The sequence below is a fragment of the Phocoena phocoena genome, chromosome 2, assembly GCF_963924675.1.
Source record: "Phocoena phocoena chromosome 2, mPhoPho1.1, whole genome shotgun sequence".
Lineage (NCBI taxonomy): Eukaryota > Metazoa > Chordata > Mammalia > Artiodactyla > Phocoenidae > Phocoena > Phocoena phocoena.
Genome location: NC_089220.1, coordinates 90,449,239 through 90,521,327, shown reverse-complemented (window position 1 = coordinate 90,521,327; position 72,089 = coordinate 90,449,239).

The window sequence follows — 72,089 nt, the reverse complement described above, 5'->3', positions numbered from 1 at the left end:
CCTTGCCAAATATCCGCTGGGGTAAAAAATCACCCCTAGTTGAGAACCACTGGTTTAATGCATGGGTTGGAACCAAGGTGCACTGGAGAAAGGAAGCCAGTAGGAGGTTACTAGAGTTTCAGTTCACTGAGGTGGTGCAACCAATGGTTTCAGATGTCTGCTTCAGGAGGCAGACCGCCTGCTTTACATCAAGACTAAACACCAGCTATGTGGCTGCTCCTGGGCTCGCTAACATGGCAGTGATATTAATACCTATCTTTTAGGGTTGTCGTGAAAGTGTATCTAAAAAACACTGATAGCAGGGCTGGCAAATAGGTAGATGTTGGATGTGTGAAGAGAAATGGAGGGAAAACGAATAAGCCTTGACTGAGTATGTGACCCGAGAACCAAGCCCTGCAGTGATGTCAGGGTGATGCCCCCCCACCCCCCAGGGTATTGCACCAGATGCTGTGAGCAACACATCTAGACCATTCTAAGTGGTCTATTGACTAATGTATTTGCTGTATAAGGATTTGATGACTGATTGGTAAATTCGACTTGCGGGCATTTTAGTTTCTACTGAACGACTGACAGGTCAAATTTTAGTAAACTTCATGTTGTATGAAAATAGATGAATCAAAGGAAAGAAATCCAGTCAGATGTCTCATCTTTGTTTCAAACACGAAAATAGGTATGGAGGCACATATTTATTTCAAGTGAAAAGAAAAATCACAACAACTGCCTGAAGCCCTGGCAATTCAGGACCCGTTCTTCTGTGATCTCTTCGGGCTATTTGCCAGAAAGGCTTACACAGAAATGGTTCCTAGTGCCACCTGCCTTCCACTCACCACCTGTAACACTCTGCAATTCCCGCAACTCCCCGCATTCATGGGAGCCTTGGAGTTTCAGCTTTCTCAACCCCGTACTAAACCTACCACTAATTACAGTATGCAAATCCCAGATGACTGTGCAATAATGTTATGATAGCACTCTGTGCCCTTGTTCTGGGTCTTCTGGAAATATTTTGTGGGAATGAAAAAAATCCCCCGGTGAACCACAGCGTGGCTGAGCTCCAGTGGCCTCTAACATACCACTGGTGCACATGAAAACACTCCAGCGACGGACAGGTGAACAGGTTTTACTTGGCTGTTGTTCGCTTTCCACATGTGTATTGTTTCCTCTGCCAGAGATATGCACTTATTTTCCCATCCTGAAGATTTATGACTCTCCCACCAAGAGGCCTCTCTCCCTCTTGCAGCATTCTTTTAAATAATAATAGTAATAATCCCCTACATTTATAATACTTTATATTTCCAATGCAGTTTCACATATATTAACCCACTTGCAGTATTGTTTTTGCCTCAGAAATGGCTATCAGCCTTCTATAGAATTTCTAATTTCATTCTAAAACCCTGCGATCCTTTCATTTTGCTCTTTTAGCAACGTTATATGTTGTTCAGTTCGCAAGGTTCAATCTTAATTAAACCAAGTTCAGGATCCAAGCGGAAGTGACTAGCAGTGAGGGGCAGATTACTAACACCCTATGGCACATTCACTCTAAATTTAGACGCTACCCTTAGAGTCTTCCAAATGGAATCACAACCTTATAATTAATATTTCCTGTCCTCCCTCCCTGTGTGAGATTGTCTGTCCCAGGGGCATTTCACAGTATTTGCAAGTATTTATTCTTTACAGAGTGTGTGTTACCAAATGTGAACTGAGAATAGCAAGACCACGCTTTTCATTTTTCCTGAAGAGACAATTAAAAACTAAAAGCCAAACCGTTACTGTATAATTGTATGTAAATATATGGATTCTCCCCCGCAAAGTCCCTAGTTTAAAGAACCGTATTTTTAAAGTTAAAATATGTTGATATGTGTGAATCCGAATTCTAGTATAGCAATACGTGTGCATGGGAACAAACTAGTGGGTGTAGAATGGAGTTTTAAAGCACCATGAAATTTTGTAGATCAGTATGCAAGGTAATGTCCATTTTGTTTGACAGCAGTATATCAATATGCATGAAGACCTAATACCAGAATAAAATTTACTAACAATTTGTAGCTTTTCCAAGTTTTCTCCGACCAGATTTAAAGGCACAGAAGAAAAAAACCCTCAGTTTCCAAAAATTTAAGGTTCAGTGTCAGGTGCCAGGAATTCCATATTCTGCTATGTAACAAATGTCTAATGTCTAAGAGGGAAGTGAGAGGAAGTAAAGGAGGGGGAGAGAAAAAGACAGCAACCACCTAGGCTGAAAGTGAGCAATGCTGCTTAGGGCTGGTGTACATGTTCTCATGTGTGACCCTAATAAAAGTGTGTTTTATAGCTGACTTCAGTGGGATAATTAAGTGCTCAGATGTGCCCATCCACATTTGCCAGTTGAAGGTATATTTGATAATTGGCTTTAATAATAAGTTTGCATAATAGTAACCAAGAGAAGAATTTGGCTAGCTGTGGATTTTTTCCTGTGAAAACCACGTTTTGGATGAACTAACAACAGCTGAAATTGTGATGAATCTAGAGCTCTAGCAGAAGCCCAAAGCTACTCAATCCATCTGTAGTTAAATTATCTAGTTCCCGGTCAATAGCAGGCGACATGAAGCCATCGTGAAATGAACCACGTACCCTAATATCGTACTTGGAGAGGTTTATGGTCATTTGAGATGAGACAGCCATCTCTGTGACTGGCATGTCTCCAACTGTCTATGCATCAAAGACTTATGCATATCTATCCCAGTCATTTGCTATCCTAGTGTGGCTAGGCCTTACAGAATTATGAACACCTGTAGCCCTCTCATATTAGGTCAGTACACATCACCTGCTGGGTAATAGCTTCCCAAAGAGGTTCTTGATGTCCCAGGAGACTAGCAGTGCTCTCGTCATTGGGAGGCTTGTTGGAAACGCAGTCTTGAACCCCATCTCAGACCTCCTGCATCAGAATGTGCATTTTAATGAGATTCCCAGGTGATTCAAATGCACTTTAACATTTGAAAACCATTGCTTTACACAGTCTTTCCCACCTCCCTTTGGTCATTATCTTTTAAATCTGTATCAGGGCAAAGGACGCTAAACAGATCCTCCTGTCACCACTCTTACCCCACTTCATTAATGCCTTCATGCAGCTGCCAAGGCACAACTCCAACGATACAGGAAGTGCACATCCAATCTCCCCAAGCCTTCCTGTGGCTTTCAGAATTAAGCCCGGACTACCAGCCCTTTCTGGTCTATTCCCCATCTACATTTCCAGCTACATTCCTTAACATTTCCATGGGATGTGAGAGTGACTTGGGCAAGCATAGAGGTGGCTACTCTAAATTAGAAGGTCCAAGAAGTCTTCTGGAGGAGATGGTTGAACTGAGACCCAGATGACAAGAGCTCACTATGCCCAGAACCTGCCTCCTTCTTTTTGCACAATCCATTGCCTGCACCTGGAGGAAATGTGCTTACCTTACTCTGCTTCCTGCCTCAATTTCATATGCATTCTCCCAGATTCAACTGAAATGTCATTCCTTTCCGGAGAGTCTTTTCTGAGCAGCCCTGGTTCACATTTGGGTTAGTTCCCTTGCTTTGGAATTACATATATGTCAGGCTGAAATGGCACAGTGAGGGTTTGAGTCGCTGGAAGCAGAGTTTGGGTTACAAGATATTTATTCAGGGTCAACATTTGTGAATAGAGGATGAAGGAAGCAGGACTGGTCTATGGGCACAATCTGAGGAGTTATGTAATGGAGTTATGTAATGGAAGAAATATGGACTGAAGTCATGAAGATTTGGGGCCAATCAAAATCTCATGCAAGCTGAAAGTCTGGGGAAGCAGAGAAACTTCTCAGTCTGCAAGGAGTAGAGAAGTCAAAGTCCATGGGGTCCACTTAGAGACAAACAAGCAGCCTCAGTTCTTAACCTACACCTTTTCATCCCTGAGAGCGGCTACTGTAAATGAAGTTGCCCACTTGGTTTAGCCTATCTTGAGTGGAGTTCTGTTTGGTGCAATGAAAGGGTCCCTGGCTAAGGTATTAGATGACATGAATATACACCCACAGGAAAGTAGTTCTAGAGTGAATTTCTAAGCCTCTTCCATACACAGCTGGCCACCCAGGTCCAGCTACAAGTGATCCAGATGTGGAATACCTCCAGAAGACAAGGGTCAAAGTACTGTTAGCCTAGAAAATTCACTTGGGTCTGCTTCTTTTTTATAAAACTACCAGGGGATTGTGAAACTCTAAGCCTTAGTGTACACTTGCATATGGGAACATCCTGATTCATTCTGAACGTCTGGAGAGAGAATCAAGGTTATAAGGTTGAAGGGTAACAAGAGAGTAGTAGACCAGTTGTCTTCTTCAAATTATGTTACAAGGTTTGTGAGTGCTTGCTGTGTATTGTATAAAAGAGGGATTTCCATGCCAGCAGATCTGGCCAAGCCTGATGTCATGACTAGCAATGACCAGTGCTGCTGCAAAAAAAGATGATGGGGCTTCCCTGGTGGCGCAGTGGTTGGGAGTCCGCCTGACGATGCGGGTGACACGGGTTCGTGCCCCGGTCCGGGAAGATCCCACGTGCCGCGGAGCGGCTGGGCCCGTGAGCCATGGCCGCTGAGCCTGCGCGTCCGGAGCCTGTGCTCTGCAACGGGAGAGGCCACAATAGTGAGAGGCCTGCGTATTGCGCCCCACCCCCCAAAAAAAAGATGATGAAAATGTGACTGCTGGTATTAGCTGGGATTTTCCCAGCAAAAGTCGAGGTGAATCCACCTGGAATTGCCTTGATCAGGGAAACTGGGCTATTCTTTGGCATATCTAACTCTACTTCTACAGTTTTTATAGACTTTTTGTTCACTGATAGAGCTCTATTCACCTTGCCTTCACACATGTGGGTGTTCGGTGTTTGCTGGTGAGCATTTAAGATGATGTTTATATATTCTGGTTTTGCACAGATGTGTCTAGGGATTTAAAACTTGGGGATTTCATTATGCCTCTCTTAATGACTAGATATTTATTGACTAGATTAATTAACACATTGTATATTCTTAGGCAAAAATATCTCCATTGTCAATGATATAATAGTTTCATGGGAGACATTGGAGTCATTCATTAAGTTACACCTTTACCCTTCTGGAACACAAAAATGATTCTAAACTATTATCCCTGGAAAATCACACTAAATTACATACATCAAAAGACTTAGGGGGAGGGCTTCCCTGGTGGCGCAGTGGTTGAGAGTCCGCCTGCCGATGCAGGGGACACGGGTTCGTGTCCCGGTCCGGGAGGATCCCACATGCCGCGGAGCGGCTGGGCCCGTGAGCCATGGCTGCTGGGCCTGCGCGTCCGGAGCCTGTGCTCCGCAACGGGAGAGGCCACGGCAGTGAGAGGCCCGCGTACCGCAAAAAAAAAAAAAAAAAAGACTTAGGGGGAAATCGCGAATAGTTCATTTCTGTGTAATTCCTAATATCTTAGCAGCATGCATGGAGGGTGATGATATTGGCTTACTCAAAGCCCTCACCTCTGACAGTAATGGAACACGTCAACAAAACAGTACTTTAGGAGATGAAAAGAAAACAGAAACCATTAGGACCATAATTATGGGCGTCAGCAAAAGAGAGATCCAGCTGGACTTTAACAGTAGATTTCAACTCATACCTGTTTAATTTCCATCTGAGTTCATTATACATCAAATAGCGTCTTCTCTGCATCTCATAAAATTCTCAAATCTTTCCCTTGGAGAGAGGGAGCCAATATCATTTCTGACCTATTGACGGACAGATATCCACCCCAGGCTGACCATAGTTCATTAAAAACAATACGTGTGTTTTTCTTTATATCATCACTTTATCGAACCCCACATGTTCATTGCTAGTTCTGAGGCTAAAAGGTTAAATTGCTGGTATTGCAGAAGTTATCTAACTTTTCTGAAAGTTATTCTTCATGACCTCAAGTTTGGCTCTTTGAGGTAAATCTCAGGCCTGGGCGTTTTTAGCACATTCCACTTCTGAGAAGCCGGCTGCTAAAACTGTTGCTCGCAAAACATCACACTCGGAGTGCTTATCGCCACTCCACCACTTCAGCTGTTGCCAATAGGCAGGTTTTAATGTGTCAGCTCACAGAGCTCTCAGGAAGTTGCTGTCGCTTTTCATTTTTGTCCCTGTGAAGTTAGTGGATGTGCTCAGCATTGTCTGCCCCTTGTGGTGTGGGCCGTGAACTTTAAGCGAGCATGATACATGGGGGCAAACTGTCTAAGCAATTTGGGGAATTAAAACTATACATTTATATATCGCGGATGGGCCTTTCCCAAGGGCTCCCATTCCCCTGATTCCATCCTAGATCAGGGCCTTCAGTCTTCTCCCCTCTGCCTCTTCCTTTAGGCTGAGGTTGGTGCATGGGCACAATGAAACAGCATCCGAGAAAAAGGGGATGATTTCTGCTCAAAGATGTACTAAACATTTTTTAAACCTCATTAGGTAAATGTATTACCCTAATACACTGATTCTTCTCTTGTTCAACAGAGCCCTTAGACACTAGACAGCCCACAACAAACTCAGAATATTAACAAGAATTCTTTTTCCTACTCTGTGACTGATGTACAAAGATCTAGCTAAGGCCATTTCAGAGATTCAGGTCCAAGGCAAATTATATTGTGTTTTCTTCCAAACACAATACAATTTGTGTTTTTCTTCCAAAAATTTTATTTAAGCAATATTAGGCTAAAATTAATTTCAAGCTTGAAATGTAAAAAGAGTTGCATAAAGGCAACCTACAGACTCAAAGCAAGTGTGACAATGGGGCAGGACAGACTCAGGTCACTCAACATGTTGCTTTAGGTTTTATGGGGAACAATGGAAGGGAGGTTCCAGGAGGACCGATAAAACTCAAGAGTATTTGGCATCAGCTCCACCTCTTCCCTCACCTGCACCCTCTCTAAGTCACTGCCAGGTACTCAGCAGTACTCCCCCAAGGAAGGGGCAGAGCAAGGAAGGTCAGAACATAATGTGTGTGGAGTCTCAGGTTGGCCTTGAAAGCAAGTGAAGTTCATCTTAGTGGAGAGGAATGGAGAGGCCATTCTTGTCCAGAGGGATCACAACACATGGGACTCACAGGGTCACAAGTGTGTGAGTGGAGACTAGAGGTCAGGTGGGCGCAGGTGACAAAGGAAGGTGGGCTAGTGGTGCTGCCGCCATCTTGTTTTCTGTGCCTCTGGGTCCCTATTTTCTCACAGCTGAACCACTGATTCCCCCACTTGTAGTCTCCGTCTTGGTCCTGTTCTCTGCCAGTCCTCATGGAGACTGAACGGGTGTCCACAGCCATACCCTCTTTCTCTACCAGGAGTTGTGCACTCCGACTTACGTCACCATTACAGACCTGGCCCAGCCACGCCTGCAGGACTGCCAGCATTGCTCTTCATCCACTAATCAGATGCAGACAAATTGGTGCCCCTGGAGTGATGCCTGGAATCAGATTTCCCCAGATGACAGATTACTTCCTGCCAGCTCCCAGCCCTCCTAGGTCTAGAGTCCTGCTGTTTCCAGGTCCCAGGGCTTGGGGCTTTATGGCTCTGCCTTATTCTTGATGACCTTTTCTCCTATGTGGGATGGGAAGTTTTACCTCTGACCCCAGCCCAGTTGTTGGGATTTTACTCCCCCAGGAAGAGCTTTTCAAGATGATTATCTGTCTCCCTCATGCTCTGCTTTCTGGAGTTTGGGCCAATGTCCCTTGCTGGCCTGATTGGGAGCCCCAGTTGGAAGCCAACTGTCATTTGAATCATGACTAAGATTGATGTTGATTTAAACACTGTTTAAAAGAGCTTAGCACTGTTCTTTACCTGTTCTTCCTGGTCCAGGAGTCAGCCTCTGCATCCCCATTATTTTCCCACCACTCATTATGACCTGGTAGCTTGTTATCCTGCTTCTTGGAAAAACACCATGCATTGTACTTAAATACAGTTTAATCTATTATCAAGACATGCTGGGGACTTCCCTGGTGGCGCAGTGGTTAAGAATCCGCCTGCCAATACAGGGAACATGGGTTCAAGCCCTGGTCCAGGAAGATCGCGCATGCCACGGAGCAACTAAGCCCGTGCGCCACAACTACTGAGCCTGTGCTCAAGAGCCCGTGAGCCACAATTACTGAGCTCACGTGCCACAACTACTGAAGCCTGTGCGCCTAGAACCCCTTCTCTGCAACAAGAGAAGCCACTGCAATGAGAAGCCCGCGCACCACAACAGGGTATCCCCTGCTAGCTGCAACTAGAGAAAGCCCGTGAGCAGCAATGAAGACCCAATGCAGCAAAAAATAAATAAAACAATAAAACTGCCCCTGCCCAAGCTCCAGTCCAGTCTAATTAAATCCGAGTTTCTAGGGGTGGAGCTTGAGCATCAGTGTTAAAAAAAAAAAAAAAAGACATGCTGTGTACATAGGAACGACACTAGTGGACAACCTCAACTGATAGCCTGTGATGTTAAGATCTGATTTTTTATGTAATAATAAACAATAACAACAGCTAACACTAGTATAATACAATACTTTAGATATATACTCATTTGGTCCTCACAATAATCCCATGGCGAGTACTACTGTAATCTCCATTTTATAAGAAGGGAAGCCAAGTCACAAAGAGGGTAATTGACTTGCTCAAGTTTACACAGCTGGTGAGCAGTATGACTGAGATTGAATCCCAGACATCCTGACCCCTGTGCCTGCATGCTTCACCATCATGCCATGCTACCTCTCTGAAGCAGGAGGCCACTTTAGGTTCACAATATAATCAGTGGTCAACTTTTGGGATACTTTTGGAACTGCTTACATAAAATATTTCTGCTAAAAGAGAATTACTGCTAACTAAAGCTAATTTAGGCTTGCACTCTGCCAACACAAATACATACACGCAAACACACACATACACTCACACACAATCTGACACAGACAAGTACTTACCTCTCAGTGTGCAAATTGTCAACTTGGGCAAGAGTTTTAGAGTAAAAATGAAACATAAAATATATAAAGGGATTATCACAGTGCCTGGTATATTGTAAACATTTGATAATGTTATTTTGTAATTATTACATTAATAACGCATATGTCAATATTATGAATTAATATGCAGTCTCTATACTACTGTCAGACACCGTAGCTTACTATGAAAAGAAACAGGAGAAATGTATGTAAAATGATGCTTCTTCCACTGTGCTCCCTTGCCTTTGGATGTTCCTTTGAAATGCATTACTTGACAATTTCTCTATATGTAAAATGGATGCTAAAATTTTGTCTCTTTCAACATCACAATAATGTTGGGAGGTAAGATAAAATAATTTGCAAAGTAAAGCCCTTGAGATAGACTATTTGAATGAAACACTTGGAGAGTTCCTTGAAAATCAGATTATATTTTATACTATTACCCCTATACACTCCCTAGAAATATACCATTTTGAAGTAGCTTTTATTAACAAGGAATAGCATGTCCAATAAAGGACATGAAATTATTTTCAAGTACATAAGAATGGGGACTTCTCCCTCTCTCTCCCTCTGGTCTATATATCTACCCAGCTTCATGATGGACTTGTACAACCACACAGGGTCTCATACTTGGAAAATCTCCGTGCTTGCTCTGCAGTCACTGTTTTGAAATTCTTAATAATTTATGAACCAGGGTGTGTGCATTTTTCACTATGCACTAGAAATTTGCCCTACAAATTACGTAGCACCAATCATTAGTCTGTAATGGCACCTCCTTACAAGGTAGAGTTGATTCACTTGGGGAGCAACTTCTCAGGGACTAGTAACTCCCCACAGGGGGTTAAGCTAAACTTAGAAAAGAGGAGAATTAAGAGCATATTTCCAGTAAAGATTATTTCCTTTACTATTACCACATCAGACACATATCCTGGCAAAGTGACTTGGTGGAAAACTAAGTGAGGTTAGTGGGGGAAAAAAACAACTGATCAGTGTCAGAAATACCTGCCCCAACCAGGGAGGAGGGAGTTAATACTGAGATCACCCCCATTTCTAGGATCTTGGATACTAAGAAGCGTCTCCCATGCTCAGCTGCCCATGCTGTAAGATGAAAGCTGATCACCCTGGGGGCTGAGCTTCTCCGTGTCTCTTGTCCTGAGCGGGGGCTGTACACCCTCCTTCAGCCAACTTTCACCTCAAACGTAGAGCTGCTCTTGTTTCAGAGTCAGTCATTTCCTAAAACAACTTTATTACGATATAATTCATATACTGTAAAATCTAATGTCTACAATTCAGTGCTTTTTTTTTTCAGTATATTCACAGAGTTGGGCAATCATCACCATAGTCACTTCTTCAACACCCCTGCGGGAAATCCCATACCCATCAGCAGTCATTCTCTTCTCCTCCCCCACCCCTCACTCAGCCCCTGGCAACTACGGATCTACCTTCTGTCTCTATGAGTTTGTCTATTACAGGTATTTCACATAACTGGAACCATACAATATTTGTCCTTTAGTGTCTGGCTTATTTTACTTAGCATAATGTTTTTAAGGGTCATCCACTTCATAGTATGCATCAGGACTTCATTTCTTTTTATGGCTAAATAACATTCCATTGTACGGACGTACCTCATTTATTTATCCATTCACCAGTTGATGGACATTTGGGTTGTGTTCATTTGGGGGCTATTATGAATAACGCCACTATGAACATTCAAGCACCAGGTTTTGTGTGGCTCTGTGTTTTCATTTGTCTTGGATATATACCTAGGAGTGGAATTGAGGGGTCATATGGTAAAGCCAGTCATTTTTCTACATACCTACAAAAAAGAAGACCCTACTCTCAGCATCACTAAAACCAAACTAGATATTGAATATGAAAATCCCTAAGGCTCCAAATTAGATAGTAGTGAAATCTTTTATATGTGGGTTCAAAACTTGGAGTCAGATTTGCTGAAACAGCCATGGCATCAATGGCTCTCTAATTAAGTAAACAAGACCCAGAAAAGGTTAACATCCCTCTGCCCTCCAGCACAGAGTAGATAATCCAGGATTTTTGCTCTACTTCTGCCAAAAATTGCATTTGGCATCTGTTTAGCATCACACTCTCTCCGGAGGCACTTTGGGAGGTCTGGCCTGGGACATATTTGTAGAAAAATGGGCCCAAAATTAGCCACCTCTCTGTGTGTGTGCCTAGGACAGATTTGGGAGGGAGAGTTTGGGGAGATGCTGTGATCTAAGTGTATCTCGACCCCCTATTCATGTGTTGAAATGTACTGCAAGGTGGCGGTATTAGTAGGTGGGGCCCTTGGGAGGTGACTAGGTCGTGAAGACAGAGCCCTCATGAATGGAATTAGTGTTCTCATAAAAGATGCTCTAGAAAGCTGTCTGGCCCCTCTTTCACCATGTGGGGATACAAGGAGGTCTGTGACCTAGACCAGGACCCTCAGCCAACCCTGCAGCACCTGACTTAGATTTCCAGCCTCCAGAATTGTGAGAAATAAATGTCTGTTTTTTATGAGCCACCCAGTCTATGGTATTTTGTGATAGTATCCTACCCGAGCAGACTCAGACAGGAGGGGGTGTCGATTTGAGGGAAGAAGTTATAAAAAATAATGTGAATACTGCCACGGGAGTGTTGTCAGACTCTTAAGTGCACATGAATTGCTCGAGTGTCTGACTCTGATTTAGTAGGTCTAAGAAAGAGGTTTGGAGGCTGCGCTTCGAACAGGTTCCTCGGTGCTGCCTGTACTGCCTGTCAGTTGACTCACGCATTGAGTAACGAGGCTCTCCCGGACTCTGTGGCGGCAACAGGACGTGCTCAGTGACGTGGCTCCCTATAGAGTCTGAGCATCTCATGGACCCCAATTTGCTGCCCCAAATTTGACTCCTAGGTGAAAGCAGGCTTGTTAGGACCAAATATTCCACACCTAATAACCTGAGGGGAGAGAGAGGAAGACAGGAGCACCACAAGCCCGGTTCTCCTCCTGGAGAATCAGGGAACCACATCTGATTTTTCCATTCAGTGAAGCTCAACCAGCTTGATTAAGAAGCAACTTATTTGAAAGCCCAGCAGCTTCATGGTGCAGAGAAAGGCCAGGGTCAGACCAGAAATGAAGAATAATTGAAAATGAAATTCGAAGTTGTACTGTATTCTCCTGAAAAACATTAAAGGGGGAAATAATTTAAAAGCCACGTTTAAAAGGAAACGTTAAAATGCTTCTTCCCCAACTGCCCTCTAGGTCTCCCTAGACACAGCCCAAGGTCTTAACCATCTTTGTTCTCACATTTCTCACAACCCCGTCTTTCAGTCTTACCCATAGAGACTTTCTTTTTCCTCTCTCTTCCCTTCCTTCTGGGTCAGCTTTTAACTGGGTAGACACTGCCTCTCAGACTTTAAAGTACACGTGGGATCTTGTTTAACAGATCCTGACACGTAGCTCAGGAGCGGTCCAAGAATCTGCATTTCTAACAAGGGTCTATGTGATATCCATGTGTGCCACGCTCTGAGGAGCAAGGATGCAAACACACTTAGCCTCTCTGCTTCTTTAATTTCTCCTCCTCCTTAAAGTTAATAGGTAATAAATGCTGCTTGGATAGACTGAATGATCCTTTCTGATTCTTAGTTTTATCATCTGTAATAGAGATGGCAATGAAGGCTACTTTTCCAAGGTCAGGTTGAAAATTAAATTTAATAGTAATATATGGAAGACCTAGCACAGTGCCTGACACACAGTAGATGCCAAATAAATATTAGTTTAGTTCGTTCCATCTTCCTAGATTCTCTGTGGAGCTCTAGGCAGGCAACTTTTGTAAGTGCAAGGGGTAAACAAGCATTAGTAATTGATATCAACAGGTATCCACAAACCAGACATTTCCCCATTAATAAATGCACTAGTTATTGAAATAGAAGTGAACTATACAATTAATTGCTGTGAAAAAGTGCAATCATACTGACTTAGAAACTATACGAATTGCAGGGTGACATCCTTTTGAGTCCAAGCCACCTAAAGTAAGATCAAGATTTCAGAGAAGCCCAAAGGCAAAGGCCTCACCAGTCTTCATTCCCCATCAAAGATTATGCTATCAAAGACTCACGTAAGAAAAGTCAGATATCACCACACAGCTCCTAGCCTCTGCCTGAAGGTGGGTTCTTCAATCATCAGAATGGGTCTGAGCCCCTGCTGACTTGGCTCTCTCTGTGGTGGGTGGGTGGAAAGGTGACAGGTGGGTGCCTGGCTCTCTAGTGGGGGGCAGGGGGGAGGGTCCTGCAGGCCTGAAGAACTTCCTTTCCAAAGGAAGAGACATTCTGACCCCTGTTTTTTTTTGTTTGTTTGTTTGTTTTTGTTTGTTTGTTTGTTTTGCGGTACGCGGGCCTCTCACTGTTGTGGCCTCTCCCGCTGCGGAGCACAGGCTCCGGACGCGCAGGCTCAGCGGCCATGGCTCACGGGCCCAGCCGCTCCGCGGCATGTGGGATCCTCCTGGACGGGGGCACGAACCCGCGTCCCCTGCTTCGGCAGGCGGACTCTCAACCACTGTGCCACCAGGGAAGCCCCTGACCCCTGTTTTATGCTTCCTCAAGGCAGAAAACCTCGAGACCCTGGCGACACCCGATCGTGAGTCTAATTTCATCAGAGACACTGAGGATCAAGATTCTCATATGATCTAGTAGAACACAGAAAGCCAAGCTAGCATGACTTCCAAACAAAGAGGGACTTTTAACAAGAGAGTCACAGACATTACACATTCTCATTCCTTATTGCGCTCTGCTGTCCATCTTCTGGGAAAGAGGCGTACAGATCATGGAGCAACTTGCTTAGAACAATAGGCAATTGTCACAGTTTATTAATTCCATCTGCTTCTGACGGGAAGGAAAAATGGTTACATGGTGAAGTCAGAGGCTCTCAGGCACAGATGGGGATTTTCCTGAGGGTCTCCTACAAGAACTGATGTATAACTGGAAGCGTGATGTAAGGAAGAGACCTCGAGACATTCTTGGCCTCTGGGTTATCAAGATCTTGGTCCCACCACTGTTTCTGTGATCTGAGCCCACTCTTTTATTTAAAAAGATATTTTTTCCAGTGGAGAGCCGGGCTTGGAGCTGCAGTATTAATATGGATAGTGAGAAAGTGAAGAAAAGCAGGGAGGGGCTTTGGAGTGAGATTATATTACCTGTTGTAGAGTGGAGGATCTCTACCTGATTTGTCCTACCCGTATCCAGCTACTTCTAAACCAGAGAGAAGAGCAGTGCCTAAATATTCTTAGGTTTCTTGATAATTCCTAAATTACTCCATTTTTTATTATTTTAAAAATTCTTATAATTTGAGAGTATCATTTAGACCACCTTACCCTTAATTGGATCATCCCAGGAAGTAGGCCTGATAGGGAGCCAGGATTCGTGACTCTTTAACTAAGTGCTTGTGTGATCTTGGGTAAATAGTTTAAACTTTCACTAATCATAAGAGATTAGTGTCTGTCGGTGTTTTCCCATGTGCATTGTGTAGAATGTTAGGCAAAAATAGGATTTATTGATGAAATAAATAGGGATAATGCTGAGTTAGGGTTAGTGTTCTTTGTTGTCGGACTTCTCGGTGTCCTTAATATGCTAATATACACTGGGACTCTCCAAAAACAGGCTAGAATATACTGTTTCCAGAAAAACTTTGATCACAGGGCCCCTCTCCTTCAACCCTACCCCCACTTTAGTAACATTTCCCGAGACTTGTATGAGATTGAACACATTTTAAGAAACAATGGTCCAAATAATATCTAAATTTTAACTAATAGTTATTTTGAAACCCTTTTGAAAGGATATTGGATTCTACTTAGCAAGTTGCCAACCTGGAGAACATTGTCAGAAACTTCCTGTAGGCATTAAAAATTCCATTTCTCTCAGGATTTTTATGGACATAATATGAATTTGATGTCGATCATAAAAGCACAAATGAGTCCAATACCTTCATGTACTGCATCTGAAACGAATTATTCAGGCCTTTGGGACTGCTCTGTTAATTCATTGAGCAGGGAAATGTTTATATCATTTAAACATTAGCTCCAAATCTACTCAATCCGATGTTTTAGGCTGTTTTAAGAACACATCAGATTGATTTAATGGCCAAACAGATTGCTCAAAATTCCTTTTGAAAATGGTCCAGGAAAAAAGAATAGACTCCATACTGTTTGGTTCAAGGGACATATACAGAATATGCTAAAGTTCATTATAAACCACCACTTTGGTGGATTACAGAGGTGTACAAGCATCCACCAAGGGTAAATTCTGGTGAAAGAAATAATGAGTTACCAATGATCTTTAGAACTTGGGTATTCGTTCTCCAAGGGGATGTCATTGTACAGAAAGAAGTCCTAATCACAAACAGGTTATTACAGTAGTCTAAGCAGTGATGACGAACCATTTATTCGTTTTATTTCTTGGGTAATAGGTTCCATCTATTAGCAGTCAGCCACATATTTAAAAGACTTTTCTCCATAAAAATCTTTCCTCTTGGGTGTGATGGTCAGCTAAGCCAGTAAGCGTAGTGGATTTTGCCAGCATCTTAGCTCTGTGATGTCAGACACACCAGGGATGGGCCATAAATACCTCCCCAAACAAGATCTATCCAGTGACTCCTACTATTTTCCGACAAAAATAATCCCAGGATGGTGTACATTTTGCAATTAGTTTTCTTTTACTGTACAGCACAGATTTATATCATTTACTTTGCTGTGCTCGTGATATCCTTAGAACATTGTAGGTATCAGTTTAATATGCCATTTCAGAAGGACTAGAGTAGCTGAATCTATTTTACAATTTGCAATAAAAGAGATCCTTTCTGAGATGAGAGCACAATACTGATTTTTATGTGCCTTTCATATTTCAAACTTGGATTTAGTTGAACTACAAAATATTTACATTTTTCACAACCAGCAAGTTCCCATTTTGACAGTCTGACTGTAAAGAGACCCCCAACTCTTTTTCAGTTCTCAAAAATGTCCAAATTCCTCACTTTTCTCTTACCACCACCATTGCCATCTAATCTTCATTTTGGAAAAACAGTGTGATCCATTTAGAAACTGGGGCTAAAATATGCTAACATGTTATCATGGCGGAAGAGTGGTCTAATTCATATCCTTCCTGAAGGGATAACAAAAATCTGTTCTAATTTGAATCTTGGACCAGAGGGGCTGAATGTGCTGTACCTAGAATAGTGAATCATATTACTGTTATATCTCCTGATTTTGATAATTATACTGAAAATAAATTAGTGAATATCTTTGTTCTTGGAAAAAATTGTTTTAAAAATCTGTCCTAAACTGACAAAAAGCACCACTTTGTAGTTCTCTGTTGCTGGAATTATACCACATTCATTTGAAAGGCGTGTGATTCATGCAAAACACACTTTATGGACTCAAATACCGATCACCTGAGACCATCCTCAGTAATTGTAAAACACAGCCAAAGGGAGAAAGAGAGGATGGCTTTATTGTCTACAAGATCGGAGCAAGGGAAAAAAAATTTTATTTCCTCCCTTGAAGGTTAAATTTTCATTTCAATGAATTTAACAGACTATGAGAATTTTTTGTTTAAAATTAGAAAAATAATTTTTGAAGATTTCAAACCCAGGAAATCATACAACAGTATCTGTGCATGAATTATGAAGAGTAAACTTATGTTAACATTTTTCTATATTTCTTCAGATATGCCTTTTTAAAAGAAATACTATGTTATAGTACACTCAAGTGTTCTCCCATTTGTCCCCCTTCTTCCCTCTACAACAGCAATCTCTATCTGGAATTCAATGTGCATCACTGCAATGCCTATTTTGACACTTGACACATGTATGTATACATGTCCCCAAACAAAATCTACTTTTGTTTTCTTACTTACCTAAATGTTGTATTAGTCTACATCTTTTTTCAAACAAATTTATTGAGATATAATTCACATAACATACAATTCATCCATTTAAAGCAAGGGTCCGCCACCCTCGGGCCACGGACTGGTACGGGTTCATGGCCTGTTAGGTAATGGGGCTGTGAAGCAGGAGGTGAGCAGTGGGAGAGAGAGTGAAGCTTCATCTGTATTTACAGATGCTCCCCATCATCACTCGCATTACCGCCTGATCTCCGCCTTCTGTCAGATCAGCGGCGGCATTAGATTCTCACAGGACCGCGAACCCTACTGTGAACTGTGCATGTGAAGGATCTAGGTTGCGTGCTCCTTAGGAGAATCTAATGCCTGATGATCTGAGGTGGAGCTGAGGCGGTGATGCTAGGGCTGGGGAGCGGCTGCAAATATAGATTATCATTAGCAGAGAGGTCTAACTGCACAGAGACCATAATAAATCAATTGCTTGCAGACTCATATGGTCATTTTATGTCGGTATATGCACGGACAGAGTGGCTGCCATGACTGGACAGCTTTCTGGTTTCACTACTCAGGTCAAAGAGGTCACTTCTGAATGTGAGTCTACGCCCTGTGTCATCAATAGAGAAATGCTGGCTAGCTGAAAAATGTCACCTGAACTTAACAACGTTTTGCAGGATGATTAAAATTATCAATCACGTTAAAGTACATGCCCTTAACTCACGTCTGTTTGCACAGCTCTGTGAGGTGATGGACACAGAGCACACGTCTTCTCTTATACACAGAAGTGAGATGGCTTTCTAAAGGTAGATCACTGGCCAGGGTTTTTGAGTTACGAGAGCCACTCCAGAGATTTCTCTTAGAAAAACAGACACCACTGGCAGCATATTTCAGTGACACAGAATGGGTCTCAAAACTTGCTTCCTTGTGTGACATATTCAACCTGCTCAATGAACTCAATCTGTCACTTCAGGGGAGAACAACAACTGTGTTCAAGTCAGCAGATAAAGTGGCCGCATTCAAAGCCAAACTGGAATTATGGGGGTAACGAGTGAACATTGGGATTTTTGACATGTTTCAAACATTAGCAGAGATCTTGAAAGAGACTGAGCCAGGGCCTTCTTTCTCCCAGCTGGTGCATGATCACCTATCTCAGCTTTCAAAAGAGTTTGAGCATTACTTCCCAACCACAAAAGGCCCCTGAACTGGGAAGGAATGGATCTGTGACCCATTTGTGAATAAGCCAGGTGAATTGATTTTGTCCTTGCTAGAAGAGGATCAACTGCTTGAGATCGCAAATGACGGTGGCCTTAAAAGTATGTTTGAGACAACTTCAAATCTCCATATGTCTGGATGGAAGTCAAGGCGGAGTATCCTGAGATTGCCACAAAAGCACTGAAAGCCTGCTTCCACTTCCAACATCCTATCTTTGTGAAGCAGGGTTTTCTGTAGGGACAGTGACCAAAACGAGATTATAGAATAGAAGTTTGCACCAGGGACATAAGCAACACACTTCGGGTGTCACTGCTTCCCATCACCCCCAGATGGGACCATCCAGTTGCAGGAGAACAAACTCAGGGCTCCCACTGATCCTGCATTATGGTGAGCTGTATAATTATCTCATTATACATTACAATGTAAAAATATAGAAATAAAGGGCACAATAAATATATTTCGCTTGAATCATCCCGAAACCATTCCCCCCCAACCCCGTCCATGGAAAATTTGTCTTCCATGAAGCTGGTCCCTGGTGCCAAGGAGGTTGGTCACTGCTGATTTAAAGTGTACAATTTAATGGTTTTTATTATATTCATAGATATTTGCAACCATCATCACAGTGAGTTTTGTAACATTTTAATCACCTCAAAAAGAAATCCTGGGGCTTCCCTGGTGGCACAGTGGTTGAGAGTCCGCCTGCCGATGCAGGGGACACGGGTTCGTGTCCCGGTCCGGGAAGATCCCACATGCCGCAGAGCGGCTGGGCTCGTGAGCCATGGCTGCTAGGCCTGCGCATCCGGAGCCTGTGCTCCACAATGGGAGAGGCCACAACAGTGAGAGGCCCGCGAACCGCAAAAAAAAAAAAAAAAAAAAAAAAAGAAATCCTGTATCTTTAGCTATCATCCCTATCCTAGACACTTTATATTAATGGAAGCACATCATATGTGGTCTTTTGTGAATGGCTACTTTCACTTAGCGTAATGTTTTCAAGGTTTGTCCATGTTGCAATATTCCATTATATGGACATACAGCAATTTGTTTATCTGTTCATCAGTTGACAGACATATGGGTTGTTTCCACCTTTTGGCTATTGTGAACAATGCTGCTATAAACATTCGTGTACATGTTGTTGTGTGGACAGATGTTTTCATTTGTCTTGAGTAAATTCCCAGGACACAGCGCTGGTTTTTGATACACATAGATTTAATTCATTGTAACTGCCGTATGATACTGCATTGTGTTAATAAGCCTCGTTTTATTTCTCTTTCCTGCTAATGGACAAGTTGGTGGTTGGTTTTTTTTGTCTTCTGCTCACAGTGCTGCAGTGACGTCCTTATATGTACCTCCTTACGTGTGAACAGGGACTTTCCAAAAGATGACCTTCACGAATGGAGGGTGAGCACATCTGGAACTTTCTACCTTTTGCCAGACTTCTTGCCAACATTGCTGCAAACACGTTCACATTTAGCATCAAGGTATAAACATTCTTATTTCTCTACATTTTCCCAAAACTCAGTGCTATCTGACAACTATTTTTTTTGCCAGTGTGATGGCTCTGACTTGGTGTTTCATTAGTTCACTTTTATATTCATTTCTCTGTTTAATAGTGAAGTTGAGCAAATTCTCATCTTTATTGATCATTTTCATTTCCTCTGCAGTTAATTTCTTTCTTAATTTTTGTCTGTTTTCCATTGAGTTATATAGTTTTCCTCTTATTAATTTGTAAGATGCCTTTTAGATATTCATTTTATGTCTATTAAAAAGAGATTGCAAAGATGCAAGGTCGTCTTCTGGTCTAAAGTGTCTTCCCCAAATTCAAAAAAATTAAAAATGTTTTCCAGCTTTATTGAGATATAATTGACATAAAACGTTGTGTAAGTTTAAGGTGTACAATATGCTGATTTGATACACTAATACATCACAAAGTAATTACCACAACAGGGTTAGTTAGTTAATACATCAATCACCTCACATAATTTTCTTTCTCTTTTTTTGTGGTGAGAACATTTAAGATCTACTCTCTTGGCAACTTTCAAGTATATTATACAATTTAACTCTAATCACCATGCTGTACATTAGATCCCCAGAACTTATTCATCTTATAACTGGAAGTTTGTATCCTCTGACTGACGTCTCTCCACTTCCTGCAACCCCCAATCCCTGATAACCACCATTCATCTCTGTTTCTATGAGTTAAGCTTTTTAGGTCTCACATACAAGGGATAGAATACAATATTTGCCTTTTTCTGTCTGACTTATTTTATTTACCATAATGCCCTCAAGGTCCATCATTTTGTTGCAAATGTTTCCCAAGTTTTAGAATGCTTTTTAATCATACGTTGGTTTTAGTTTTTAATATCAAATTTATCAGTGTTTTCCTTTATAACCTATGAATTTTGTGTTTTAGTTTTAAAATTCTCTCTTATCATAATCTTATGTTCTCTGTATTTTTTTCTGAAGTGCTAGGTTTTGCTTTTTTCATATTTAAGTCTGTAATTCATTCGGAATTGTGTGTGTGTGTTTTCATGGAATGAATGGAAAATCTAATTTCTCCTTTCTCTATAAAATTCTCTAATAGTCTCCTTTAGATATCTAATTGTCTTAGGATCTTTTATTAAACAGACTATCCTTTCTTCATTGTCTTGAGATGCCACTTTTGTTATACACCCATATTATGTGTGTGTGTTTATGTGTGTGTGTGTGTGTGTGTGTGTGTGTGTGTGTGAGAGAGAGAGAGAGAGAGAACATGAAAGAGTGAGCAAGTAGGGGAAAGGAGAGGGAGGGAGAGAAAAAGAAAGGAAGGAGGGAAGGGAGAGGTTATTTCTGGGCTCTCTATTCTGCTGTGTTTGTCTATCATGGTGCTAATTCCCCTTAATTTACTTTAGCTTTATAGAAAGTCTTGTTATCTGAGAAGGTGAATTCTTCCTCTTCCCCCTCCTCTTTCTTCTTCATCTTCAAAATTATCTAGGCTATTCATGATCTTTTGCTGTTCCATATATATTTTAGAATCATATCACAATTGTTAATGCACACTTGCTAAGTTCCAAAAAAAAAAAACCTGCTGGTGTTTTTCTTGTAACTGTGTTGAATTTAAATTAATTTGGGAAAAGTTGATTAAGTTTAGACTCTGCTGAGATAAGTATACAATCTAAAATTCAAAGAGTAACCATTAAAAAATAGAAATGGAATATATAACTTCCAAATCAGTACAAAGGAAATAGAAAATGGTCTAGTAAATTGACATCTTTGTCATATACTGTCTTTTTACATGTCATTGTGTTTACTAGCACCTTCATTTTACAGACCCTACAAATCATCATTAGAATGCAGTTAATGAGAAAAAAAGAGGCAAAGAAAAATATGGTAAATTAGAAGAACAAATGTTGTAAGAGAAACAAAGTCAATTATATCAGTAACTGTAATTATTATCAATGAACTAAACTCACCAGTTACAAAATGTATACCCTCAGGCTGGACATTTGAAAGTCCAGCTACAAACTGTTTACAACTGATACATTCCAAATTATATGAAAAGATAAAAGTAAAGGGATGATATAAAAAATACTAGTCTGATACTAACTGTGGCAGTCATGAGAACACACCTCTCAGATCTCTGATGAAGGGAGCATAGATGACCAAGAAAGCAAGCCACTGTGCTCTGGATCCAAGCTTCCCCTGGGCTATTCCCAGCCACTGGCTCCATGTGGCAGGTGTGCAGGTTCCTGGGAGACTTAGGACTCCTCTGACAGATGACTCTGGCTTGAGGACTCTCTAATGACCTCGTTGAACTTCTTTTAGGCTGGACTGCAATCTAAGATGCTTCCACCCAACCTTCCCTCCCTCCCTCCCTCCCTCCCTCCCTCCCTCCCTCCCTCCCTCCCTTCCTTCCTTCCTTCCTTCCTTCCTTCCTTCCTTCCTTCCTTCCTCTCTCCTTCACTCAGGGCCAGGCTTGCAGTGCAGTCTGATGGCTCTCTCAGCCTCTCCCAGCTCCTTCAACATTTTCTCTGACAAAAATGAATTTCTTGCATGTTTAATGCCATCTTGGAGGCACTGGGGGGCCTAGATTTGTACATTACCCGCCCCCCAAAGCAAAAATTTAAAAATTGAATGAAAAAACCCCGACCTGTTATAGCTATATTAATATTAGCAAAAGACTGCAAGGTATAATGCCTTACTAAGAATAAGGAAAATCATAATTTAATGACAAAAGGAAATATTTACCAGGACACATTTACCAGGAGTAATATATATGTTACGTGTAACTGCCTTGTAACCTCAACATGGCATCAAAATATACAAAAGAAATTGACAGAATTACAAGGAGAAAATGACAGACAACCGTATTTTTCCTTTTCAAATTTGCCTGTGCTTTTACTTAGTGCCTAGTGATTTTCTTAGGGTATGCACTCACAGGTCCATATATATATGTAGTATTTTTTTTTAACATTCTCACTGTATCATCCATGTTCCTGTTCTGTTTTTCCAGGTTCTGGAGCTTTAATCCCGCTTTATCTGCTGACCCTTGCACCTGGTGGATTGACTCCTCATGTATTTATGATCATTTTCCTTGTAGGCTCATTTTAAATAAACACTTCTCCCCGGCTCTTAACCCATCCCAGGGCTGTGAGAACTGAGAGGATTTGCATTTGCTTCTGCCAATTACCTCACCAGTGTTTTTGTTTGTTTGTTTGTTTTTGTTTTTTGCCGTACAGCGGACCTTTCACTGTTGTGGCCTCTCCCTCTGCGGAGCACAGGCTCCGGACGCACAGGCTCAGCACCCATGGCTCACGGGCCCAGCCACTCCGCAGCATGTGGGATCCTCCCGGACCGGGGCACGAACCCGTGTCCCCTGCATCGGCAGGTGGACTCTCAACCACTGCGCCACGAGGGAAGCCGTCCTTACCAGTTTTGAGGCCATAATTGGTTCACTCTTTGGTGTGGGAGTTCCTAAATGCAGGCTAGTGTGAATTTGGATGGCTGCACTACACAAGGTGCAGATAGGGTGACCAGCTGTCCTCGTTTGCCTAAGCCTGAAGGGGTTCCCAGGATCCAGGACTCTCAGATTTAAAACCAGGACAGTCTTGGGCAAACTCTGACCACTGTTCGCCTTAAGTACAGGCCTACTTTCAATTACTTTCACTCAGGGAAGAATTGTTTCCCCACGCAAATCTCAGGCAGAGATGGACAAGCTTCTATATCACGTCCCCGACAAGGATAACGCTTTCAGCCAATGAGGCTGCCACCCTTGGGAGCTCCTCGCTTTATTCCAGATTCTTGGTTCCTACTCCGGTACCTGCACAGAGTATGAGGATGCCCCTATGCCAACCCCACTCTGAGACTCCTTATCCATTAGCTCCTGTGCTTTCAACTTGTTTTAATTCCACCTTTGTCTCAGGCAACTGGATGTTCCTCTTCTTGCTTGTGAGTTCATTGTGCATTTAAACATTTTATTTCATTTTTGCAGCATCTTCTAAGTCTTTATAGCTAGAGGATTGTCATGTTATCTCATCTGCCATCTTGCCAAGAGCAGAGCTCTTCCCATAACAAATTTTTACCAGCCTGCCTGGCCCTGCGGCAACATAGCCTATAAAATCCATAAAATACAGCAAGTTTTAAATGATTCCAGTTGATAGAACACATGGGTTTGCCAAACAACAGACACTGGATAATTTTTGTGTATTAGTGAGGGTTCACCAGAGAAGCAGAACCAATAGGACATACAGATATATATTCAAGAGGTGATTTATTATAGGAATTGGCTCACACAATTATGGAGGCCAATAAGTCCCAGGATCTGATGTCTGTGAGTTGGAGATCCAGGAAAGCCCATGGTGTAATTCAGTCCAAGTCCAAAGGCCTGAGAATCAGGGACCAATGGTGTAAGTGCTGGTTAGAGTCCAAAGACCCAAGAACCTGTCTGAGCAGGAGAAGATAGATGGCCCAGCTCAAGCGAAGAGAGCAAACGTACCCTTTCTCTGCCTTTTTGTTCTGTTCAGGCCCTCAAGAGATTGGATGCTGCCTAGCCACATTGGTGAGGGCAATCTTTTAAACTCAGTCTACCAAGTCAAATGCTAATCTCTTCTGGAAACACCCCCACAGACACACCCAGAAATAATGTTTTACCAGTTATCTGGGCAACCCTTAGCCCAGTCAAGTTGACACAAAAAATTAACCATCATAATGTGATTCACTATTTCTATAAATTATTTCTAAAACTATGCTGTGCAGTAGAAAATATAATTATTGTTTAGTGAAACAGACACAAGAAATTCTTCTTTATGGCGTCTGTAGAAAAAAAAATTCCCAACAGTTTGACATGGGGTAGATAATCTATGGGATTTGTTCTTTAAAAACCCTGATATTGATCAGCTCTCCAGTACCAAATCTATTTCATCTCCATCTCTGTGAGAACTGGCTGTGGCAGTGCCAATGCTGTGCCCCATCCTGAATTGTTGGTTCAGGAAAAGGTGACCCCCTAGAAGAAAAGGCGGATGTGAAATCTGTGAACCCTAATGGTGTAGAAAAGCCCCTCTGCTGGGCCAGATCCACACATCCTAGGTGAGATTAAGTTGGAGGCTCCCATCCGCACAGTAACCAGAGTTATTCAGTGAAAAAAGAGCATATTACTTTTCTAGAAATTTTGTAGAAAGGAAAAACAAAATCTTGAAAATAAGATAATCTCACTAAAATAATGTCTCTGAAACGCCAAGCTTTCAACATAAAAAAAATTAACCTAGAGAAGTAAATACTATGTATATATTTTTGTTTTAGTCTTAATGATCCTACATATTCTTATATCTTGAACTTCTGAGCACTACAGCACCAGAAAATGTGAATAAGTAAGCGTTTCTTACTTTTATCCCTACTGCTGGCAGAGGGGGCTTTACTCCTGAAAGATTTCATTGAATACTGGATAAATGGCATTCAGGAGGTTATTTGGCTTTTGAAACTGGGCCAGGTATGTTGGTTTCGTACCCAACAACCATTTATTCTTCTTTGCTCACAAATCCTGATTTCACTGGGGTTTCCCCCTTTGGCTCTGGTGTAAATCCTGATTCATCTCAGTCAATCACCGGAGTTCCAATTTTTCTAGCCTATAATTGGGTACGGGGGTGGGCATGAGAGCCAATGAGAATTAAGAGGAGATCTGGTGGGCATTTTCTAGCAACGAAATTCTTCTTTAAAAAAGACAAATGATAAGCCATTTGTCTCTTATTTGACATCTACATTTGCCAATGATGTTTGCAGTTTGGGAAATCATCTCACGAATTTGAGGGGAGCTTGATAAGAACAAGCCCAACATGCTGAGGCCGGCGTAGTGGGATGAAGAATAAACCAAGGTCCTGATGCCCTGGAGCTGTGTCATTGAGCCACGCTAGGGCCAACCCACGCCAGGAAATATTGTTACGTAAGTTGTAATTGCCCTTACTGTTTATGCCAGGGGAGGTAGCCTTTTCTGTTATTTACGGCCCAAGTCATCCTACTTGATACAATAGCAATCTTTAAGGGTCTTGGCTTAAGACCACTCAACTGGCCCTTGTAAGATTTGGAGGCCAGGGGCAGAAAGGATTTGAGAAATTCAACTTCCCAGACAGCCTAGTGGGAGGAGGCCGTGGGGTGTGACATCAAGGCTATTTCTAGAAATCTATCTGAGGTGCAAAATCGCCATTACCCATTTCAAGAGAACCTTCTAACACTGCTGGAGGTGCCTACTGGCCGATGATTCCAGGTTCCGGCTACTGTGGTTTAATTAGCAATGGGGCTCTTGCCTGCATCAAAAGTAGAAAATTCACTGTTTTTTCTTTTCTCCTGAGGTACAAACACTGTCCAAGATGCGTGACACTGCAGCACCCACCCTGCAGCAATATTGGAGTCTCAGAGGTTGAGCTGCTTGTTTGGCAATTTAAAAAGGGTGGGAGACTTTCTACAGCTTTTCCTGAGCGAATACAACAGTTCCAAGCAGCTGATAACTGCCAAAGAACAAAAGAACCTGATCTTTTGTTTTGTTTTGTTTGCTTGTTTGTTCTTCTCTCTTAACATTGGAAACAGCTGGTGGCCAAGGAAGGCTCTGAGGCTTCCAACTGTGAGGCTGTGCTGGACACACTGAGGTAGGTCTTGGGGCTGCCATGAATTCCAGTGCAGGAGGGGAGATGTCTACGCAAGACAGACAGAAGGACTTGCTCCAGAATTTCCTTCCTAGGAAGGCCATGCTCTGCAAGGTCCTGCCAAACTAGGAAAATACCCAGAGCAACAGATACCCATCCTTCCACCCTGCTCCCCACTCCATCCAACCACGGAAGGCTGATGGCAAGTTGGATCCTAATGTGCACTGCTGTCACCACTCTACTGCAGCTAGCTTTACAGAGACATGAAGACATGTCTTAATTTTGGGGGGAGGGGAGGAGTAGTGGGGAAGAAATATTCTAGCGCCTAGCAGTATGTTTCAGACTGTGCCCAGGAATTACTAAAGGAGGTTCAGAAAACGCAGTGCTCTCTTCCTAGCCCTGCTTTCTCTCACTTTCCTCTGGTGTTCACATCTGCAGCTAGGCTGCCGAGTCTCCAAGACTCCCTGGGTCCCTGGACTAGAGCAAGGCAGGTGAGAGGGAGGCTAGCTTCTCACCTGTTATGATTTTCCTCTGTCGATAATCGAGATGGACTCTGATGGGGAGGAAAGTGTAAAAAAGGGTCTTGGACTCTTCCTGTTTCCAGCTTTCCTTTGTGTCTGCGTTAATCAACTGCCCGATGCTTTAGTCACAGCTTGCTGCAGTCCAGAGAAATACTTGGGATTTAGAAATCAAACAAAAGGCGAATCACCCAGAAATCAGATTTAAATCTGCAGTGACTAAAGTTGCTTTGTTAAGGAAATAAAAGTGGTAAGAAGCTTTTTCTTCTAAGGTTACTGAACAGTTGTAGCTGGCACAAACAGGTTTGGGGCCGTTGGCACTGAGTGATGTGAAACCCACCTTGCATGTGGAAACAGGCTGTATTTACTTTGATTTTAAAGTTCTTGCCATCGCTCAGAAAATGGGGGAACAACTCCTTGCTCTGATTTAGAAGAACCGATGCTTTCCCTGTTAACTGTCAAGGCTCAAAATAATACAAACTTGCTTTTGGTTGGATCCCAAATGCCACCCTCACATCAGGAAAATGAGAAGACAGATATGCCATGGGAGCCCAGTGTAGGCAGAAATTACAATGCGTGTCACACTGTCATTTTACAAAGTGACTTTTTAAAATAGCAAATAAATAAATAAAGCCAGAAAAACCCCACAGAGACATGTTAATGCCTCAACCTGGAACAATAAAGCTCTGTTAAAAACGCTTGCCATTAGCTACCATCTGCTGTCAGCAGTTGGGGGTAGTCGTTATGTCCTCTTGACAGCTTTGCCTCATTCCCCCTTGATGAAGCAAAAACACTACGGTGGACAAAGCATTGAAGGGTAAGGATCCCTCAGTACTGCAGCTTTTCGGAGCTCCGAGATTGGTGGCCGACAGTCAATAGTCTGTTCAGGGTGCTCAGGGGTGCATATGGAATTGGAAAAAAATTGCTAACTGTATTTCCTTCCCCACACATACTGCTCTGTTCCTGTCAGCATTTTCCGCGCAAATCAGAGGTAAGGTGGGTTCCCTGTCCTTGACATGTTTGGGGATTTAGGAAAATAAGAAAACGGCTTTCTCGCTCGGCTCTGATAAATGAGGGAAGCTGTGTACCGCAGCAAGCTTCTCTCGATCGGAATTCCTCCAGTGCACCTGCATTTTTTCCCCATTTGAACTTGTACTTTTAGACAATTTAGTAAATATAATTCTTGTTCACACCAAAAATAAAGTTATTTTCTCCCTGTAGGGCTGTAGGTTAAGAAATCTTAAAAACCATTAGCAAGATAGATGACAGAGTCCCGTGCTCCCTGACAATTTGGTGAAGAACGCTTGTGCAGAAAGAGGCCCAAAGATGCTGTTAATATTCTGAGTGCATTGAGACCACTGTTGTCCATTTTTCAGATATAATCTTACTGCCTATGAAGAATATGACTAGAGAAGGGAACGCAATGCAGGTAGAATGTCTGAATGACACTCACGTGTCGTCTTTTTTCCCCTCTCTGGCTCTCTGTGATGGCACAGAGCCATGAAAGGCACCGGATGTTCTAGAATGGTCCTTCTCCAGTGTTTGGACTGCGTGAGCTTCTTTGGGACAAAACTCCTGCATTCCTTTGTGAACCTGCTTGTCACAGTAGAGGAAATGGACTGAAGCCATAGACACAGTCACCGGGCAGGCGGTGTCTTCAATCGTCTTCAATCCCAAGGGTAGTGCCCTCTGATCCACTCCAATCATGGTTATTGAGGTCATGCCCTGTGACTTTGTTTTTGTGCCCTCAGGAAGTACACTGAGAGAGAGAATGGGATGCAGGGGAGGGGCCCAGGCCGGCCGATCAGCTATACTTTCTTTCACCGACAATTTCTCCTTCTCCTTACAGCTATCCAAGGACAGTATGCCTTTGCATTAATCTCAAAAGATGGTGTACTTTCCATTTAAACGAGTAGTAATAGGGACAACATCACTTTGAATCCATCCTGAGCACTCATGCTCTGTTGGGAAAAGTTGCTCTAAGCACAAAACGTTCTCTCTTCCTTTTCTTTTCTTTTCCTCTTTTTTGGGTCACAGTTTTAAAATTTATTCTTTGCTCTTCTTTTTCCAACCTTAAACTGGCCATGGATTCACCCAGACCAAAAGTGCCACACTGTATACTGGTCTGCAGTCGTCTGGAAAACTCTAGGGAACCAGCAGACATTCTTCTTAAGGGCAAGAACCACCGCTCTAGGAATTGATGTTCTCTTGAAAGAGTCCAAAAATGAATATTTTGCATACATAGATGATTCATGGGTCAAAAGTTTCCTTCATCTAGTTGTACCATGATGGTCTCTCAGGCAACATGAAGGACCTAAGCCTAGAATAACTTTAATAGTGGGAGTTTATTGCAATCCCTGTGGTGTATCACTTGCCCTCATGGAGAGTAAGAAGGCCCACTGTTTGGAATGGTACTCAGACTCAAAGAAGGAATTGTCTCAGTGCACATCAGTAATCATAATTCCCAGGAGAGAGGATATGATCAGGTTAGTTTTCACCGTTATGTGCCAAACACCCGACATAATCAGAGGTTCACCTCATGGTCAGTTGGTCTTCCTCGTATCGAGACCAGTCATCATTTTCATCAACTTTATCACCATTATCATCCCCAACACTTCCACAGGCCCTGTTCTAAGCATCTGACATACATAAACTCATTTTAATTGTGTCAACAACCCCATGAAGTAAACACTACCATTATCCTCACTTTACAGATAAGGAAGTTAGGCACAGCAAGGTTAAGCTACTTGCCCAAGGTCACCCAGTAACCTTGGAGGAGCCAGAATGCTGGCGTAGGGCCCATGCTATTAATTGACAGCTCATTCAAACAGGCATGCTGGCCAAGGCTTATTGGGGATCCCCGATTCAGTCAGGGAGGCTGATGAAGGTGATAATGCTTCACTGGGTCCTAGAGGCCCCTTGCTCTGCTGGTTAAATTTCTTTGATTGCTGGATCCTGGGGAAGTTCCAGGATCCTCAGGGAAGTGCTGGTGTAGCCGTTTTAGGGCTGGAGGGAGAGGCTGTTTTCCAATTGGTAAGGAGGAAGTATTTTGGTATTTTAATTATGGGCCGTCCCCAGCGGCACGTACAGCCCTCTGAACATGTATGCACACTTACAGGACTCAAATACAGCTTAGTTCTCCTTGATTGAAAGTCCCTTTTCCTTTAGGCAAAAATAAAGGCACCGGTTATACCACCTTCCCTCCAACACATACATTCTCCCGTTTCAGTAACCAGTAATGAACAATTGGTAATGAACAGTTTATTTCAGAATCAAACAATATCTACATATGTAATTTTGGACTCTGTATCCAAAATTAGTTCATATGTTAGTTCATATGAGATTAGTTCAGAAAGCAAAGTTCACATGTATAACTCATTTTCTAAGATTATTGTTATAAGGGAAAACTATGTTCTGAGGACCAGACGGCATCTCCTTTTGCATTTAAAAGGTACAGGTCTGGTTAACAATGCAGTAGTTCTAGTTAAGTTGAGCCCAAGTGAAATTAGGAAAGAGTCAAATATATTTAGAACTCATTTATAAAAAGACTTCATTTAATGAGATTAGCAAGCCTTGAAAGAATGAAGAAGGCATATACGGGTGTAAAGCTAAAATTACCACCCAGTACTTTAAACACATGTGCTGACTTAAATATGTTACTGAATGCAAATAACACACTCTAAGAGAAAAACTGTTTTAGGAGTAACACCCGTTGAAAACAAATTGTGATTTCAAGTCCAATGTTGTAATCATCTTTCACACACAAGGTCCGTATTATACTAGTGGAGGAATTGACTGACTTCATCAAATATAAGCCAAAAACAGCCTTTCCCCTCCCCCACCAAATTCTGAGTGAGCTATTGTAACCTGGACAAGGTAAAACACCTCCTTTTTAGGCCTTGTAAGTTTCACTAGCAGGCAGTTCAAGAGTTAAAAAAACAACCCTCACAACCATCCAGGGCAGTCAAAGTGGTTTTCAGTTGCTTCCCCTTCACCTATCAGAAAAGATGCATTAAGGAGATTCTGCGAGGTCCTGAAGCAGGCAGGATTCTGGGTTAGTTTCCAGGGTCTCATAGGCAATTCTTCTGGAATTATTTCTAATTCAGAGAAGACAGCTCTAAGGAAGGAAGGAGGCAAATCTCTTGGATGTGCTATCACCTGGAGAAGCTTCAGAGCCTCACCCTCTCGTTTTTAAAAAAAACTGTAATAAACAGGCCTAATGGCATACCTTGAAATTGCCTTGGAGGATCAAGCTCCAGCGTGATGAAAGTGTGAAAACTCCATTTTTCTCTTATTAAAATGGTCCCAAGCTTGGGGCATTTAATCTGGAAAGCCTGGTTTTGTTTGTCTCCAGTTATCCATGAATAGGGGACCAGCAAATGCCGATTGTCAAAGTTGCGGGGCGGTTGGGGGGGGCGGGGAGACAGGATTGAACACGTCTGATGTGGCAGCTCTTCTCACATCCCAAGTCTTTACATTTTCCATGTTGTGCCTGAATTATATGCCCAGGAGAATTTAAGTCCTCTTCTCTGATAGCCTTGTAGCTTATATCAACTCTGAGTTTTAGAAGAAATAAGGAAAACTTACAGTGTTGAAAATGGTCCCTTTGTGACAACAGTATCCCTCAGTTTGATACCTACTCAGGTTGAGAGCATTCCCTTAACCTCAAACGTGCCAGTCCTTCATAAACCACTTCTCCTCTAGAGGATGGAAGTACGGCCCAGCTCAATACTCTAATCCCAGTTACAAGCCAATGGGGTGGATTTACTATAATTACAGGGTTCCTGAGCTTCAGGTTAAGACTTACTACCTTGACTGTAATGGACAAAGGGGGCTTCCCTGGTGGCGCAGTGGTTGAGAATCTGCCTGCTAATGCTAGGGGACACGGGTTCGAGCCCTGGTCTGGGAAGATCCTACATGCCGCGGAGCAACTGGGCCCGTGAGCCACAACTACTGAGCCTGCGCGTCTGGAGCCTGTGCTCCGCAACAAGAGAGACCGCGACAGTGAGAGGCCCGAGTAACGCGATGAAGAGTAGCCCCTGCTCGCCGCCCTCGCACAGAAATGAAGACCCAACACAGCCCTAAATAAATAAGTAAATAAATTTAAAGGACAAAGGTCACTCTGGTTTGACATATTCCATTCTGGCCGGGGGGGTGGGGGGGGGTCGTTTTCTTCTCTATTAGAACTGCAGTATTTTACGGTACACGGGCCTCTCGCTGCTGCGGCTTCTCCCGTTACGGAGCACAGGCTGCGGACGCGCAAGCTCAGCGGCCATGGCTCACGGGCCCAGCTGCTCCGCAGCATGTGGGATTCTCTTGGACCCGGGCGCGAACCCGTGTCCCCTGCATCGGCAGGCGGACTCTCAACCACTGCGCCACCAGGGAAGCCCAGAACTGTAGTGTTTTAAATGGGGACAACAATGAGTAATGACCAAGGATAAAGGTAGAACTGAGGTCAAAGAAAAACCTAATCATAACTTCTGAACCTTCTACCACCATCTTAATGCAATCTGAAATATAATTTCTATTCTCGGACAGGTGAGAAAACTCTGCCATAATCCAGTCAATCTTAGGGGTTTTTCTTCCCTTCACCTGCTAAAAATCACCCAGTGAAAGAATCTGAGAAGCACTTCTGGTGGGATATTCATACTGTGGTATGTCTAACTTTGTCAGACTTTTGTGTATATATTTGTGTTGCTTCTTGACTCTTTCAGAGGTGGCCCAAGTCAACTGGTTCATTCTACAGAAGAAGAAACTGAGCTCTCTGAGAGAGGAAGTGACTAACCTAAGGTTGCAGTGTGAGAGAGAGGAAAACCTGAGATTAGATGTCAACGTTCTCAATACTTATTTGAGTTCATTACCACCCCATGCCCAGTGATACAATTCACCACTTAAACAAAAATCAAGTTATAGTAGCAACTTCCAATCCACTGAATGGGAAAAAGATTTGGTAGATGAATATCCATGCAAGAGGAAGGAGAAGAATCTAGGGGGAAAAAAGTTCAATCTAACTTTGTTCCCCAAGCTCACAATATACTTTTCTCAAATAATTTATTTTTATATACCAGGTACAATTTTACATTCAACATGAGACGGAAGTAGGGTGCGTTTCCAATTGAAGGTTAATCCGAGGTAGGTCATGGGTAGAATTTTATTGGGAAGGGAATGGAAAACATGTGTCTGAAGTAACCTACAAGACACTCACTGCTTATTTCAGATGCCTCATGTCTCAAGTCCACTCATGATCCAGGACTCTCTAAACCACAGACATAGCCATCACTCATCAAGAATAAAATCTGAAGCCTAATTTATTTTTCTACAGCAGTTCAGTAGATTGTCTTCCCAGTTTAAAAAAATGTATAAATCAGAGCTTCTTTTAAGAACATCTGTGTGCTAGGGGAATTTAATGTTTTAACTTTGAATTAAGGCAAGATCTACCTGCAGAACAGTGCATATAAGTGTTTCTTCTGCTGAATCATCACAGACTGAACACATTCACATAAGCAACACCTAGATCAGGAAACAGCACATTACTAGTCGCTCTGGCCCCCTGTCAGTCACTAACAAACCCCCCCAGTAACCACGCTGCTGCTTTCTAACCACACACTAGTATCTCCTGTTTTGTACTTATAAATGGAATGATGTAGTACGTACTTTTTGGGGTGTGATTTCTTTTGCTTAGTCTTGTGTTTGTGAGACTCATCCATATTGTTGCATGTATTTCTAATTGTTCATCCATGGTGCAACTATATTACAGTTTACTTAACCCATCTACTCTTGTTGGGTGTTTAGGTATTTACCGTAAAGGTTCTTTATTATGTTGAATTGTTTGTAGAAAACATTATCTCAAAGGCAATAAATTCACCTTTTAGAAGAGTGGTATATTCCACTAAAGGAAAATACCAGCTCACACTACGGAATTATTTTCCAAAATCTAGTTTGTTTTCCTCTGCATGTGTGTGTACATTTTAATTTACTGTCTTCCCAACCAGCGGTTTCCATTGAGCCTTTCATAGGCTAGAACCTCAGGCTGCGCTAAGGAGCCTGCTGCAGTCAAAATGAATGGCTAGATGACTGTGACATTAGTAAACAGGTAATTCATTTCCCATGTCATTGTTCCTCACCTCAAGCTGGTTAGCCAACTCTTTTCGAAACCCCCAACTTGTTTGACCGACTACAAGTTACAGTCCATTTCGAGTCATTCGGTGTAAAATATAATCTTGTCAAAGTGAAGACACCTGCTCCCGGCAGGAGGGTTATGCACCAACTGCCAAGTCCTTTGTTACGGTGTCTAGAAACAAAATGATCTTTCCATCTGGAATGTGTCTACAACTGTGACTGCTGGCCTTGGGTTGACTGCCAACCTCTGGTAGCAGGATGAGGCAGAGAAACATGGGAGGAGGGCACTGGGAAATGGATTCTGATGAGTTCTTGATATTGTGATTTTAAAGTTAATTTTCTCCAAGGGAAGAGTATTTACTTCCTGGGTGACCTCAGCAAAATGCACTATTTCCAAGTCTGGTTTCTTCTTCTGTGACTCCAGTTCTAGTGTATTTACTTCTTCTGGGCTATTTTGAATTTCTGAAAAGTCTTTCATTAATTTTCATTTTTCTCTGAAATAATCTCCTTTATGGAAGACAAACTCTTGATTGGGTTCCCAGGCTTTCTTCAAGGCAGGAGAAGCCAGTGGGCCTCTGAGCTACTTCACTCCCTGACATGACAGCATGGGACGCTGGAATCCTCCAATGGCCTCCATCAGGAAGACAGCTCTGTCACAATGACACACATGGGTTAGCCCTTTGGCAGTCTGGAGCCATTGCAGGAGGCTCCTCTTTCTAGCTGTTATTTAACACTGTGAGTCGAGTCCATTTGATGTTTAATGGATGCATTTTCTAGTACCAATCCGCTTATTTCTGACTGAAAATGATCAATGTCCCCACAGTTTCCAACTGCCTGCGATTGGAAGTTGAGGACTTCTGAAAAGGCTGGCTTTATTTCTATCTCCACTGGGTTGTGCCCGGAACATAGCCAGATATAGTTTTCAGGTGGCAGATTTTTTTAAAACCGCACAATGCAAAGTGTACACTAAAATAAAGAAAGCATTTTAAAAATTTTTAATATTTTTCAAGATTACCATTCTCTATTGAAACTCATTTCAAAGCACTTTAAGGTTTCAACTAGGGACTATTATTTGATGTAATTGCTGTGGATGGGAAAAAGGCCACCCAGTTTGATGCTTTAAGACAGAGTAAAGAGAAAGAAAAATGTAACTATCTATCTCAAGGCATCCTATAAATTGGAAAACCCAGCACAAATGTATTGTTATTTTAATTGGCCCTGAGGAATTATACATTTAACAATTGTCTAAATGTCCTTGGTCTTCAGATTGAGTGAAATCTTGAAAAACAGCCATCACGAGAAACTGCAAAACAAAAGTGCTCCCATTGTAGAAGCCCAGTAGTAATCTCTCTCCCTAAATTTATTTCCACCAAAGGTAAATAACCTCCCATGGGCTCCATCTTTGTTTCCTATTTAATTAAAACAACACTAATCACCAACTAATCTAGCTGGCTCTTAACAAACTATTGTATTCTAACAAGCCTGGTTTTGTTTATTTCTTTTTCCTTCTCCAGGGAGGAAAAAGGATGAAAAAATGTAGGTATTGTTTTGAGGTCAGGAAGGAGATTCATGTAAGAAACTTAAACTACCAGGGGAATCAACTCCATTTAGCCATAAAGCATTTCTCCCTGCAAGCTCAGGAAGGATTTACAATTATTTACAAACAGATAACATTGTGTAGCTCCCTCAGTATTATAGATAAGTCACCAGAAAACAACTAGTTTGACAAAATTGCCCAGCAGCCCATTAAGTATACAGCTCTGCTAAAAATCCACCAGGAGCATCCCTCTGTGGAATTTGCTAAGGAAACAGAGAAGGGAGTGAGTTTCCTACCAGACATCTGGAAATCATGAAAAGAAGTAGCAGGAAATGGCTTATACCACTGATGTACTGTCATCAGTTGAAGTACTGGTTGTCATGTTTGGGTGTGTGGGGTGTGTGTGTATGTGTGTGCGCGCGCGCGCGTGTGTGTGCATGCCTGTGATTGAGGGGGAGAGAGAGAGAAAGAGAGGGCATAAATAGATGGTAAGCATGCAGTAAATGTTCTGGATCTTCTAACTGTGAATGAATGTTTTATTACAGTCTGTCCAGGGATAGCTCAGCTTAGTAATGGCTAGAGAAAGGTTTTTTTCTGGTTCAGTTTTTGGAAGTGAAAAGTTATTTTCTTCATCTGAAAGGCCTTTCTTCTGGTTCAGTTTTTGGGAGTGAAAAGTCATTTTCTTCATCTTAATGTAGATAACTTCCTATTGTACTATGGTACAATTGGAAAGGAATTCAGCCATGCAAAGCCTGAGACCCTAGTTTAGTGGTGCATATTTAAAATCCTAGCAAGCAACATTTTTTTTTTCTTTTGCGGTTCGCCGGCCTCTCACTGCTGTGGCCTCTCCCGTTGCGGAGCACAGGCTCCAGACGCACGGGCTCAGCGGCCATGGCTCACGGGCCCAGCCGCTCCGCGGCATGTGGGATCTTCCTGGACGGGGCCACAAACCCGTGTTCCCTGCATCGGCAGGCGGACTCTCAACCACTGCGCCACCAGGGAAGCCCACAAGCAACATTTTTGAAAGTTTATCTTTTATTTTCTACTCTCCTAAGGTGCCTTCTCTACAGACATTGAGAGAGGTCCAGGTCACTTCTGTATTTGGGAGTAGGGTTGGGGTGAGGTGGGGTGGGGCCCTTTGTACACTATAAAATAAAAATAAGTGCCAAAATAAAAATTACAGAAGCTTATACAAGTTCAATATTTGCATTTAAGATACTCTTACTTGGGACTTTCCTGGTGGTACAGTGGTTAAGAATCGCCTGCCAATGCAGTGAACATGGGTTCGATCCCTGGTCTGGGAAGATCCCACATGCCACGGAGCAACTAAGCCTGTGCGCCACAACTACTGAGCCTGCGCTCTAGAGCCCACGAGCCTCAACTACTGAGTCCCCACGCTGCAACTACTGAAGCCTGAGGGCCTGGAACCTGTGCTCCACAACAAGAGAAGCCACCACAAAGAGAAGCACGCACACCACAATGAAGAATAACCCCTGCTCGCTGCAACTAGAGAAAATGCCCACGTGCAGCAATGAAAACCCAACGCAGACAAAAAAAAAAAAAAAAGATATTCTTACCTTCAATTCAGAAAGTACAATTTAATCAAATTGTGCCATTCAAAATGTAATTGGAGGATTTATTTTAAAACTTAAATTATATCACCTATAAGTATTATAATCTGGTAATGGGACAAAAGTTTAAAATTACTTGATGAACATCATCTTCTTCCAATCCTGTTGGTTCACTTCTGTAATTAAATATATTAATAACATTATTTGGATATAATGTCAGAAATCTAAAATTTAGGCAGTAATTGAATGGGAGACCCTGACCACAAGGACTTTTGCCCCTTTCACACTCTTGAAAGGCCATCACTTACTTCATTCTACTTGTTCATGATGGTAAGTAAGTTTTGGGAGTGGGAAGTGAAATAAGTGATTCTTCCCATTGGTTTTCAAAGGCAAGTCCATGGACTGTCACCTGCTTCAGAATCATCTGGGCTTTCCATTAGAAATTTACATTCTTGGTCCCCACTCTGAAACTTTTGAGTCAGTATTTTGGGGTGAGTCTTAGGAATTTGCATTTATTACAATGCTTAGGTGGTCTGTGGGGGCAGAAATGTTTGAGAACCACTAACCTATGGGGTTGGGATTGAAGGTAATAAAGCCTGATTTTAGACGTGACTAAAGTTGCAACCCAGAAGCACTACTCTGCTCACATTCTGGATGGAAGTGACACCTTATGGCAGCCATATTTTTTTTGCTTACCTCCTGTCACTGGGGCCACCTAAATCACTCCAGTGGATTGGGAACCACTGGGAATAGTTTGAGCTGGCCAGTCTTAAAATCCATTTTTTTTTTTTTACCAACCTAGTTCTGTTCTTGTGATGAAACACAAGCACCCTGGGCTCAAGGAGCTCCTGCAGCATTCTTACTAGTGTGGTCTTGCAGACAGCACCATGGAGGTTCTAGAGAACCATGAAAAATTCCTGTGTACTACCATGCCTCACCCATTACCCTGGGGCAAGAGTCCACCAGGGAGGTGAAGGAGGGTTGGCAGGGTAGTGGCCCTACCCTACATACTCTGACTCCTGCTCAACTCAGAGAATCCATAGACTAGTGACATGGAAGCTCAGAGATTCATGGCCAATAAGAATGTTTTTTCTAAGAACCTGAATGTGGGTCAGCCCTCCCCACTCCATCCTTACTTTCACACTGTATTTTACTTGAATAGAGAATGATTATGTTCAATGGGTAAAAAAAAAATGCCTGAGCCCTCCCATGGAAAAGGACCTAGAAAGCGTCCAAAGAACAGAACTGAACTAGCACCGGGGACTGTTTACAAGGAGATGAGCCCTTGTCTGGCACTGCAACCTGCACCCTTCCCTGTAGCATAACCAGAGGACCAAGTACTCTGGCCACAGACGACTCTGGTAATTTCTGAGGTAGCTGTCCTGGCTTGGGAGAGTCTTGGCTAGATTGCAGCCTTCACTGAGAAAAAGTGAGTGAAAGCTATAGGTAAACTATAAAGCAGTACATGTGTTAGTTGTTCCTCTTATCATTAACAGAAATCAGCAAATTACAAGGTGATGTCATTTGCTAATTAATCATCTCTTTAGTTGGAGGAACTCTTAGCATGTCAAAACAAAGCTTTTTTAACCCAGAAAAGTTATACGTTGTACTTGTTTGTTTGCATTTGTTTTGATTCTGAAAGTTACATTTCATATTCTAAAGGAAGATTTTGGGTACTGCTGAGAAGTATTGAATTCCTCCCATTTACTTCCCCCCCATTGCAATCCTTCAAATCCAGTGCAAATGTCACCTTTATAAAGTCTTCTGATGGCCCTCTCTCCAACCAAAATTAACAGCTCCTTCCTCTGCTTTTTGGAACTTTGTAATTGTACCTCTTTTTAGCATTTCATCCCTCTGCCTTACATGATAGCTGTTTCACATCTCCTCACTAGTTAATGGCCTTTCGGGGAGCAGGGGCCATGTCATCCATGCTTACCCATAAGCTTCTATCACAGTTTACAGATAGCAAGTGCTCATGAAACATCCACTAAAGTTTGTAGTCCTACAACAGAAGTCACAAACTGGCAGGTCATAGGCTAGAAACATCTTTAAATTTTGACGTAATGGCCTATTGGCAGATTTCACATAAAACTTTGGATGTCTGGCATTTCCCACGGCTATAATCAGCTTGAACGAAGTGGCAGCTGCCCCTTTAAAGGGGGTATACTTCCTCTAGTTTTCTGCGGTTGCATTTCAATCACTTGATCATTTATATTATCTGCCTGTCCTCTGTGGACACCCTTCTCACAGAGACACCATTCCCTTATCTCCTTTGACATTAGTCAAAACTAGCTGCCTCCGTTGATGGATGCATGACTGTGCTTATGGTGGAGGCTGTTCAGAACCAAAGACACTATGTTTGCCTGGATCGATCATTTATAGGCCAACTGCCAAGTAATCAATTGGTTTGCTGTGCTCAATGATCTAATTTAAGGTGGCAAAATGTGATCTGATCATATATTGGTTAATTGTTTAAGGCTTAATGGCCTTAATACTAAGTAAACTTCAACCTGAAGCCAGTACAAATAAAACTAATATATACATTAATGCCTAGTTTTCATTGGTCTGAGGCTCTACCAGCATGAGGCTTGTACAGTCTCCCTCCTTAATTATTTCTAGGAATCCACCCAGGGGCTACAAGTTGACAAGACTTTTTCTACCTGAGATCTCTATTTCCCCATGTTCCACTTTCTCCTTGACCTGCTCCAGGCTGGTATCTGATCCCATTGTGCTAGAGAACAGTTCAGATAATCCTTCCAGGTCACCAACTGCAATGGATATTTTTTCAGTGCTCTTTGTATCCAGTCTCTTGGCAATCCTTGCACTATTTACCATGCTCCCTTTTTCCTGACGTTCTCTTATTCTTTAGTCACTGTGATACCACACTCTTCATATATTCCTACTGCCTACCTGGCTTCTTTTTGTCCAAAGCTTTCCCTTGCATATTTCTCTCCACCCAATCATTAATATTTGAGTTCTTCAAGGCCAGTCTTACTGGTCTTCTATCAGTCCTGGTCTTCTTTTCTTCTTCTTCTTCTGTATATTCTTCCTAAGAAACATATTCTTGTCCTCGACTTTAACTGCTACTCATATGCCAGTGATATCAAAATATATATTTATAGTCCTTATTTTTTCTTTGTGTTCTAGACCGTGTAAGTCATTGTCTACATGACATCTTTACTTGGATGTCTCAAGGGTATCTCAAGTTTAATTTTTACAAATTCATATCTCCCCCCAAAGATTGGTCCTCTTCCAGAGTTGTCTACCTAGTAAATATTACAGCCATTCAGTTGAGCAAGTGAAAAAACTGGAAATCATCTGCCTCACTCACCTCCCCACAAAATAAATAACCATCACCAAACTTGGACATTCTGCCTCCCAAATGCCTTGAATCCGGGTACTTGTTTCCATCTATGTCATCCCCTACTGGTCTCAGTTACCATTATTTATCACCTGGACAACTTAAGACAGTTTGTTAACTGGCTTCCTCCAGTTCATTCCTATGTTGAACCAGAAAAGTCCAGATGCAAATGTGAGCATGCTTAAAGGACCCTTTTAGTGCCTTCCCATTGCTCTTAAGGACCAGCATCCTTGAAAAGGCTGTGCATGCGCTGGCTTCTCCTCACTTCTTTTACCCCAGTCATGGATACCCTCCCAGGACTCTGCAAGCCAACCAACTTCTTTAGATGTCAACACAAACATCACTACCCCAGAAAGTCTTTCTTGACCCCCTTTAGTGTGTTCTCTCTGTAATGGCATTAATTATAGTTCGTAATAAATTCATTTTTGTGACTTTTTTTTTTTTTGCGGTACGTGGGCCTCTCACTGCCGTGGCCTCTCCCACTGCGGAGCACAGGCTCCGGACGCGCAGGCTCAGCGGCCATGGCTCACGGGCCCAGCCGCTCCGCAGCACGCGGGATCTTCCCGGACCGGGGCACGAACCCCTGTCCCCTGCATCGGCAGGCGGACTCTCAACCACTGCGCCACCAGGGAAGCCCCATTTTTGTGACTTTGATTAATGTGTTTCCACACTGTGTTTTTGTTCATTTTTCCCCTAGGAGTCTCCCTAGCCCCTGTGTAATTCAGGAAATAAATATAATACGTACATTTTAGGGGGTAAAATTGTTATTTACCAAATTATTGATCAGAAATATCTGAGTCCTAAGTGCAGCCTAGCTAAACACCCTGGTATACTTCATCAGGTCACTTCCCATTTCAAAGCAATACTGTCTATAAATTGTCTATAGAACAAAGTCAATAGAAATGCTTTAATTGAAAATAAGAACAGATTTCTATGTGTGTGGCTCCATACATCTCTACCCACACCCTAAATTTAGAATTCTTTCGTAGTTTCAAAAAGGAAAGTGTCAGAGATGGATGGTAAGGACAGAATATTTAAATTGCTTCAGTAAAACCATTAAAGGGAAACTGGGAACAATATTTTGATTGACTCAGCGCAACAAACAAATTGCACTGATACGCTTCTAAATTGCTACTGTCATGATCTTTAGCAAGTGTATAGTGTAAGTCATTAGTCAATCAAGCACTCAGTATACTGCGTGAGCTCTAACAAAAATAGGCTAGATGTGATAATTAGGTGAGGGTGTGATCATTACATGAAAATGAACATAGGCTTCTATCAGTTTTGTGGTTACGTATGACCCTCTTCATCCTCGTGTACTGTACTATTCCATTACTTTCAGATTCCCTCTAAAGCATTAATACATCCTTGAATTCACATTGAATTCTACATCTGAGCCATAAAAAATACTCTGAGTTGGGTTTAGATTTTAAAAAAAAAACAACATAGTCTTACTGGTTTCAATTTCCAATCACAACTTTTTTGCTGAAAATTTCCTGACGTGGTTGCAGAGAATCCTTTGCAGGATTCTTCTTAGGGTATTGGGAGGCAGACTTCAGGGAAAGATATACTATATAATTGAGAAGCAAGGAATTACAGCAAATATTTAGAAGTCGAAGAGTTGTATTCTCTAGACTCTGAAAAAATTTTTAAGGCAAACATATTAACAAAGACAAGTGTCTTTCAAGCACTGTTAACTGCGAGTTCCTCTAGGCCTTTCCATTTCGTTTCTGAAACACTGGTTTTCAGTGACACCAGCTCATCTGAATGTAAAGTGGAAAATGCCACATGTTCTGTACACTTGGCACTCCTCATCTGGCTAGTTCCCAAATCAGAACAGACTTCAGTGAACACAAAATAAGAGCTAGTGTGTGGTTAAAGGAGGACGTAATTTGAGTCACCTTTTCTGCAACTATTCTGATTAGACTCTAGAGTTTGTTTTTGCTTGAAAGCTGATCGATGGCTGATCCGAACTGTGACGCTGAATGGAGTTAGTGCTGTGCGGCGCTTCTGAGCAGTGGGGATTATTTGGAAATCGAATCTCCTAACACAATCAATGACTGCCGTTTATCTTCCCGAAGCAATTTAACTAATCAGCTTCTCTCATTTTCCTGTATTCTGACTTTCAACCATGCTTCCTTTTAGAGGATAAACACAGAACTCTCCTTTCAACGGCTTTCCATACAATTAACATCAAAGAGAAATAAGAGACTCACAGTCACAGATAAAAAATTAGCCAATTATATACTGAAACTGGGACAAACAACTTTGTCAATAAAATCAACTGGCACAAGATGCAAACCAGTAAAACCAGGACACTGAGCAGAACGTAAGGCTTCCAGTCCCTGAAAAACCTCACTCTCCTTCCAGTCTGTCACCCACTAGCACAACTGGACAAATGGACAATGGATAATGGAGACTTGGGGAAAAAAAGGTCATGGCTCTGGAGGGGGTCATTTAGGGCCAGTTTCTTCAGCAGGGCTGTATGAGTCTGTGGAATGGACCCAAAGCACTTCCCTTTCTCTCCCCTAAGCAAACCTTCACATAAAGGCATTAACTTAGCAGCGCTTGGGACAGATGAACGTTATTTTTCAGACATAATTCTTTTTTTCTTGGGATATAATATAGAGGGGAAAAGAGCCATCGGTTTAAAAACTCAAATACTTAAATCTTGGAACACTGTTTGCCAGACATGAAGAATGAATGACTTGATCCAGGTCATGCCTCTACACAGTAAAATGACCAGCCTGAAGCATCACTGAGCCAGCTGCCATGCCATCTTAATAGGGCAGCACTCTCCGGGGGGTCAGGGCACACGTGGCACATCCATCCGGACTTAGGAGACAGGCCGTGGTGATCCAAAGTGACGCGTTCTATTGCCATGGTCTTTTCGTTCCATCTGATTAGACACAGCTTCAGTTTTGACTAGTTTACAGATGGAGATGCTCGATGCATTCCAATTTGCAGTGAGGTTATTATGGGGCTAAAAAGTGAGCTCTCTTTGGTTATCTGAAGCTTGTGTGGTACAGCTAATAAGCAAAACCCCCATTATTCCATGTGTCTGAATCCCTCCTCAGTAGAAAGTTAGGTGCTTAGAGAGCTCTAGTATCTATTTAAGGTCAATTAGAATACCATTTAATGCATTATTGCTACAGTAATGCACTCTTACCTTTGCAAGGGAGCAAAATGGCCATTTCTGTAAGAGATGGAGAAATGCCACTTTGGCTTGACCTCTGACCTCCTCCTAACCACCATTAGTCATGCTATTTCTGAGGAGAGTAGACCCGTATATTTTTATCAATTATAGGGAAGGGGAGGGGGACTTGAACTTAGCTAAAACATAAAGTTGGTCTCTTATAGTATTTATTTTTCTTTTTCTTTTCTTGGCCGCGTTGGGTTTTCTTTGCTGTGTGCCGGCTTTCTCTAGTTGTGACGAGCGGGGACTACTCTTCGTTGCAGTGCACAGGCTTCTCATTGCGGTGGCTTCTCCTGTTGCGGAGCATGGGCTCTAGGCACGTGGGCTTCAGTAGTTGTGGCTGGTGGGCTCTAGAGCACAGGCTCAGTAGTTGTGGTGCATGGGCTTAGTTGCTCTGTGGTAATGTGGGATCCTCCCAGACCAGGGCTCAAACCCGTGTTCCCTGTGTTGGCAGGCGGATTCTTAACCACTGCGCCACCAGGGAAGTCCCTTTTATAGTATTTTTTTAAAGGCCCAAATACTGACAGTAAATTTCTAATACCCCCAAAACAGTTTGGACATAGTATCTGAAAGCATCACTTGTTATGTTTGCTTGTCAATGGGTCTCTTTCTTTCCCTTTAAGACCAGAATTGCATCGGCAATCAAATACCCTTGATCTGTCTGAGGAAGAGAGATGTAGAAGTGGGACTGTGTCCCTTGTCCTGTGTCTTTTCCGATCAGACTAATAGTTTCCTTGCACAGTGTCCAGAGGACCATCCATACAGCGTGGGAGATGGGGTAGGTAACAGCCAGGGTCAGCCCAGTGCCCACTGCTGCCAACTGGACATGAAGAATGAACCATGCATTGAAATATCCACGGGAAGGTCTGGTGACCAGGCAGAGAGGCTGACGTTGGAATTGAATAGAAAAGTCTTTGAAATTTAAATTTGTATTATGTAACAGATTCCTGACCCCATTCATAAAGCATCAAAGCTAAGACTCAGATTTCACTATTCTTAAAGACAACAGGCCTCTATAACATGAGTCGAACAAGAAAATCCCAAGATCAGCTAACTTGAAATCCTCAACAATTTCCTTTTTAATTTTTCCCCCCTTTTTACCACTAACCTCCAAGCTTAAGTCCACTGTGACTTGACAGAACTCTCCTGCCTGTAAGTGATTTCAAGAATAATCGAAAGATAACAGTAGGGAGGTGGGTCATCTTTTTCAAAGGTGTTTCCTGGGCTGACAGGGGTCTCATGGAGTCTTTGTAACAGTCCCGGACTGAACTTGGATAGCAGTAAACCTGGTAGCTGTGGCTGAATCTGTCCCGCATGTTAGACAAGTGTTATCATGGCAAGCACACTGAGTCTAAGCAGTGCTGGACAGAATAGAAGGAAGAATAATCCCAGAGGAGCAGCTTGGGACAGGGTCCCAAATATTACATTAATCACATTGTCAGCTTCTCAGCAGCCCTTTCAGTGAACACTGACTGGGGGTGTATGTGTGTAGGGAGGGGAGGGGAGGGGAGGGAGGGGAGAAGAATGCTTTCTGCCTTTCTATTTTTTCCCCGTTTAAAAAATACATTAATAGACTTTAGTTTCTTAGATCTGTTTTAGATTTACAGAAAAATAATGGAAAGAATGAAGAGTTCCCATATATGCCCTCACTTTCTCCCCCCCATTTTTCTCTATTATTAACATCTCGCATTAGTGTAGTGTATTTGTTACAATTAATGAGCCAATACTGATGCATAATTATGAATTAAAGTCCATAGTTGACTTTAGGGTTTACTCTTGGAGATATGCATTCTTTGGGTTTGGACAAAGGTACAACAACCTGTATCCATCACTGTAGTATCACACAGAATAGTTCCACTGCCTTAAAAATTTCCTACACTATGTCTATTCACCCCTTCCAACCCCCAGGTCCTGGCAACCACTGATCTTTTCACCGTCTCCATAGTTTTGCCTTTCCAGAATGTGTTATACTTGAAATCATAGAATGTAGCCTATTCAGATCAGTTCTTTCATTTAATAACATGCATTTAAGGTTCCTCCATGTCTTTTCATAGCTTGATAGCCCATTTCTTTCTATTGCTGAATAATATTCCACTGGATGAATTTTCCAGTTTGTTTATCCATTCACCTAGTAAAGGACACCTGGGTCGCTTCCGATTTTGGACCATTATGAACAAATTGCTATAAACATTCGTGTGCAGGTTTTTGTGTCGACACAATTTTCTGCCTTCCTATTTTTTAGTATGAGACTTTGAGAATTTGGGTTAGATACAACCTTAGCCCAAATTCATGTACTCCATCAGTCGAGGAAGAAAAGCAAGCATAATAACCACACATCCCAGATGCGGCACACTGATGGGCAATTGTAGTTGTTTGGTAAATATCGGTTAAATGAACAACCAGATGACCCAATAAACTGGTTCACTTGGGGGTGTCATAGACTGAATTTTGTCCTCCCCAAATTCGTACATTGAAGCCTTAACCCCCAACATGATTGTACTTGGAGATAGAGTCTTCAAGGGTGTAAAGTTAAGCGAGGTCATAAAGGTGGGTTCCTAATCTGATACGACTAGTGTCCTTCTAAGAAGAGGAAAGCTAGAGATCTCTCTCCTCTCTCTTTGCACTCACACACAGAGGAAATTTCACGGGAGGACATGGTAAGAAGGTTGCCCGCTGCAATCTAGGAAGAAAGCTTTCACCAGAGACCAACTCTGGCACCTTGATCTTGGACTTCCAGCCTCTAGAACTATGAGAATATAAATTTTTGTGGTTTAAGTCATTCGGTCTATAGTATTTTGTCATGGCAGCCCGAGCAGACTCATACAGGGGGGTCTGTCTTCAATGATATTCTTAGGGAGGTTACAGTAAGGAGATGAAGAAAAAAAAAAATGCTTGTTTTTCTTGCCTATCCTGGGGACCCCTGTGGTTTTGCATAGGCGAGAACCCATTTATCCCCGTTCAGACGTGACTTCCCCCTGCAGTAGGTGCCAAAAGGATATGTATACATATGTATATACATATATATACACACACACATATATATAGTGGAGGTTTAGTTCTAAAACTCTAAATGCCAATATCATTAAGGATTTTTGGGAAATGTATGGGTTTTTTTAAATAAATTAATTAATTTATTTTTGTCTGTGTTGGGTCTTCGTTGCTGTGCACGGGTCTAGTTGTGGCGAGTGCGGGCTTCTCATTGTGGTGGCTTCTCTTGTTGGGAGCACGGGCTCAGGCACGTGGGCTTCAGTCGTTGTGGCACGTGGGCTCAGTCGTTGTGGTTCGTGGGCTCTAGAGCACAAAAGAGCATAATCAGTTTTAAAGATTGTTATGTGCTGTCCGATTACCAGTTATACACTTCTACTAAGAGTTTTAAAAAATATCCATTTACCAATGTTGGCTGTTGTTACTATAAAAAACAAAAGTAAAGCAAAGTTTTTTAACTTCATAAGCAAAGCACATCTGATAGATTTTACAATTTGTATTTATTTGGAAATAATTATTGAGGTAAGGTTTTGTTTTGTTTTATTGCGGTACGCGGGCCTCTCTGTTGTGGCCTCTCCCATTGCGGAGCAGAGGCTCTGGACGCACAGGCTCAGCGGTCACGGCTCACAGGCCCAGCTGCTCCGCGGCATGCGGGATCTTCCCGGAAAGGGGCACGAACCCGTGACCCCTGCATCGGCAGGCGGGCTCTCAACCACTGCGCCTCCAGGGAAGCCCGAGGTAGGGTATTTTTATATGTTTTAATGAGCATTCATATTTCTGGGACTTGCAATTCACACCTTTTTTCCCTTTTACTCTCTGCTCATATTTTTCTTTTTAAATTGAAAGAAACCTTTATATATTGAGAAGACTAACTCTATGAGCCACATGAATTGCCCATTTCTTCCAGGACCTTCTTTTGACATTCAATTGTGTGTAGGTATCTTGGGTGTGCAATTCTTTTAATTCTTATGCCACTACAATATATTGATCTATTCATTTTTGGTTTCCGCCTTTAGGATCATGTTCAGAAATTCTCACACATAGCAAGGTCAAATATATATTTTTTCTGTATTTTTATCTAGTACTTTGTTGTTTGGATTTTTGCAATTAAATCTTTAATCATCCCATAATTATTTGTGTATACAGTGTGCACTAGGAGTCTGGTTCTTTTTAAAGAAGTATGAACCAACTTCCTTCTCTCTCTGACTGTCCTATTTCTCACCGTCTTCTCGAGAAAATCTGAACTGAATTAGAAGATCTTCCATCCACAGAGATCAGGAAAAGAGAGCTAGAAAGAGAGGGAAGAAAAAAAAGGGAGATCAAGGGGGAAATTTTGGTTGAAAAAGCCAAGTAGAAAAGCCACTTGAGTTTCTCCATCTTCTAAATGAGCAGGTTGGACAGGCTAATCTGTGGAGCTCTGTTCCAGCTCAACTTTATAGAATTTGAGGATCGAGGGCAAAACACCGCTCTCATCCAGCCTTTCTAAAATGAGACGAGTATACACTCAACTACTCTAAGCTGAAATGACTTTTAAGCTCAGGAAATACTGGAACCCACCTGAAAGGACCTTCGAGAACTTTTACCCTCAGTCAAACCATTTTGCTGATCAGGACCCTGAGTCCCAGGGAGGTTAACGGATCTACGCAAGATCACACGACCGACGGGTCAGTAGCAGAGCCGACCCAGGGCTCAGGCCCACAAATCCATATGCAGCTTCCCTCCCACCTAGGTCTCTACCGATCTCTTCATTTCCTCTTGTCTTCCTTTTCTTGTCATCTCTTCAGTACGGAATTAATTTCACTCTAATCACGATTGCTCTGCTGGAGGTGACACTGTTGGCAATGAAAGCTGAGAAAGAAGGTAGCTTGCACCAGGAAAAATGTAACAGAGAGAGTCTCTCTCTTAGGAAATGAACCACTTAAGGCAGTGTGTATGTGCTTTAGGCCCTCTCAGGCACTTTAAAATATTTTCCTCTGGGAGCCCAGAGATCTTTTCACTTCTCTTCCGAGAATCTGATTGCAGCCAAAGCAACAGACTCTCCCATTTTTGCCTAAAAGCAATGAAATGATTACCTATATCCTTAATTTAAATTCCCACTGACAGCTCAGACACTGTTGCAGCTGGAGGGGGCGAGCTGACCTTCACATCTATTGTCAGTGTGGAGACAGAGGGGAATTTTATTGACCAGAGAGGAAAATATGCATTAGGCAAACCAAGCAAGGATGCTCTGACCTATTGGAGTATAGTGCGGGGCAAAGGGCACAGGATTAGAGATGCACATCATCTTAGCGTAAATGCCAATTGCGTCCCTTTGTGAGCTCTGCTGCGGCCCCTGCCCGTCTGTACCTTGGGGACTGCAAGAGAGTCTCTTTCAGTTGCTCTTTGCTTATCTATGGCATTGAGAAGAGCTTTGCTGCTAGCTCCCTCGGGGCTGCCTCTTGAAGAAAAGGGAAAACAACTGATTGCAACATTGCGAATCCCAGAAATTCCATCTGCATATTTTCGGAGCCTCTGGTACGCTGGGTCACTCCTTAGGGGGACAGTTTACTGTATTTGCCTTTAGAAATGAACCTTCAGAAATCACTTAAGGGAATGCCCAATGAGCAATTCCACTTTCTTCTCCCCATTCCCCACCCCCATCCCCGCTAAGTGTCTTTGGAAAAGCTCTTCTCTAGGGACACTTGTTTCTGGTAATGTTAAGCCCCAGTAATGCATGAGACTCCTGGATATTTTTGTTGTTTACTTCTTTCCTCACTTCCCATGTATAGGAGGAGAAGGGCAGGCTCCGAGGCCTGTTATGAGTTCACCAGAGTCCTGGGAACCAGCTGTCTTAGGGTCTGCCTTTCCCTACTGCAGGGATACAGCGCTGCTCTAAGTGGCAAGCACTGGCCTATGTGCTTGATATATATTTTCTCATTAGGCGGGTATTACTAGCATCCCCTTTTGACAAATGAAGAAACTGTGGCACAAAAAAGTTCAGTAACTCCCCAAGGTGATACAGCAAGTAAGTACAGGAGCTGTGATGTGAACCCAGGCATTTTGATTCTAAAGTCCATGCCCTTAATTACATTCCCTCTTCTCTCTTTCTCCTTCTCTCTCTCTGAAGCAGAGGCTTTTGGTGCCCCACCCAGATCCCCTTTAGCAGGCAGTGCCCTATCCCCTAATTGCTATTGCTGTTGACCCATACCAGTTCATGGCCTTCTCATCTGCCCAGCTGTTATGACCCCCTCTGGAACTCTTCGTTCCAGGAGTAGCTTCTTAGTTCTTATGCAGAAGATAAGAGAGCACCCAGGGCAGGGCAGCTTTCACCTGGTGAGGGAGCAGCGGCGGCAGGAACCCTGGAGGAGATGGGGTACTTATCAGGCCCTGTGAATGCCCAGTGGACAAGATTGGTCATCAGCAGAGGCCGGGGGGTTGGGGGAGAGCTCAGCGAAAGGCACCTGAGACTCTTCTGGAGCCTCCAAGACAATTTGACAGGTGTTAGAGGGGCTGTGTGAACAGGTGGGTGTAAGAGGAACACAACTGGTTTATTAAAGTTAATTCGATTTCTTTTGAATCTGTAGCCGTTGAGGCCTGGGGTCACACTAGTTACTTTTGCTGGGTAACACATTATCCTAAAACTTAGGGACATAAAACGATCGATTTATTTTTCTTATATATTCCGTGGGTCAGGAATTCAGGGAGGGTGCAGCAGGGACAGCTTGCCCCTGTTCCATTTCGTCTGGGGCCTCAGCTGGGAAGAGTCAAAGGTTGATGGTGACTCTATGCTGGGGGCTGAAATCATCCGGAAGTGCCTTCACTCACAGGTCTGGCTGTCCTAAAAAAGGACAAAAGAGACCCAGATGATCATCCATCTGTAGGACACGCAGACTGATGGCAGAGTGGACCAAGAGGGAGCTAAGGACCTCGTTCATGGAAAGCACCAAAGAGAGGGCAGGTTAGGGGGCTGGATGATTGAATCCAGACTCCAAATGGCTTTGACATGCTGCATCCTTGTACCAAAACCTGACAGATGAACGTTCTTGTTTCCCTTCTGGGGTTCCCATCTTTTCTCAGGTCTACTTGGTAGCAGCCTCCGATTCAAGCAGGAAATGATCTGAATGCTTTAGAAATAGTTATGAGAATGGATATGAAATTAGAACCACTAGATCAAAGTATGTTATTGCTGGAAGGAATTTTGGAAACTATCTAAATCAGTAATTTTTAATAATTAAAAACAAAACATTTTTTCAAACACAACATAAGGTTCAAGCCCAATGTTCAGAGCAGATAAAAGCATAGCTCGGGCTTCCCTGGTGGCGCAGTGGTTGGGAGTCCGCCTGCCGATGCAGGGGACACGGGTTCGTGCCCCGGTCCGGGAAGATCCCACGTGCCGCGGAGCGGTTGGGCCCGTGAGCCATGGCCGCTGAGGCTGCACGTCCGGAGCCTGTGCTCTGCAACGGGAGAGGCCACAACAGTGAGAGGCCCGCGTACCGCAAAAAAAAAAAAGCATAGCTGATTTGACTGAAGCAGGGGTAGGGGGTTCATGTGTCTACTCATTCATTGGACACCTGTGTGCAGCCCTGGGGATCTTTCTGATGAGGAGGACATTGAGTCCCAGAGATTTGAAATGATTTACCCAAAGCCACCCAACTGGTTTTTGATGGAGGTGAGAATGGGACCCTGGATTCTGACTCTCAGATTAGGGCTATCCTACTTTTAAAATTAACATTTTTCATTTATATCACATGAATAGCATACTCACTGTATAAAATCTAAAAAATACAGACATATATAAGAAAATAAAAATCATCTTTAATTCCATGACCAAGGAATAACCATTTTTAACATTTTGATGTAGATCTTTTCAATCTTTTATCTTTGTGTATATACGCATGGTAACCTAAAATAAACATTGTTTTATAGCCTGTTTTTTCTTCTACATAATTTCATGAGATTTCCCATGTCATTAACTTTTTTTTTTTTTTTTTTCATTAACTTTTTATAACACCACTTAATGGTTGCATATCAATCATAAAGAGGTACCATGATTTATTTAATGGATCTTCTGTTATACTTTGTTTATTTCTTTTCATTTTTCCCTTTTACAGCTATAAACTAAATTGTGATAAACATCCTTGCAGATATATCTTCATGCACATCTGGGTTGATTATAAATTTTAAATTTATAGGCGTACAGTCCTAAGAGTACATTTTTGGGTGAAAATGTATATGTGTTTATTAAAGTCTTTTGATACCTTCTGCTAAATTGGCTAGGATTCCTTCTCTGTAGCACCACAGTGTCTCCTCCTAGAAGACCTACTCTGCATTGCATGGTAGTGATATTCATGGTGTTCACCCTTGGGAAGAGTTATATTCACTGTTTTGAGTTCTCTTTACAAGATAAAACCATAGCAACATTGACCTGGAAAGAACTTCAGAAGCTGGATAGATCATCTCTCTCCCTATTATAACTAATACAATTTAACCTGGGAGTGAATGAAGTGAAGAGAAAAGTAGTGACAGGAAAATTTCAAGATTTAAAATAAATCAATTCCCTGCCATTCCAGGGTCATTTACAAAAGTGAATGACTAAGTTATAAAGAAATAAGTATCAGGATTTCTTGCTTTAGCCTAAGCTTGGATTTAGGCATATTTGGTTATGTTCAGAGGATTGGTAGGGTATATGTGCCAAGGGTATCTTAATAAGAGGTACCTAAGGAAATGTAGGTGACTCAAGAACTTCAGAAGGAATGGAAGATTCTGAAGATAAGGATGATCATCTCCAGGCTTGTATTGGTTTTTGTTTGGTTTTTATTGTTTGTTTGTTTTTGTCCTTTTTTTGCTGTGGTAGCAAATTGCCACAAACTTTTCTGGAGGCCAGAAATCTGAAATTAGTCTTATGTGGCTAAAATCAAGATGTAGATAGGGCTGTTTCCTTCCAGAGATTCCAGGGAAAATTCATTTTTTGCCTCTTCCAGCTTCTGGTGGCTGCCAGCATTCCTTGGTTTATGGCTACATCCCTCCAATGTCTGCTTCCATGGTCACATCACCTTATGCTCTCTTGACGTCAAATCTCCCTCTGCCCCACGCCATCCCCCCCCTCCAACCCAATCTTACAAGGACACTTATGATTACATTTAGGGTCTGCGAAAATAATCCGGAATAATTTCCCCATCTCAAATCCTTAACTTAATCATACCTGAAAGTCTCTTTTGCCACACATGGTAACTTCACAGGATCCAGGAATTAGGGTCTGGGGTTATCTTGGATCGGGGGGAGGTCATTTTTTGACCTACAATGAGGCCCCGCTGAAAGAGTGCATGCCTAAACCTTAGGTTAAGGAAGCTGTGATGAGACTGTCCAGGGGAAAGCACACTGAAAAAATCTATTTCATCCAAGTCTAGATGGTCGCAGACTACCATAAGTGACCAGGAGCAAAGGCAGAACAGAAGCACTAGTGGGCCCTCAGGGTCATTCATTGGAGCCACTGACGCCCACAATATAAGCACTATTGGCTCAAATATCAGTGCCCTTGGCCTTGGACTCATTACCTGAGCTGAGAGGACAGTAGTAGAATCATGTGCCTTTGTGGTGGTCCCTTGGCTTGGTCTGGCTCTTGCCTTTGTTATTACCAAAGAAATCTGGAGCAGAAAAGACAAGAACTTTTGGAAATGTAGCATGAGGACAATATTCAGCACTGACAAAGATTATAGCTATAAGAACCATTTGAGGATTTGAAGGGGGACAGATTTCCCACAGAGTAAGTGTGATATGAGGTCGAGCCAGAAGAATCCTGTGTTGAGTTTCTGTCAGCCATTCACATCTGGTGACTGGTGGGCCTGGGAAGGTGGGTTATACAAACATGCCAGAGCTCATGTGTCTATGGAGATGACTCAAAGTAGACATCTGCAAGACTGCTGATGACCCAGATGCAGCCACAGCTTAACACTTTGGTCACTCCTTCCTGGGAGCGTCTTCAAGATCTTTGGCTCATCCTTTATAATATCTCCATTGATCACAAATGTTCATCACTCCTTAAGAGAGGAATTGATTTATTTTAAAACATCCAAAACTGTTTCAAAACAAGTTTACTGAATAAAGCATTTGATCAGTTTCTTTTTCTTTTTTTCTTTTTTGCCAAAAGGAAGTGTGGCTTTAGAGCAGGGGTAGGAAAACTGTGGCCCAGGGGCCAAATATGACCTGCTGCTTGCTTTTACAAATAAAGTTTTATTGGTACACAGCCAAGCTCATTCATTTACATATTACCTATGGCTGCTTTCAGCTAGTACAGCAGAGGTGAGTAGCTGCAACAGTAACTGTATGGCCTTTAGAGCCTAGGATATTTACTATCTGGTTGTTTGCAGAAAAGTCTTACAAATCCCTTCTTTGGAGCCCCATACTATCCGCATGGCCGTTGTTCCTTTTCTTTCTTCCTTCCTTCTTTCTTTTCCTTCCTTCCATTCATCCTTCCTTTTACAATTCATTAAAAAGGTAAACACCATTTTTTTGCCGCAGAGCCATACAAAAACAGATTTCTGACTATAGTTTGCCAACCCCTGCTCTAACCTAAAGCATTGATTCTAACTGCATTACTTAAGACTATTTTAATTACAAGTAATAGAAAACCTAGACAAAAGTGCTTTAAGCAGGGCTTCCCTGGTGGCGCAGTGGTTGGGAGTCTGCCTGCCGATGCAGGGGACACGGGTTCGTGCCCCGGTCCGGGAAGATCCCACGTGCCGCGGAGCGGTTGGGCCCGTGAGCCATGGCCGTTGGGCCTGCGCGTCCGGAGCCTGTACTCCGCAACGGGAGAGGCCGCAGCAGTGGGAGGCCCATGTGCCGCAAAAAAAAAAAAAAAAAGTGCTTTAAGCAAAAGAAAAAAGGACTTTACTGGATCATATCACTGGAAACTCCAGGAAAATGTCTAATGTCAGAAAATCTCTAATGTCTCTAATCTCTAAACCTCTGTTGATGCAGAGGTTTGCAACTTCATCCCCAGGGACTCTATATCTCTGTGCTTCTCTCAGCTCTGACTTTTCAGTGGGTGGGCTTCGTCCCCATGTGGCTCCACTCGTTGCAGCAGAAATGCACGATTCCAATCATCATATCCTTGTACCACACCATCCAAAGAAAACTGTTCCAGTAGCTTTCTTGGAGAGTGAGAAAGCTTCTTTACGAACAGCTCCCAGCAAATATCTCACATCTCATTGGCTCATATTGGGTGACATGCCCATCAATGAACCAATAACTGTAGTCCAGGAATAGACTTCTCTTGCTATCTCAAGCTAATTTCACCTAAACATAATAGCAAATGGGAGAGGATTTGGTTATGCCAGTGGAAATATAGACCCTTGCTAAGTAAGGAGCGGTCCATGGAGCAGCAACCTCTGTACCACCAAGGAGAAACACAGGTCAGACAGAGTGTCAGGTCCCACCCTACACCTGTGTTTGCACAGGCCCCCCAGATGATTCGTCTGCACATTCAAGTCTGAGAAGCACTGACGGCTCTACTAAGAAAGGAGAACGGATGCTGGGTAGTAGCAACAGTTGACTGCTACCCAGATTTCCTTGTGATGGTGTTAAATTGTTCTGACGGCATTTTCCATCAAGGTGATTACAAAATGAGTTGAGCAGTTATCATGTATCAGTTTGAATGTTTTCAGTGACAAATAAGAAATCTTCAACTCCACAGGCTTAAAGAATGAGGGGAAAAAAATATTACCTTACATAACGAAATGTTACAAAGTAGCATAGCTCTTGGGCTTGTTGGTTCTTTCTTTTTTTTTTTTTTTTTTTTTTTTTTGCGGTACGCGGGCCTCTCACTGCTGTGGCCTTTCCCGTTGCGGAGCACAGGCTCCGGCACGCAGGCTCAGCGGCCATGGCTCACGGGCCCAGCCACTCCGCAGCATGTGGGATCCTCCAGGACCGGGGTGCAAACCCGTGTCCCCTGCATCGGCAGGCAGACCCTCAACCACTGCGCCACCAGGGAAGCCCATTGTTGGTTCTTTTTAAAACCATTCCGTGAAAACTCCCAGTGGGCCTTCCCTCACATTTCATTGACAAGGACTAGTGTCCATGCCCACCTCTAAACCAAGAAAAATGGTATCTCCATCACTGGCCTGGGCAATTCAGGATGTATCTGTGACTCATAAGGGGAAGGAGTGAATGCTAAAACCCAATCAGGGCCTTGGCAGCAAGGAAGCAAGGTCACTGATACTCAGGGATTAGCTATAGCATCTTTGATGTATTTGTGGGACTTCCTAAGATTGCTAATCTTTATGCCAGTATTTATGTCTGTGTACGCCATTTCTTTTTAATTAGTTGTTATTTTAAAGCTCTACCTTAAAATAATTAACTGTATTTGTTTATATGTACTCGTTTTTACAAATGAAGTGAAGAAAATTTTTAGTAAGATGAGGACCGAGAACAGCAAGAAAGAATTTTCATATACAGACTTCTGACTGTGACAAAAGGCAAAATAAATAAAAAAGACACTTGACAGAATCCTTTATATAAAAAACGGTCTTATTTGTTTTGTGTTTGGGCAGCACAGCTTGCTTTTCCAAGGACTGCAGCTGGAGGTCAGACGGTCTGTATCAACCAGGATCACTAGAATTTCTGGCGCTGTGGGACTTAAGCCCTGGGGTACACATTTAAATTGTCATATTCGGCCTGTCTCACAATGACAGTCTTCAGCAAGGAAAGAAAAATAGTGTGGCTGGTGTGAAAGAGAAAAGCCAGATACCCTTGCCAGTCGCACAAGAAAGCTGGAGGTTTCTTTACACATAGGCTTGTTTTCCTTCATTAAGGCAAAATGCCAAGTTCATTCTCAGTCTCCTAAGAACAAGGACCAGCAGGGGAATGAATTAGAAGGCAGTTAATTACGCCCAGGGCTGTGTCAATCCTCTATTGATGACACCAGTGTCTGTTAGGAAAGGGTGGACAATCCTTAGCGTCCAGGGGGCTGCAGCCAGCGAATGGCGACCCTCTCTTCCGAGCTCCATGTACTAAGGGGGCTCTCCAGCCGCCCTGGGCCCCCTTGCCTTGTGGCCAGCCAGTCTGTTGCGCTCAGGGGGCAGTGGCTGGTTTTGCACTGGCATTATTTGATTACCGAATGGATGGTTCCTGCACGATTTCTTTTGTTCCCATTTTATTAGCAATCTTCCCAGGCAGAGGAGTTTTGGACAAGTGTGGATGCTGGAAGGAGGTTATATTACAGATTTCACAGGCTTCAGAATGGCCGTGGTGGCACTTCACCAGTCTCCGGTAGATTTTGCTCCTCAAGCCTAGCTGTTTTTGAGCATTCTTCTTGGATTTTACGACAGAAAGAGCGTTTACCACAATTGAGGGTCATATAGCCGCCAAGCCCTATAGCGGGCCCTTTAAATGCAATAGCTCATTTAATACTCTCAACCGCCCTTCACAATGTGTAGTGTTAGCTCCATTTAAAATATGAGCAAATGGGCTTCCCTGGTGGCGCAGTGGTTGGGAGTCCGCCTGCCGATGCAGGGGACACGGGTTCGTGCCCCGGTCCGGGAAGATCCCACGTGCCGCGGAGCGGCTGGGCCCGTTGAGCCATGGCCGCTGACCCTGCGCGTCCGGAGCCTGTGCTCCGCAACGGGAGAGGCCACAACAGTGAGAGGCCCGCGTACCGCAAAACTAAATAAATAAATAAAATATGAGCAACTGAGGCTCTGAAGGAGAGGTTGTGACTTGTTCCTGGTCACGCAGCAAGTAGGTGGGAAATTCAAAAATAAAACCCAGCTTTAATTTACACTGAAGTCTGTGCTCTTTACTGCCCAAGGCTCCACCCTGTTTTGGTTTTGTTTATGACATGTTTGCGCCCTCCTAAGGAGAGAGAGGGAACCCAGGCACAGAGGCTAAAGGCATGGAAACCACAGGCTCACAGCCTGCCCATCGGGTGATTGTCCCAGCAGCAAACAAGGAAATAGACCTCACTCCTCTGCTGGAGTGCCCACGTTATCACTTGGAGTGTGTTTCTGCTCTTCCAGGATGGAAACATTTATTTATTCATCACTGTATTTCCAGAACCTAACAGTGTCTAACTCAGACACAAAAAACACCAAATGCGTTGGAATGGATGGAGAGGAGGTGACGGGGGAGATGGGGGATCACAGCAAAGGAGCGGGCCCCACTTGTGTTTAAGTAGTCACAGCATATTATTTTCAGCTGGAACCTCAAATTTTCAATTGTTGCTGTGTGACATTGGGCAAAATGCTAAATATCCCTGAGTTCTAAAAATAATAGTATCAACAGCTAGGTTTGTTTAGAGGACAAGGAATGTAAAGACTTTAGCTTGGTCTCTGGTTGGGACAGGCTTTTGATAAATGGTGTTTCTCATCGTCATCACCATCACCATCACCATGGTATTTTGCCAGTGTTGGGTATAGTATTATCAGTCAGGTCTGTTTCTAATCGAGGGAGGCTCCTGGCTGCCTGACTGCAGGAACCTTGGTCTGTTTCCTTTTTTGTGTGTTTGTATGTTTGTTTGCTTGTTTATTTAACAGTAGGTCCTTGTTGGTTATCTGTTTTAAATATAGCAGTGTGTACATGTCAATCCCAAACTCCCAATTTATCCATCGCCCCCGCCCTTCCCCCCCAGTATTGGTCTGTTTTCTTAAGGCAAGAATACTTGTGTTTCATGACTCCCAAGGAAGGAGTTTCTTGTCCTTCAGCCACGTTGCTCTTCAGGGAGCAGGCCCAGAATTCTGAACATGGCAGGCAGGGCTTCCATGGATTTCTATTTTGCATACCAATTGCCTCGTTCACAGCTCTGTCACCTGAAGATTGCTCTCCCATTCTTGACCTACCAAAGCACCATCATTTCAAGACACAAACATCGGAATATTCACCTTCTAAGTAATATGGAGACCAACTAGTGTCTTCCTCAATGAGTGTTTTAAAACTAGAGATGTGTGGCTCGCTCAGAACCATTGTACCAGAGGAGGCAGCCGCAGGGAAGATGACTTAAAAGGACACGAGAAAGACGGACTCAGCCTGTCTTCATGGTAACAGAAATATTGCTGTTATTAATATCATGCACTTAGAGAGTTCTGCTTTCCCAAGGAGCTCAAAACATTGCACATATATTATCTTATTTCTCCTTGCCACGTGCGAAGGAGGTAAAAGACAGGAGTAGGCAACCTTCAGGGAAAAAACACTGTTTGTTGAAGTGCATTTGGGTAGAACTAGAACCAGACCAAATCATCCCCGTCTGGTGGGAAGAGAGCTAATGAGTCATATTCCCGGAAGCTCCTGACTTCCTGTTATACCTTGCAGAATGCGGGGTGGGGAGATAAGAGTTCCCTCTGAGTGAGACATCTGAACCCACACCTCAGAAGAAAGACAGTGTGCTGAGTCTCGGGGCCACTCAGCAGCCTTCAGCACCCCCAGCTGACCTGGGGGCGCCACTTCCCTTGGAGCTATGCAGGCTCCTGGGTGAGCAGCTGAGTCCAGTACTCACTCCTTGGCGTCTTGATGATCTTAGCTGCTGACCTTCTCCAAGGGTGTTTGTGGAATTCTGTAGGTAGGGTCAGGAGTGTTCGCCATTACCCAGGACCTCTCCCTCTGAAGAATATCGGATACATTTAGGATTGGGCGATGGAAAATGCACTAGATTGAGGTCTCCCACTGTCCCCTGGCCATGGGAGATTCTGCACAGAGTCATATACCTAAGAAGCTGTCCAGGAGTTGAGGCATTTATTTCATACTCTACACCCTCAGCCTTAGTGCTAATCAGAGCATGTCAGACTTCAGTTCATCCTAACTGAAATTTGACTCAATATAAAAAGTGGGAAGCAGCTGCGGGAGATCAGCTCGGTGCTTTGTGACCACCTAGAGGGGTGGGATAGGGAGGGTGGGAGGGAGGGAGATGCAAGAGGGAGGGGATATGGGGATATATGTGTATGTATAGCTGATTCACTTTGTTGTACAGCAGAAACTCACACAACATTGTAAAACAATTATACTCCAATAAAAAATATATATTAAAAAAAAGGAAAAGCTAGCAGTAAAGGGCTACAGGCCCACATTTCAATCAGTGTTGTGCTGCATCTGAACTGGAGCTTAAGGGAGGCCTTATTCTCGTCTTTGTAGGTGATGCGAGCTTCAGATAAAGTTAGAGGCATTTGGTGACCAGAAGAACCACTCAAAGCTACCTCAGTGCTGTGGGATGGAGATATCTGTAGATATCAGGTTCTGACAGACTGGAATTTCAATCCTGGATCCCCATGTACTTATCCAGACGATCTTGGAAAGTTCTCTCATCTTTCTAAATCTCAGTTTCCCCTTCTGTAAAATAAAAATCCCGACATGGATTTCAGAGGGGTGGTTATGAGACACAAAGATCATACCACACACTCGCCCACTTAGAGGGGAGCTCGGCGCAAGACGGTGGGAATCTTTCTCTCTCTGTTTTGCTCGAGTACGTGTAACTTGGAGCCCTTGGTGTTTCTAGGATATGGTAAAATTGGGTGTAGCCCTTTAGGAAACTCCAGGAAAATGCTAGCATTTAGTAAACTTTGGGCACGGGGCTAAATACTACAGACACCATGATGGAAAAGGACAAAATCCCTGCCCTCGGGGAGTGGTGATGGTTGTGTTTGCTTGATTTTTTTCCCCCCAGTTGGTGATATAAAAACCCCACGTGGGGCTTCCCTGGTGGCGCAGTGGTTGGGAGTCCGCCTGCCGATGCAGGGGACACGTGTTCGTGCCCCGGTCTGGGAAGATCCCACATGCTGCGGAGCGGCTGGGCCCGTGAACCATGGCCGCTGAGCCTGCACGTCCCGAGCCTGTGCTCCGCAGCGGGAGAGGCCACACAGTGAGAGGCCCGCGTACCGCAAAAAAAACCCAAAACAAACCCCAAAAAAAACGTCCATGTGGCCTGAGTTGGGCTGCTGTCTGTAGAGCAGTGAAAGGAAACAGCAGACACTCCGCTGAGTTGTCATAGCCCAGGGATTCAGCAATTCCAGCTGCGCCAATCACAGCGTTTTCTGTCGGGGTTGACCTTTGAGGAGATTGCTTCAATTATAAAAGGTCAACATCTCCTGGTTCTGGCACAAGCAAGTCCTGAGCTAGGTGGTAAAACATAGCCAAATAACCCCATGGAGGTTCTTTGTCTCCGACATGCAGCCGTGACTTGAGACTGTCAGACACCTTTGGAACATAGTGGTTAAGTAGCTCTGATATGCAAGGTGTGGGCTGGAAAATTAACACTTACGTCTTAATATAAGTAAGTTGTGTGGGCTTTTTCATTAACAATTCAAAATGGGTTTCCATAGCTAGTTAGTGGTTACTCTTAAATGAATCAATTCTAAGGGTCATGTATTTCTCCATGCAAAAGTTAAGGTATAGTAGGGCAATGTTAGGTAGCTGTTAGAGAACTCATTCCTCCAGTAGAAGGGAAAGTGGGTAAAGACGTTCTGTATCAAGTTCCTATTTTTCATCTTGCTGCCTTGACACAAACTCCAATAAGAGAAATTATATCTCCTGACATTACTGTAAGGATAATAGTGACTCTGGACCTAGATGCAATTCCCTGTCATGAAGCTCCATCTTTGTGGACTGTAGGATTCCATCTCCCTGCACCCAAGGAGTAGAAGACAGACCAGGCTAAACATTCTCCTCGGACGGACAAGACAAGGGAGAAGAGTTCAGAGAGAACAGTAAGCAGGGTCAGGCCCACAGCGATTCTGTGGAATAGGCTTCCCACTGCATGGCTTCTTCTATGAACCAGATCCAGCCCTGTATTCACACCAATTCCAGAGAGATGTCCTTTGTGTCACTGGACGGGATAACCGGTTTATTCTCAAGCCAGAGGCACAAGTTTCCAGAGGCTGGAAACTAATTTTTTTTTTTTTTTTTTCGGTATGCGGGCCTCTCACTGTTGTGGCCTCTCCCGTTGCGGAGCACAGGCTCCGCACGCGTAGGCTCAGCGGCCATGGCTCACGGACCCAGCCACTCCGCGGCACGTGGGATCTTCCCGGACCGGGGCATGAACCCGAGTCCCCTGCATCGGCAGGCGGACTCTCAACCACTGCGCCACCAGGGAAGCCCTGGAAACTAATTTTGAAGCACATTTTCACATAGCTCAGATTTACTTGTCAGGGAGGGGTCTGGAATTTCTAACTCTTGTGCCCTCGGCCTTTGGTTTGTTTTTAAAGTCAAGTTGTCAGCAGAAGATCTTTTGACAGAGTGCTATTATCAGAATTCTTTACTCACTTTTCTCAGAGTAATGCTGGTAACAGTACCCTTTCTGACATAGTTAAATATTTGTATTGCTTGTTGGTTAGTCTTCCAGTTTATAAAACTTGGACTTTACAGGACCATAGAAAAGGGTGTTTAATGCTGGGTCACAAGGTCTATGAATGGGTTGAAATCCTTATAATTACATGCCAGCAATTTTGAATATGTACATTTCTTCTTGGGGAAAGAGCTGATATTCTTTACCAGATTCCCAAAGCAGCCAGTAACCTAGAGCATGTTAAAAACCACCGATCTAGACAAAGTTTCCTGAACTCTGGTAGCTGATAGGTGACCGATAGAGGTTAAAGGTCAATTGTAACTAGAGAGAGAAGCTAAGGGAAGATCTGTCAATTGTAAGAGAAGGTGATTCTCACCCTTTCGGAGGTATGAGCATTATAACCATGGGCCTGGTGCCTGGCCCAGATGGAATGTATTCTGGTTTTGTGCCTGTGTTCTGACTTTACAATAGGCTTCATATCACCATTCGGTGTTGAGTTTCTTATGAAAAAGAATTGTCCAGAGAGCATCTCACTTCGATCACACATAAATGGTCATTTTAGAGGCTTCTCATAGCCAGCAAGTAGGAAAGCCTTGCAAATTTAAATTTGCAAAAAGAATACAACTGACATCAATCTTCTCAAAAGCAACTTAGGATGCTAGAAGACAACAGAGCAGGCAATTTTAAAGTTTTGAGGAAAATAAAGTTCAACCTAGAATTTTTGCCCACTCAAGTGGGAGGTCAGAATAGAAACCTTTTTAGATATCAGAGACTCAGAAAATGTACATCTCATGACTGGCAAGGTTGAAGTATCAGATTGAGAACGTGGGAGAGAAGGCATGGCGGAACAGCAACCAGAGAGTTGCCAAAATTAGGTCACAACTGAGTTAACCATTCCCACTTCTATAGAATACTGACTGCATACCCTATTTCACTGCTGCAGCTGGCCCTGGACGCTGGACCCTCACACCACCGTCTTGGGGTCACAGAAACTCAACACCCTGGCTGATGCCACCACCACCACCATCCCAACCAGAGCAAATACTCTATGGTCCTTGTTTCTTTGAGTCACTAGTTCTCAATTCAAAGTCCTGAGTAGGGAAATCTGATAGGCAAACCCTAGGTAACTTGTTCATGACCATGGATGCAAAAGAGATTAGGAAAGAGGATTGTAGATTCCAGTAGAGGAACTTGGGCTTTGACCAAAAATTCCCCACACAGAAAAAGAGAGTTTAGATTCTGAGGAGAAAAATTTTCAAATGTCTTCATAAGATAGCTTGGGCATACTAGGTGATATCAAAAAGGCCAAAATGCAAACTAAAATGAAAAATAAGATTAGAAAAATAAACAAAAGAAAAGGAGCAGAATGGCCCCACTATGAAGCAGAGTAAGATATTGTTTGTTTTTATGTAATTGATTGAGTATAATGGTATAAAGGGTTTTTAAACTCTGTTGCTAGAAATTTTCCTACCAATGACTGAGGGACCATGAGGCTAGACCTACAAAGAAAGAAACACAGTCCTGGCATGCTGTTCAATAGAGCAATGAACACAATTTACACAGTTCTAATAATGTAAACAGGTTTTGTTGTTTTATTAGATGTTTACTATCAATCTCTGAACTAAGTGCATTTGCTTGTGGTTGCTGGAATGAATGCAAATGTAAAGCACACTGGCAATGCCAATGTGTAGGAGACGGAAGGGGGGATGTAGGGAAGAGGAGAAAAAGCAGAGGAAAAAGTAGGACGCTAATATCTTTATTTTACAAATAGGGTATCAAGAAATATATTGAAAGTCAATGGGACTTACTATACAGCTGCAAAGAGAAACATTAGACATTTAAGTATCAAATGCTGGGAGCAGAAGAGGAGAAGGGGGGTAGTGTAAGTGACCCAGATCTTCATCTTTCATTTTTGAAAGTCAGTGGAAAATCTTCTAAATTAAAAAAATCAAGACATGGTGTTACAAGCATCTCTGAAGAGGCATAGCGGTAACTTCAGAACAACTGAAAACTGACTAGCGTTGAGATTGCTTTTGAGGAGTGGGAATAGAGTAAAGGGATGAAAGATTTCCATGCTTATCGCTTGAGTTGTTATTATGCATATATATAACTTCGATAAGCATTAAATTAAAAGTAAACAAGCATCTTTGATGGAAAAATAACCAAAATGCACTTATTTATTTATTTCCTTTGTTGTATGAATAGAAGAAAAAGTGGACTTGTGATATTAAAAACAGATTAGGAGCCAGGATTATTTAAAAATTAGTTTGTGGGCTTCCCTGGTAGCGCAGTGGTTGAGAGTCCGCCTGCCGATGCAGGGGACGCGGGTTCGTGCCCCGGTCTGGGGGGATCCCACGTGCCATGGAGCGGCTGGGCCCGTGAGCCATGGCCGCTGGGCCTGCGCGTCCGGAGCCTGTGCTCCACAGCGGGAGAGGCCGCAGCGGTGAGAGGCCCGCATACCGCAGAAAAAAAAAAAAAAAAAAATTAGTTTGTTACAGATGAAAGGATGTTCAACAACATTAATCATTAGAGAAATGCGAATCAAAACTACAATGAGATATCATCTCACACCATTCAGAATGACCATCATCAAAAAATCTACAAACAATAAATGCTGGAGAGGGTGTGGAGAAAAGGGAACCCTCTTGCACTGTTGGTGGGAATGTAAATTGATACAGCCACTATGGAGAATAGTATGGAGGTTCCTTACAAAACTAAAAATAGAACTACCATACGACCCAGCAATACCACTACTGGGCATATACCCTGAGAAAACCATAATTCAAAAAGAGTCATGTACCACAATGTTCATTGCAGCTCTATTTACAATAGCCAGGACATGGAAGCAACCTAAGTGTCCATCAACAGTTGAATGGATAAAAAAGGTGTGACACATATATACAATGGAATATTACTCAGCCATAAAAATGAATGAAATTGAGTTATTTGTAGTGAGGTGGATGGACCTAGAGTCTGTCATACAGAGTGAAGTAAGTCAGAAAGAGAAAAACAAATACCGTATGCTAACACATATATATGGAATCTAAGAAAAAAAAAAAAGCTCATGAAGAAACTAGGGGCAAGATGGGAACAAAGACACAGACCTACTAGAGAATGGACCTGAGGATATGGGGAGGGGGAAGGGTAAGCTGGGACAAAGTGAGAGAGTGGCATGGCCGTATGTACACTACCAAATGTAAAATAGGTAGCTAGTGGGAAGCAGCCACATAGCACAGGGAGATCAGCTCGGTGCTTTGTGACCACCTAGAGAGGTGGGATAGGGAGGGTGGGAGGGAGGGAGATGCAAGAGGGAAGAGATATGGGAACATACATATATGTATAACTGATTCACTTTGTTATAAAGCAGAAACTAACACACCATTGTAAAGCAGTTATACTCCAATAAAGATGTTAAAAAAAAAAATTAGTGTGTTACATTTCCCGTCTTTATTTTTGTCGTGTATACAACTATAAAGCAATGATTTATTTTAATTTTCCTGGAAATTATTCCAATAAAGATGTTTAAGAAACGTTTGAAATGTGTAGTATATGTGAGCTCAATGTAGAATATACAACAGGTTTTCAAATTCCTTTTGGCAAGTCTCGATTCCATAGAGCTATTTTCTTTTTCTTTTTTTGGTGTTGTTACTTCCTGAATTTCAATTTTAGAAATAATCATCAGCAAAGATCCGCAACAGAAAACTATATTTTCAAGCTAAGTCCCTTACTTTGACAGAAGTTGTTGAGTTCTGCAATTAATTCTCGTCTGTAAATCAATAGGTTGCATAAATGGCAGATCAACCTAGACAAGAGGGAACAAATACAATCGTTAGTGAAACCCTAATGATACAGAACAATTGACTGTGAATTTAGGTCAGTTTGTCTGCTTTGAAACACTTTTCCTCGGTACTATTTCGTACTTGACTAGTCCTTATTGTGTCTTGACACGTTTTGTAATTGTTCATAGGCAATTTAGAATCTTAATGTATAAAAAAATATTTACTTAAGAGATGTGAATGTGCAGAGCACGGACAGCATCATTAACCTGAAGTGTTAAGACAGTGCAGGAAACACAACACCTTAAATATTCTGAGATTTTGGAATAACACCTACCGCCAGAATATGAGGTAGTTGGCAGGAGGAGGGTGTGGAAAGGAGAGCAGGTCTGCTGAAAGTATGGGGTGGAGCAGCGTACTGTCTCCAGAAGACATGAAAATCAGGGTTTGGGGTTAGTAGCTCACTTAAGAATTTGATGAAGGACAAAAGCAGAGAGGAACCAAAGTGATGTGTTGGGGCACCTTTGCAGTAAGAACTTCCGACGTGGCAGGCAATGTAATAGGCTCACAAAGGGGGCCTCCTTATGCATGCTGGGTGAACTTGCCTTTTTAATCATCAAAGGTCCTCTGTGGACCACCATCTGATTGGGTTCTCGCACTGCTTCCTTCTTCCCGCGAATCATTCTTTGTGGCTCTGAGAAAGACACAGCAGGCTTAGATATTTTATTTCCTGGCAAGTCAGCAGGCGAGTTCTATTTACATGGAACCTCCTTTATGTACCACAGTGTGAGAGATATAGGAAGGACTCTAAGTCTGTCTGGGGAGGGATTTACTCTTCTTACCGGCTAGAAAGCACGAAATAACCCAGTTTTTAGAAGCTTCCCAGGAGGTTCATGCTTACGAGTAAGATGCATTCTAGTATTCTCACTTTTACCTAATGTTTCCTCTTCAATATTACATTCAAAATTCTTAACCTTTTTTATAAACAGTCGAGAAGAAGCTCTGCAGGCAAATTCAAAGCTTGCTGGATGGTCTCAGAGCCTCCAGATTTAATCCTGTTGCACACAGGTGAGCACACATTCCCTTGGTCATAAAGGTAGGCAGACCTCCTCGGAATTGCAGGATTGGTGCAGAAGACTGTTCATTCTCATCTGTGCAGAGGGTCACGATGGTTACTAGCTACTCCTCACATTCCCTTGACCTCTACCCCATCCTCAACACTTTTTCATCATAATGGGCGCAACTTGCCAAACACTTGCTGAATGTAGTTCTTGACTTTCTCTCCACTGCTCTTTCATCTGCCTTCTTCCACTCGGTGAGCAAATGTTCCTCCTTCCAAGTGCTGAAGCCAGAAACCATGAGCAATCCTCAATCCCTTGTTTCTTCACCATGCACTCTATCCAATCTAGTCCAAGTTCTACAGATTTTCTTTTGAGTTCATCTACTGTCTCCATTCCCATCCCCTCAAGTTTAAAGATTCATATCTCTTTCCTGGACAACAATAGTCTCACTAGTCTTCCTGCTTCCTTTCTTGGTCCTTGGCAGTCCCTTTTTACACATGGCTGTTAGAATGATCTTAAAAAAACCAAAACCAATAGATTTCATCATGTCACTGGTGGCGGTCAGTATACTTAAAGTCCAGATTTCTTAAGACGAGTGGCCCCTGACTCTTTCTCCAACGCCATCTCGGCCCATTCTCTTCCTGCTTCCCACAATTCGATTACATTCGTCTTTTTTCATTTAGTTGAATGTGGCCAAGCTCTTTCTCACCTTGAGGCTTTCACACAGCTGAAAAGTTCTTTCTTCCAGTCTTCACCTGGATGACTCTCTTCTACCTTCCGGATCTTTCCTTCAATATCACTTCCTTAAAGACGCTGTCTACAACTCTCTATAAACACATATGTGGCTAACACTGTATTTTTATAGGACAGCATTGCTCTAAGGGTAAGTAGGTACTTACAGATGTGACAAATGCAAGGCTAGCCTAGCCCATGCTTTATCTTTGCCTATTTCTGCCTTTCCCCAATCCTACCGGCCCATGTCCCTTGCCTTCTGCATTTTGTAGAATGTCTTGGCCCTGTCCTCACTAATATCCGGCCAAATTGCCAACTTTTATATGGCTCCTCATTTGAATATGCAGCACTCAGAACCTCATGTTTGAGGACTCTCTAATGATGCAGAAATTGGTCCTTGATATAGTAAGCTCCATTCATTCAAACATTCAACAAAAATTTGTAGAGCTACTACGTGCTAGATACTGTGCTAAGTATTGGGAATAGAAAGTGAGTGAGGTGAAATGTCCTCCTGCCTGGAGCTCATACTTGACTAGAGAGACAGGTATTAGGCAAATATACACAAACACACACACACACACACACACACACACACACCTCCTCCCCTGACACACATGTGCACATAAAATAACCTTGGTACAAGGTGCGATCAATTCTATGGTGAAAATAGTATGACTGGAGGATCTATGATTTTAGAATTTCTAGTAACTATATTTAAAAAGGTTCAAATGGTGAAATTAATTTTAATAAAAATGTTTTTATTTATCCAGTATATCTAAAATATTACTTTTCAACATGCAATCAGTATAGAAAATTAGTGAGATTTATTTACATTCTTACAAGTCTTCAAACTCTGCTGTGTACTTTACACACAGAACATATCTCAGTTCAGACCAGCCGTATTTCTAGTACTCAGTAACCACATATGGCTAATGGTTACCATACTGGACGAGCGAGCCTTATGGGTTCCTAAAGGCTTATTGGTGCTGACCATGAACTCGTCCTAATTTTCTCACAATGGGATATGATCACTCAAGTAGGATGTGACAACTTTAATTCCACTCAAGGCTGAAGTTGGTGGGTAAAGCTGACACATAAAAGAGGAAGCTTTTGTGTAGCTCCAGTATACAGAACTGGAACTGAATTTCAAGGAGGCAGATTGTATTCAGAACTTTAAACAATGAGAACTTTCAGGAAACAAATGAGATGCCCTGTCTTGTACTTCTTGTGATTAGAAGAGACAAGTAGAGGCTGATGCCCACTTGGGCTAGGATTCAATAATTCAGTGAAGGCGCCTATCAGATGATCTCTCAAGTTCCTTTGAATCATGAGATTCTGTAATTGAATTAAACTTGAAATATTCTTCCAACAAAATATAGTATTATTTTTGTCTTTCTTTTGGCTTTTCTTTAGGCATTAGAAAATGCTTTTGAAAGCATTTTATTTTTAGAGAAAACAAGTTATCATCTATAGCTACACATACAAAGAAAATATGAGAATTTAGGCAACTACTTGAATAATTTTAGGGAAAAAATCATGAAAACCTTTTGGAGGGGTAAAGAAGAGATAATCACTTTAACCCTTATTTATTGACCGGTTTTGTTAGTATAAATTAGGCCTAAATGAATTTTTACCCTACACAGCATGTTGGACTCATCCACAATCTAATTTGACTGAATGTTGTATGTTAGTGATGGCAGCCCGTTTTATAAATGAAATTCTAACTACATATCCGTATGTGAAATTAAACAATATTTACAAATAGACAGATTTTCTATACTGTGGAACTCAGTAGGCCTGGGAAATGCTGACTGATTATAGTCACTTCTCTCAAAATGTAGATCAATACATCATGCTTCCTGAGGGTTGCCAGGAGTAGCCTTAGTGACGCCTGGGTCAGGTCAGTGTTGAGCACCGGCCTCCCTGATTCTGGGAAGACAGAACTCAGCCCAGACTGGTAGGGATTCTCCCTGCTTTTAACCTGGAAGACAAAATAAAAAATTAACTTTTTTTAATGGAAGAATATAAAGAAATAAAATTGATAATATAGAGAAAAATGATACAGTGTATTTTGCAATAACAAATGTTCATTTTTATTTGTTTTTTTAAATGACTAATGTTTGGATCGTTTCTGGAAATCTGCAATTTTTCTTTAATTCCGGTATTTTCATCATGGTTATTTCTAACATGAAAGTGCTTTCTGTATTTGTGGATGGTTTGTTATTAACTCTACTCAAATCCAGTGTCTGTGTGGTCCACACCCCCATCCCTGCCTCCCCCTCCTCCCCCAGACACTCACAGTGCCCTCACACATGTAAGTGTGGCCTCATGTGCGCGCGCACACACACACACACACACACACACACACACACACAGAGCAGCAGAGGAGTTCACTCTATTAAGGCAGCCCGTTTGCCCTCTATGCTCCCAGGAGAGATAACTGTGCCTTTGGTTCTCTTAATTTCCTCCCAGCCTCTTTGTGTCCTGTCAGTTACCAGATTGCCTAAGACAAAGTTCAAAGCCTTTAGTTCTATGCTCCAAGAGTAGTTTAGGCTGCAGAAAAATCTACAGAGTGCTAGATGGTATCCTTGTCCTGTTTAGAAAGGACTTCACTCAGGTAAAAATGGAGAACTCTTTCCTCCTTTAAGTTTACTGTTTAACTCACTTATCTATTCATTCACTCATTCAGTCGTTCACTTAGTAAACATTATTTCTGAACACCTACTTCATGCCAACCACTGCATGAGGAGAGCAAACCCATTCCATACCCTTACTTAGATTGCAAGTAAGCAGGGGACACTTTCATCAACATACTACATTTACTACAACATCACAGATCACATAACGGGCAAGTGTGCAAAGTTTCATGTCATGGGGCTGCTGGGGAGGGAGTGACACGCTCCGCCCGCCTTTCTGAAGAGATGGGATTTGAACCAGGCTTGCAAGAATGCTGTGTACTTCTGGCACTTAGCAGAGGGTGGGAGCCTGCAGCCTGGGCGTGTGGACAAACCGAGAAAGCACAGGGCATATGCAGGGAGTGACGGGTGGCGTGAAGTGACTGGATCATTGGAGTCAACGCTGCAAAAGTCAAGAATGGGCAGGTTCTGAAGAGCATTGGTGCTGGATCTGCCCTGGGAACTTTCATTCGTCTCCCTTGACCTCCAGAATATTTTAAAATTCGAAGTCTGACAATGGAGACTAGAGAGTCTTCTAGAATGCTGGGTTGGAAAATATGAGAAATAATCAGGTCACATTTTGGTGGCAGTGGCCTTGGTGGAGATTCTTCTCCTTCCTCCTTCTCCTGCCCCTCTCCCTCCTCTTCCTCCTCTTTTCCCTACAAAATAGCAAGAAAGCATCTTTTTGTAATAATTTTGCCAACAATAGTGCATAGAAGGCCTAGACATGGGGAAATTCGGGTGCCACTCTGTACTAGTTTTCTATTCAAAAACAAAATGCCGTTATCTCATAGGCATAAAATGTTAATGAGCTGAGCCTCTGTGCCCACTGGGAACCACCCATGGTCCAGCTCTGCCATAGAGAGCTCTGTAGATTGCTGAGTAGAATGTCAGAATTCAAGTGACCTCAAAGCCCTATTGTGACAAAGTGTCCCTTGGCATGAATGGGGAGGTTCACACTCAGGCCTGTGACCACAGGAAAAGGAGCTGACCCACCAACCCTAGATGATTATGGAGTCTTTGCAAACTAGCATGGTCTTGGGCCTGTTTTCTCCTGAACTGAGGCTATGATCCCATGGGAAAGTGGGAAAATCTAATATGATATCTGTGCCCTGCACCGGTTGCGATATCTGAAAAGCCACTGCAATGGAAAATGACTGATGAATCCTGTTGACCCTGATGAGCTGGCACTCAGGTCTTAAGTGCCAAGACCACATTAGTACGCCAGTCAGGCTAGACTAATCAGAGTGGCCAAGCTATTTCGTGCATCCCGACAGTCTGGATCCCCACAATAAGTAGACTCTGGGCCTGACTTTTGGTGAATCACTGCCTTGTACATAGGGTTAATTCTGAAACTTTGTTGCCAACCTAAGCACCTTACTCCTCCAGCTTTTTTTTTTTTTTTTGCGGTACGCGGGCCTCTCACTGTTGTGGCCTCTCCCGTTGCGGAGCACAGGCTCTGGACGCACAGGCTCAGCAGCCATGGCTCACGGGCCTAGCCGCTCCGCGGCACGTGGGATCTTCCCGGACCGGGGCACGAACCCGTGTCCCCTGCATCGGCAGGCGGACTCTCAACCACTGCGCCACCAGGGAAGCCCACTCCTCCAGCTTTTAAAAGACCAGGGTAGCAGGCATCCGGACTTTTGCAAGCTCACAGCCATAAACATTTTTCTGAGCTCACATAGGCCCATCCAGGAATCACCTTCATGCATTTCAGAAAGGGATGTAAGAGGTCAATGAATTGAGTTTTGGCAAACTTAAGCTTCTTACACTTAAAACTCATTTCTTCAGAATCTCCCAATCTGTCTCAGCTTTTCTCCACCTACGATCTATATCAGATCTCCCATTTTTGATCCCTACCCTGCCCTCACCAGTCACCCACAAAGTTTGTTACTTTCTATTTGCCCAGTCTGCTCTCCCTTTCTTAAAATGTCAAACTCTTTTTCTCTTACCTAAATCCTTAGCTTCCTTTTCATATTACCTAGAACTCTTTCCCTAACAATTTCTAGAAAATACAAATAACTCCTCTTCTTTTTTTTTTTTTAAACTCCTCTTCTTTCATCTCCATTTTTGTAAATATTTATCAAGAGCCTACTTTATGTCAGTATTATGTGTTGTGAAGAATATAAAGGTAGGTTGGGACCCCTGTCCTAAAGAACGTATAATTTAAAGAAGTTAGTGAAATAGACAAGTATACCAATAAGGCATGGTGAAATAAG